The sequence below is a fragment of the Gopherus evgoodei genome, chromosome 21, assembly GCF_007399415.2.
Source record: "Gopherus evgoodei ecotype Sinaloan lineage chromosome 21, rGopEvg1_v1.p, whole genome shotgun sequence".
Taxonomy (NCBI): domain Eukaryota; kingdom Metazoa; phylum Chordata; order Testudines; family Testudinidae; genus Gopherus; species Gopherus evgoodei.
Window position 1 is genome coordinate 10,753,327 of NC_044342.1, and position 72,089 is coordinate 10,825,415.

At 44.6% G+C, this 72,089-nt stretch overlaps 1 protein-coding gene and 1 pseudogene across 1 annotated transcript; one reads left to right on the plus strand and one right to left on the minus strand.

Moving 5' to 3' along the window:
* The first annotated feature begins 33,210 nt into the window (after positions 1 to 33,210).
* LOC115638045 lies at positions 33,211 to 34,117 on the plus strand (annotated as a pseudogene).
* An 8,806-nt stretch (positions 34,118 to 42,923) lies between these two features.
* Positions 42,924 to 43,889, minus strand: LOC115638046 (olfactory receptor 1020-like). The gene has a single exon (XM_030539643.1). It carries the CDS (start codon positions 43,887 to 43,889, stop codon positions 42,924 to 42,926), a length of 966 nt encoding a protein of 321 aa, XP_030395503.1.
* Positions 43,890 to 72,089: the final 28,200 nt, after the last annotated feature.

Genomic DNA, 72,089 nt, shown 5'->3' on the forward strand with positions numbered 1-72,089 from the left:
GTAGGGCTTATGTAGCAGATCGAGCACTCACCGGCCATGGCACCTCCTGCTGGCCTCCTCAGGAATTAGCTCTTTCAGCCCCAGAGAACCCTCTGCAGGCCAGTGTCTCACCTGCCTCAGGCCTCCATCTTACTCCCAGAGCCTGGTGCCCTTTCCCTTGGGGTTCTGCCCCAGCAGTAACCCCACTCTCTGGATCTCCTCTCCCAGGGAAACCCCCAACCCTCCATACCCCCCTTGCCTCAGTGGCTACTGCCAGTGACCATCTGGCCCCTTTCTCTGGGGCAAGCTGCAGTCTGTAATGGCCACTCATCATTGGCAAGGATGTTGGACCAGCTGCCTCTGCCTATCCCCGGGCTGCACCTCTGCAGTCCCAGTGCCTCCTTAGGCACTTAACAAGGCTTCAGCCTGGGGAGATGCCAGGTTGGAGCTCCCCAGCTCCTCTTGCCTTTCCCCAGTATGCTCTGCTTCAGGTGCCATGTGCTCTCAGGCAGCTAAATCCTTTCAACTCCAAGGGGAGCAGGGTGACTGCCCTGCTACAGCTTACAATAGCAATAACTGTGATTAGCATCAATGATTGTTCCCTTCCAGGTCAGGGGGTCTTTGGTTTCCTTGGTGGTAGCACCTGTAAGATGCATGCAATACAATATATATGTCCTTTGTCTTAACTCCCATTTTGTGCCTTTTTATTTGTGTGCAATGAATCCAATCCCTCCCTCCATTCTCTGTTCCCAGCAGCAGGCTGGGCTCTAATCAATCAAGGACTAGATAAGAGCCCCTTCATTTAGGAGCTGGGAAAGGATGGTGTTCTCTTGGAATCAGGTACATCACATAATCTCCCACTTTGAGTAGATCATGCTCCCCAGGGAGGTCATATCTTGCTTTGACCTTTGCTGCTCCTTATTTATTTCACCAAGCCACTGCCTGCTGTACTTGCCGTGCATGGGTAGGTAGTGTCTTTAATTCCTTTTTAAATGGTATTACTTATGGAGTCCTACCAGGATTATTTTATTAAACAACACATATAATTTCATAATAAAATGTACCTTGTGTATTATTACTTAACTTTTACCTTACATTAACTATAATAGTACATTCATTATACTAATGATTTATTACAAAAAAAATTTGAATTTAATATGTTAAACCAGGCTTCTTGTGCACTTCTCTCCTGCTGTTGCTTCAGGGTGCACGATCCTTTCCTTTGAGGAAACCTTTAGGGAGGTTGTTTGGCCCTGGCGGTAATACAGGTGACAAAGAGGTCTGCATGTGTTAACTCTCCTTGTATAATATCCCCCAAAATAACAGTGATATCAAGACAAACACAGAACACACAACACAATCTTTGTCGTGGGAGTACACCGCCAGTGTTCTGGGCTGTTCTCCCGCTGGCGCCAGCTTCTCTATACAGTGTTTGAAAAACAAAAGAAATATTTCCTAGCCCCCTGGTGGAGACAGATTATTGCTTAAAACATCCTTTCCATGATTTCAGCTGTGGGGAATGGAACCGGTTTAGCTATGGCTTGTTTTGTTTGCCAGCCCAAATTGTACCTGATATACTGTTGGGCTTTTCCATAAGAGCCTAATGGGGGAGAATCCTGCACCTTTTAATTCCCCAGCTCTTATTGGCATTAAGACAAATGGCAATAATGGTGACTAGTTTCCTCCCTGCCATTTCCACCCCCTTCTTTAGTTTACTTTTGATGGTGTGTCTCATGCACTCTACCTGCCCCGCAGCCTGCAGGTGATAGGCAATACAGAACAAATGTATCATTCTGGTGAGCTCGGTGATGTCCCCCATCAGGATTGACCAGAAGGTGGCTCCTTGGTCTGAGTCAATTACCTGTGGGACCCCCCAGTGAGTGATAACCTCATTTTCCAATTAGGGTTTTACAAACCAGGAGTGTTGGTTTATGATTTTTTAAAAGAAACACTATATAATTACACACACATATATACACATATACATTTAAAATAAAAAAATTACTTAATATCCCTTGCACTACTCCAATTAATTTTATTTTTATATTTTTATTTTATTATTAGTTTTACACAGATGACATTTCCATTTTGTGCAATCAAGTCAAGTTCCAATGGAAACCCCTTATATTCTTTAAGTCATTTTGATTAAATTGTCCGATTGTCAAATAATTTAAAACAGATTGTCTCTCTGAATTGATTAGCTATAGAGCACTTCAGCGGGGAAAGGGCCCATTTTCCTTCAGAATAGCTGTAAAATCTTCTGGGGATAAAACAGAGTTGCGCTCGCAGTGGCTACCGGACCCCTTTGTATCATTGGTTTAGCTACCAGCTTCCACCCAATGTGAATGTACCGAGTTGCACAAATAGTTACATTTACATAACTGGGTTTTATTATCACACCAAGAATTCCCTTCCTATATTACCACAAGTGTTACCTTTTAACATTTCCACAACTCCCAACTGTTTACTTCCCTCCAACCTCTGCAGTACTAATTTCTGCAAAAGCTGCTTTTAACTCTTCACTCTCTTTCTTTAAATCACTTACTTCCACATTCAGTTTATCACATCTGAGCTTTATTATATTACTCTTTGTGGCTTTTAAAGTTTCACTGCCAGCACGGTTTTGTGAACTTAAATCCTCCAGTCTCTCACTCAGTGCTGTGTTTATCAGCAGCTGTTTCTGCAGCATCATTGAGTTCATTCTTATGCTTTTTGCTTAAAGTGGTGCAGTCTGCTGATAAAGACTAAGCCACCAAGTACACTCCCGGCAACATAGCTACCTTAGTCTGTGCTTTCTTTACCTTGGGATTGTTCAAAAAGGCAAGAAAACATTTGTCTCTATGGTCGGCCATGCGTCTTTTACTCTATTTCAGTGGAATACAGCAGATCCCTGTCACGCTTTGTCCGCAAAACCATTTCACATAAGTATCCAAAGTACACTCCATTAAAATGTCAGAAAAACCAAAGTGCGAAAGGGGGATGGGGTGGAAAGCAACCAATTAACCCAGTGAGGTTGTTTTAAAGTATAGGCTAACAAAGACAAATTTAGCAAACTGAAAAGAAGAAGAAGAAAATAACCTATTTCTTTTGGGAGGCCAGCTTCAGTGGTGGGAGGATGTCACAATAGAAATGGTTAATCTCATGGGATCTGCGGAAGTGTATGGTGAACAGCATGCTGGTCAGACCAAAGCACAAGAGGAGACCACTGAGCCAGGATGTGGCATCCAGTCCCATGGACACCTTCCTGCTCATGCCCACTGGAGGCTGCATATTGTGACATAGTGATTGTAGGCCATGGACTCCAGGAGAATGCATTCTGACCACCAAGGAAAAAAGAGAAATAGTTTTCCACAGCACAGCCAATGAAAGAGATGGTCTGATCTTCTGAGAAAAGGATGGCCAACATTTTAGGAATGATATGTACCAGATCCAGAGTTGGATTTACAATGAAATCACAGTGCCCTGGCATGGGGCCCCCCAACTACAGGGAGCCCCAGGGCCAGGCAGCCCAGCACCATCCAGCACCCCCTGCAGGGCGTACCGCTGCTAGGGCAGAAGCTGTTGAGAGCAGGCAGGGAGGGAGAGTAGGGAGGGAGCTGTTGAGGAGAGCAGGGAGGGAACTGTTTAAGAGCCATGCTGGAAGCACAGCATGCAGTCCATTCTCCCAGCTGGTAAGCCAGGCTTCTGCTGGGCTGTCATTCAGCTGGATTTTCAAGGAATTTAAGGGAGTTGGGTAACTAAGTCCCATTGAAAGCTGGACACCTAATCCTCTCAGAATCCTTTGAAAATCTGAGCATAAATAGCTCTTTTCTACTATATTCTCATATGGGCTTAAGGTATGGAGGGGGCAATCAAAAAAGTGCTTAAAAACACTCTCAGAGTTGACATGGAGAAGTGCAATGTTGACATAAACCCAAAAGAAACCAAAGCCCTTGATCGACCAAAATAGAAAAGGATTTTGTGGTAAGAGTGCCAGTATTTTGAGATCCAATGGAGACAGAGAACGAGGAAATGAGGAAAGAACGTGCTGCAGACTGATTTACCAATCCAGATCCGCCCCTTCCATTGGGAAATGTCTGCCTCAACTCTGACAAGCTCTGTTAATCCTGGATAGCCCTCATTAGTCCACCATCAATAACCGGCTATCCTTTTATTGGAAAACAATCATCCTCAAACTCCCAGGGATTGACGATGAGTGTATGGAATTTCCTAACTCAAAACAGGTATTATAAAATAAAGATCCTGGCATTCACTGATCTTACAATTTCAGATCATTGCACGTCCTAAAATATGACAGCAGCACATTCCCAAAGACCTAGCTAGCACTAGGAACCACATGGAATCTATCTCAATAAAACAATGAATCAGCTACGCATCTCACCATTTTCGCTTTCTACAGAAAGAAAAAAACCACATGATTGCTAATTTCTTGTAAAATCTAGACATTTACTAACTATTTTTCTTATAGTCTTCTTCACTTCTGTGTTTCTCAGGCTGTATATGAATGGCTTGGCCATAGGAGTCAGAACTGTGTAGAAGACAGAGAACACTTTGTTCAGGTCTCTCAGCGTGTTGGTTTTCAGTAACATATAGAGAATCATTATGGTCCCAGAGAAAACTGTCAGTATGATGAGGTGAGAGGAGCAGGTGGAAAAGGCCTTTTGCTAGCCAATGGGGGAAGCAATTCTCAGGACGGTGATGACGATACATACGTAGGATGCCATGGTTAATACAAATGGGGGCAGAGTGAATATAGCAGCCAGGAAGGTAATGACAAGATCTATCTGGTTGGTGTCACTACAGTAAAGATTAAGTATTTCTGTGGATTCACAGTAGAAATGATCAATTTCATTGGGGCTACAGAAAATTAATTGTAACATAAGAACTATTACTATGGTCATGGCCAGAAATCCATTTGTCCAAGACCCTGCTGCTAGCTGCAGGCAGAATCTGCGGTTCCTGAGGACAGCATAATGCAACAGTTTGCATATCGCCAAGAACCGATCATAAGACATCACCGCTAGCAGATAGTATTCTGCACCTGCAAAGAAACCAATAAAATAATATTGTGTTAAACAACCACGATGGAAATGGTCTTGTCCCTGGTCAGGAGACTGGCCAGCACTCTGGGTAGGATGGTGGAAGTGTAGCAGGTCTCCAAGCAGAATAAGTTCCCCAGGAAGAAGTACATGGGGGTGTGAAGGTTTCGATCAGTGACAGATAGCAGAATGATAAGGACATTCCCAGACACAGTCACAATGTAGATCAGTAGAAACAGTAGGAAGAGGAAGATTTGCAGCTCAAGGAGATCCCTGAATCCCATGAGGATGAATTCTGTGGTGGACATTTGTTTTGTTCAATCTGTGTTTGCCATGGGGTGTATCTAGGAAGAATAAAAGCCAAGAAGAGAAAAAATACCAATATTTGGTTTTGTAATCTCATCTCTTCTCAAGGCAAAATTGTCCAAAAGTGAGCTAGTATTCCTGAGAATAACCTGATATTTGTGTATAATCCATAACAATCAATCTACACTTCTAGTCTTGGAGGCCAAGTTACAGGATCTAATGGCTCTTTGTGTCCTTCCAATCAATAAATATTCCTTTAGAACTTTCACACAATTGCATAATTCCAGAGTATAAAAAATTCCCAACAGATATTGTCACATATACCACCTGTAGGAAATATTAATGAGTGTTGAAAACCTTTTTCATTATGCAAGTTGTGGAAGCTGGAAAGGTTATTAAAATTGTACTGGGAATTCACTGTCGGTAATATGAAGATGTAGACTATGTAGGCTAAGACTTTCATAGCACTCTAAAAGCGTTAGGCACCCAAATCCTCTTTGATGAGTTGGCTCCTAAATCTATTAAAGCAATTTGTAAATCTCAAGCCATATTTCTAAAAAAGTTAATAACTTCTATTTCACAGCGACTTAGGAAGGCTTCTTTAAAAAACAAGTGTGGTTGACTGGCAGAGGGAAAGAGAGTTAAAACAATAATATTCTGTGTGCATATTGTCTTACCTAAAAAACACCTTTCATCTTATGCAGTGTAGTAGAAGCCATGTGGGTTCCAGAATATTGGAGAAACAAAATGGGTGAAGTGATATATTTTATTGGACTAGCTTCTGCTGGTGAGAGAGTCCAGCTTTCGACCCACACAGAGGTCTATTACCTCACCCACCTTGTCTCTATAATTACCCTGCATTGCCAGTTTATGCAGGTTCCACTTAATCCTAGCATCCCCCGAGTGCAGTCTGATGGGTTTTCCCCGCAGCCATGATCTTTCGGACAGTCTGACACTCCCGTTAGAATCTCTCCCCTTTTATTCAGTTTCCAAGGCCAGAAGGGTCATTCAGACTTCCCTGAATTAATTCCTTTTTGAACTACAGCACATCTTTTGGAAAAAACATCCAATCTTGATTTTAAAATTGCCAGGGATGGAGAATCCACCATAACCCTTTGGTAAATTGTCCCAATGATTAATTACCCTCACTGGTAAATATGTGTGTCTCATTTCCAGACCCTCACTGGGTTCATGCATTTCTCCAGAGGAAGTCAAAGGGACTTTCCTCATATTGGATTCCGGGAATTTTCCCTTTGAGCAACAGGCCATAGTGTTCTATCTATTGCTACTGGTTTAGAGTTTATACTCTTAGCTACCTTTTAGCAATCACAGAAGAAGAAGCTTCAATTGCTAATGCTCCGCTGCTAAAGTACTTTGATATCCCTGTTTGGCTGCTGATATATAAATGTGATGTAACAGCAGTTTGGGAGTGGATGCCTACCTCTATCCACAGGACAGTTCAAGCTTGAGTTGATTAATTCCTGTTTATCCCAGCATACCAGAGGAAGGCTCTCTGGTAATCAAGCAGGTCTCCTTCCCCGCGGTTTGCAGGGGGGTTCGGGGAACGCAAGAGCAAACCGCGGGGAAGCAGGTCTCCTTCCCCGCGGTTTGCTCTCGCGTTCCCCTAACCCCCGTGCAAGCAGATCTCCTTCCCCGCGGTTTGCAGGGGGGATCGGGGAACACGACAGCACACCGCGGGGAAGGAGATCTGCTTGCACGGGGGTTCAAAAAACACCGGAGCAAACCACTGGGAAGGAGACCTGCTTGCAGGGGGGTTTGGGGAACACCGGAGCAAACCGCTGGGAAGGAGACCTGCTTGCACGGGGGTTCGGGGAACGCGAGAATAAACCGCGGGGAAGGAGACCTGCTTGGGGGGGGGGTGTTCGGGGAACACTGGAGCAAACCGCGGGGAAGGAGACCTGCTTCCCTGCGGTTTGCTCTCGCGTTCCCCTAACCCCCCTTGAAGCTGCCCAACAGCGCTGCAGTCTCAGTGTTTGGGGGACAGGACTCAGGTTCCACTGAGATTCTTGTCTTTCATCATTCTACAGAAACTGGATCTTCTCAGTAAAGAGACTGGCATCTACATTGATGTCTTTATGCTTTTTACTATCGTCCTACTTCAGCCATTCTCCCACTTGGTTAATTTTGTTTTTCCAAAGCTTTGGGGCTAACAATGCCCAATGGGACCTTAGTAATAGGACTTGCAGACAATGCTTCTTGTATAATTACATCTTATTTTAAGTCTAATGATCCTATGGGGAAAACATTTTAGATGATGATTAAAGGCCAGCTTAAATTTTTTGGAAGATACTTGTCCCAAGAAATGGGCTATTATAATGCACTTGCACTGCCCCTTTATTAAAAGTCCATAGATGCTGCCATCCAGTGGGCATTTCAGAGAATTCTATCCCATATTTCATTCGTGCACTATGCTGCCACTTAGTGAACATTTTCCAGCATCACAGCCTTTTTGCGGATAGTTTATAGATTAATGAAATCCACTGGACACTATTTACTATTTCTGACCTCTCATTTCTGCCACACTTAGCCACCATCTAGGGTTGATTTCACAACACATCAGCTTGTTACTCTCTTTTAACCGTCTGCTCTCCTCAAGTGGATTCTTCTTCTTCTTCTGCCTCCTTCTAAATCTTCACTCTCTTGTGCCCCCTGCTGCCCATTATTCAGTATAACAGCCCATTTCTCCTTCCTTAACATCTGCTACTATGCACCATTCATTAGTTAGCATCGAGGTCCTGTTGTCTTCAGGGCCCTTTCTTTGACACTCATACACTGTTCTACAGCTTCACCTCCCTTTCTACTTCCCTCCATTGGTCATTAGGCAGCATAACTCCTCCTGTCTTACACTTCCATTTCCGTCGCTATCCGCTGGGCAGCACCCTCACACCTAGCCCATTCCTCTGCCCTCTAGTGGCCCTAGACAGCACAATCTCATCTTTCCTCACTTCTTACCTACTGCCAGGTGTGCGCTGTTATAAAGTATAGCCACTGGGAATGAAATCACACACAACAGCATGATTGCAAAATACAGCCCCTGGACTTCAAAAAAGCAGACTTTGACTTCCTTAGGGAACTGATGGGCAGAATCCTTTGGGAGGCTAATATGAGGGGAAAAGGAGTCCAGGAGAGCTGGTTGTATTTTAAGGAAGACTTATTGGGGGTGCAGGAAAAAACCATCACAATGTGCAGAAAGAATAGCAAATATGGCAGGTGACCAGCTTGGCTTAACAGTGAAATCTTTGGTGAGCTTAAAGTAAAAAATGAAGGTTACAAGAAGTGGAAATTTGGAAAGATGACTAAGGAGGAGAATAAAAATATTGCTAGAGCAGGCAGAGGTGTAATCAGGAAGGCCAAGGCACAATTGGAGTTGCAGCTAGCAAGAAATGTGAAGGGCAAAAAGAAGGGTGTCTAGAGGTATGTTAGCAAAAAGAAGGTCAGGGAAAGTGTGGGACCCTTATTGAATGGGGGAGGCAACCTAGAGAGAGATGATGTGGAAAAAGCTGAAGTACTCAATGCTTTTTTTGCCTCTGTCTTCACAGATCAGCTCCCAGACTGTTGCACTGGGCAACACAGTATGGGGAGGAGGTGAGCAGCCCTCAGTGTTGAAAGAACAGATTAAGGACTATTTAGAAAAGCTGGACAAGCACAATTCCATGGGTCCAGATCTAATGCATCCAAGTGTGCTAAGGCAGTTGTCTGATTTCATTGCAGAGCCATTGGCCATTATCTCTGAAAACTCGTGGTGATTGGGGGAGGTCCTCGACGATTGGAAAAAGGCAAATATAGTGCCCATATTTTAAAAAGGAAGAAGAAGAACCTGGGGAACTACAGACTTGCCAGCCTCACTTCAATCCACAGCAAAATCATGGAGCTGGTCCTCAAGGAATCCATTTTGAAGCACTTGGACAAGAGGAAAGTGATCAGGAACAGTCAACATGGATTCACCAAGGTCAATTCATGCCTGACCAACCTCATTGCCTTCTATGTTGAGATAACTGGCTCTGTGGATATGGGGAAAGTGGTGGATGTGATATATTTTGACTTTAGCAAAACTTTCACTACTGTCTCCCACAGTATTCTTGCCAGCAAGTTGAAGAAGTATGGATTGGAGGAATGGACTATAAGTAGGATTGAAAACTGTCTAGATTGTTGGGCTCAACGAATAGTGATCAACAGCTCGATGTCCAGTTGGCAGCCAGTGTCAAGCAGAGTGCCCTACAGGTTGGTCCTGGGGCCGGTTTTGTTCAACATGTTTATTAATTATCTTGATGATGGCATGGATTGCACCCTCAGCAAGTTTGCAGATGACACTAAACTGTGGGGAGAGGTAGATATTCTGGAGGGTAGGGACAGGGTCCAGAGTGACCTAGACAAATTGGAAAATTGAGCCAAAAGAAATCTGATGAGCTTCAACAAGGATGAGAGCAGAGTCCTGAATTTAGGAAGGAAGAATCCCATGCACTGCTACGGGCTAGGGACTGACTGGCTAAGCAACATTTCTGCAAAAAGGACCTGGGGATTACAATGGACGGGAAGCTGGCTATGAGTCAGCAGTGTGCCCTTGTTGCCAAGAAGGCCAATGGCATATTGGGCTGTATTAGAAGGACCATTGACAGCAGATCAGTGATTATTCCCCTCTGTTTGGCACTGGTGAGTCCACACCTGGAGTTTTGCATCCAGTTTTGGTTCCCCCACTACAGAAGGGAAGAGGATAAACTGGAGAGAGTTCAGCAGAGGGCAACGAAAATGATTAGGGGGCTGTGGCACATGACTTACGAGGAGAGGCTGAGAGAACTGGGGTTATTTAGTCTGCAGAAGAAAAGAGTGAGGGGAGATTTGACAGCAGCCTTCAACTATCTGAAGGGAGATTCCAAAGAGGATGGAGCTTGGCTGTTCTCAGTGGTGGCAGACGACAGAACAAGGAGCAATGGTCTCAAGTTGAAGTGGGGGAGGTCTAGGTTGGATATTAGGGCCTGATCTACACTGGGGAGGGGGATCAATCTAAATTATGCAACTTCAGCTATGTAAATAATGTAGCTGAAGTCAATGTACTTAGATCTACTTATTGCAGTATCTTCACTGCGGTAAGTCGACTGCTGATGCTTCCCCTTCAACTCCGCCTGCGCCTCTCGCACCGGTGGAGTTCCAGAGTCAACGGGAAAGTGCTGCCGGATCGATTGCTCTAGAGGTAAGTGTAGACATGCCCTAGGAAACACTATTTCACTAGGAGGGTGATGAAGCACTGGAATGGGTTACCTAGGGAGGTGGTGGAATCTCCATCCTTAGAGGTTTTAAAGGCCCAGCTTGACAAAGGCCTGGCTGGGATGTTTTAGATGGGGTTGGACCTGCTTAGAGCAGGAGGTTGAACTAGATGACCTCCTGAGGGATGACCAACCCTAATCTTCTATGATTCTGTGATTGCAACATTGGTGGCAACAGTGGATACAACAAGAACAGCAGTTCTCAAACTTTTAGTCAGGATTTTCTATGAGTCCAGTGCATTCCTTATGGTGAGGGGTCTGTATCAGTGATGGTAATATAGTATTTAGTCCTATCTGTGAGCCTGAGATATAATTTGGAGTTTTGTTTGCCCATTTGACTTTTGGTATTTTTATATCCTCACTAACGTGTGAAACAAAGAACAAAGACACTATGTGTTGCTTCTGCCCAGCCAGATGGGTTTTTTTTTTAGAATAATGAGAAAAGATAAGAAATAGAGTTAAAATGTTACTGGTTATGGTAAGAGTTTGATATACGAATGTAAAACTCCTTTCCCAAGAGAAGGTCAAGAAACTAGTTGGGAGGAGAAAAGGGGGTCAGATGTATAAGAAACACTAAAAGCCAAAGAAAAGGTGGCCTTGGCCTGGAGCAGCAATCACTGCTCTGGGCCAATGGGAGCTGTTGGAAGCAGTGGCCAGTATGTCCCTCAGCCTGCGCCGTCCTCAGGTCCGGCCAATCGCGGCTCCCACTGGCCACGGTTCACTGCTCTGGGCCAATGGGAGCTGCTGGAAGGGGTGTGGGGGTTTTTCCTTGGGATGTAGGTGGGGCCTTGGGTTGCCCTCTGTCATAGGGTTTTGTTTTGAGTTGTCCCTTCTGATATTCACTCCTCCTGCTTCTGGTTTTTTACTTTTCTGCCACCTCCACCCATTTGGCTCCAATCCCCCCCTCCTCGATTACAGTTTTGGGCTTCCCATCTAGGATGTACCTTTCAATTTCCTCAGGAACACCCTCTAAGAACTGCTCCATTTGCATTAGGAAGGGCAACTCTTCTGGAGATTTAACACTTGCTCCTGATATCCAGACAACCCAATTTTTCACAATGTGGTAGGCGTGTCAGGTAAATGACATGTCTGGTTTCCACCTTACGGCTCTGAATCGCCAATGGGCATGCTCGGGTGTTAGGTTTCCCAAACTTAACCCCGGACTGTGAAGGGGGATTCTGTGGACTTTGGCCGCTAGGCCGCGCTACCCCACCTGTGAAGGGGGATTGTATGGACTCTGGCCACTAGGCCGCGCTACCCCACCTGTGAAGGGGGATTGTATGGACTCTGGCCACTAAGCCGCGCTTCCCCGCCAGACAGAGGTGGTAGAGGGGAAGAAGACCAAGGGGCCGTAACCGATCGCCAGTAGAGAGGTGAACACAAGGACTGGAGAGTGGTGAGGCACCAACATCCCATCCTACCCCTGCCAGAAAGGGGCGCTGTGGTGCCAGGCCCACCACAGGGGGTATAAGAAATAATTTGGAAAAACAAATCTTATGATACTGTCACTCACTGTGTTTTATTTGTATTAGGCTGTCAGAATTTGGTTACCAGACTTCATTGTCTAAAACAGAGAAACAATGAACAACAGGGGATCTACACAGAGATTTGTTTTGATATTTAGTGGAGTTTGTGCCATACACAATGTGACAGCTCTGTGTATTATCAGATTTGATAAACCGTCCTCAGCCAGGGTGAATGTGCAACTAACACCATGAAGAAAATACCAGCATCTTGTATGTATAAGTGCTGCACTGTTGAACAGTAGGTTAAAACAGGTTAAAGAACTGTACACAATCTCATGTTCCTATATGTTACATGGACACAGTGCGGGGCCATAAACACTCTGCCTCAGTCACTCCATGCAGATTATGTCCATTTCTTTTTCACATCAGCGCTGATATATTCAATGGTAATTTTCAACTTAATTGCAGTGGGGGCTGTTTGCCTAAACCGCTTGGGCAGCTTTGAACATCTCCACCTCAGTGATTGATCTAGGAATCTCTGCAGATTTTTCTGAATGCCACATATTTACTGTATGTTTTGCTCAAGGCTTCCCTGACCTCTCTGTTTCTCAGGCCGTAGATGAGGGGGTTCACCAGGGGAGTCAGGACCGTGTAGCAAAGAGAGAGCACTTTCTTTAGCACACTCAATGTATAAAGTGTTGGTAGCATGGAGACACTCACTATGGTCCCATAGTAAATTGTCACGACAATGAGGTGAGAGGAGCAGGTGGAAAAGGCCTTCTGCCTCCCAGTGGTGGAAGAGATTCTCAGGATGGTGGTGATGATACAAACATAGGATGTCAGGGTTAGTAAGAACGGAGGCAGGGTGAATACACCTGCTAGGATAAAATCCAGCAACACCATCAGACGTGTGTCACTGCAGGCGAGTTTAATCACTGGGATGACATCACAGTAGAAATTGTCTATTTCATTTGGGCCACAGAATATTAACTGTGACATGAATAATATGAAGATGGTTGCAGCCAAACTACCATTTAACCAGGACCCAGCCACCAAGTGGAGGCAAAACTTGGCATTCATCAGAGCTGAACAGTGCAGGGGTTTACATATAGCTAAATACCGATCATAAGACATTGCTGCCAACAGATAGCATTCTGTAGCTGCCAGAACACCAAAGAAGTAAATTTGTGTAATACAGCCACTGACTGAGATGGTTCTGTCTCCAGTCAGGAGATGGGCCAGCATCCTGGGCAGGATGGTGGAGGTGTAGCAAATCTCCAAGCAAGACAAGTTCCCCAGGAAGAAGTACATGGAGGTGTGAAGGTGCTGATCAGCCACAATTAGCACCGTGAGAAGGATGTTTCCTGCCACCGTTGCAATGTAGATCACTAGGAACAGGAGGAAGAGAAAAAATTTCAGGTCAGGGATATCCCTGAATCCCAGGAGGATGAATTTTGTGATGGCCGTTTGGTTTCCCCAGCATGTGTCAGCCATGGGTTGAGTCTAGGAATGTCATAAACAGATCAGAAAAGTTAATAGCACAGAAGTACTTTATATCTCTTTGACTATAAAGGGTTAACAAGTTCAGTAAGCCTGGCTGTCACCTGACCAGAGGACCAATCAGGAGACAGGATACTTTCAAATCTTGAGGGAGGGAAGTTTCTGTGTGTGCTGTTAGAATTTGGTTGTTGTTCACTCTGGGGGCTCAGAGGGACCAGATGTGCAACCAGGTTTCTCTCCAATCTCCTTGATACAGGTTCTTATAGATTTCAAATACCGAGTACTAGATAGATAAAGCGAGTTAGGCTTATGTTTGTTTTCTTTATTTGCAAATGTGTATTTGGCTGAAAGGAGTTCAAATTGGTATTTTGCTGAAAAGATTCTAATTTGTACTTGTATACTTAGTCTGGGAGGGTGTTCCCAGTGTCTACAGCTGAAAGACCCTGTACCTATTCCATTTTAATTTACAAAAATAATTTTTACTGTTTTTCTATCTTTAATTAAAAGTTTCTTGTTTAAGAACCTGATTGTTTTTTTATTCTGGTGAGACCCTAGGGGACTGGGTCTGGATTCACAAGGGAATTGGTGGGGAGAAAAGAGGGAAGGGGAAGAGAGAGGCTAAATTCTCTCTGTGTTAGGATTACTGTCTCTCTCAGGGAGAATCTGGGAGGGGAAGAGAGAAGGAGGGGGAAAGGTGCATTTTCCTCTCTGTTTCAGGATTCAAGGAGTTTGAATCACAGTGATTTTCCAGGGTAACCCAGGGAGGGGAGGGCTGGGAGAGGCAACGGTAAAGGAAAGGGTTTACTTTCCTTGTGTTAAGATCCAGAGGGACTGGGTCTTGGGGGTCCCCAGGCAAGGTTTTAGGGGGACCAGAGTGTACGAGGCACTGGAATTCCTGGTTGGTGGCAGCGCTATGGGTACTAAGCTGGTAATTGAGCTTAGAGGAATTCATGCTGGTACCCCATCTTTTGAACACTAAGGTTCAGAGTGGGGAATTGTACCATGACAAGGAACAATAAAACAAACTATGCAATCGAATCAGTAGAACATCAAGTGTCAGGAATTCATTAAATACATTTTCAAAAACTCCTCCCCTGCTTCTGGTTACCCGCTGAAATGTAAAGGCTAAATAGAAACTTAAGAGGAAAGTGCCTGGAGTCTCAGTCCAAGAACAGAACTTTGGTCTCCCTGCTGACTCATCCTCTGCCGTATCAGAGCAATAACTACGATAACAACAGCCCATTTCTCTGGTAGCCCAATTAGTGATGTGATTGGTCAGTCCTGTTCTTGATCTGCTGTCATATCCCATCTACTGACATACTGGGGTTTAACAATGATCCTTCAAAGCAGTGTTCCACTTGTGGCCATGACATGTCATGTTTGGAGGAGTCAAAATCAAAAACTCCATCAATGCAAATCTTGGAGTGTGATTTTCAATACCATCTAGAGTCTGTTAGAATTTATGGGAGTTAATCTAATAATAGATCTTGGCATATTGAGCATTTCAGTGTCCTATAAGAAAAGGAATAACTATTTTCATCCCCACACAAGAGATCAGTTTGTCATAAATTATGAAGTGGTGTCAGTTCTTCCTTACTTCATGTAATAATAATAATAAAGAGAAGGCAATGCAGAGGGACTGGCAATGCATTTTGTGTTTTCTATTCGAGTTTCCTGTGTTGCCTATGAAGCAATAATAATATACAGCTCTCTTCAGGGTGGCTTTCAGGATAGGGCAAAACCAGGCTGATCTGTAGTTCTAACTGGGGAGTGACTCTCCACATTGCGTAATGACTAAGGGCTGATAATACCGGAACAAAAAGGGCACTGGGCAAGAAAGATGCTGTCTCTGAACTCAGAAACCATCTGACATGTGCTACCCTGGGATCTTGGCTACTCACATTTTATCACCAGTCGCCGCCCCCACTCCACCATTGGGACTCACACTGAGACAGATCCCAGCTGGAATCAATTGGCTGTAGCTCCATTGGAGTCAATGGGCCAGATCCCTGGCTGAGGACCTTTCACAAGACATGTATCTCAAATTCCCCATTGTTAAATGGTTCTATTAACACGGACTGGCACTGCTGTGGAAAGGTGATGCCAAAACTCTTAATATTCACAAAACACATTCATGCCCCGGTTTCGAAGGAGATGTAGAAAGGGAGTCAGGAAGCTAACCTGGATGGCTCAAGCATGGAGCAATGAGCTCGTATGTCTCTGGATTTGGCTGCCAGAACTCAGGTTCTTCAGCTGCAGATTTTGTCTCATCATTCTGCAGAATCTGGATCTTCTGAGTCGACAGACCTGCATGTACATGAACAGACGAACAGCTGCCGTGACCTGTCTTAGCTCTTCCCCCTCAATGTACAAAGTGCAGACATCTCCTCAGACTTGTATCCTTCTCCATGGCAGGCTGCGTCTCCCTTGAGTCCACCTCTGAAGGGCTGAGCCTGGGGAGTTAGTGCTGTGTTTTCTGTGCAGACAGTACAAACAACTGTCCTGATGCAACCAACTGCCCACACCCAGAATAACTGACTTTCTGCTCCCTGCTGTCTGAGATCATTGCTCTGAATGACTGAAATGTAACACAGAGCTCATGGTGTGCATGACCCTGCAGAGACTGACTCTGCTCTGTAATCTTTACTCACATCAGTTGTCCCATAACCTTCAATGGCAAAAAAGTGCATGAATAACAATGGCTAAAATCAGTCAGGTCTAGCAGATTGGGTGTTGAAGCTGTGAAGTTTAATGAAAGCACAGGAAACTGAATGTAAATTAAATTTAATCTGTAGTTTAAAATAGAAATATTTGGATGAAAGGAAATCTCTCTCTCTCTCTCTCTCTCTCTCTCTCTCTCTCTCTCTCTCTATCATACACAGACAGACACACAAACGCAACTGAAATTTTTCTCCCAAGGAAGTAGGATGTGATTCGTAATTACTATTGTATACTTATTTATTTAACAATATTGTCTCCCTTCTGCTAAACCGAAGTGGAATTCCAGGACTTCCAGTGAATTATGGCCCATTGTCTATCACTTATTGTTATGGGATACTAAAGTGAGCAAAAGTGCACTTCCGTTCATCGATTACACTGTGACTTGTTATGTCTTTCAGTACATTATTATTAGTCTGGAGAAGAGAAGAGAAAGGGGGGACATGATAACAGTTTTCAAGTAAATAAAAAGGTTGTTACAAGGAGGAGGGGGAAAAATTGTTCTCCTTAACCTCTGAGAACATGAAAAGAAGCAATGGGATTAAACTGCAGTAAGGGTGGTTTAGACTGGACATTAGGAAAAACACTGAAATAAATTGACCAAGGAGGTTGTGGAATCTCCATCATTCTAGATTTTTAAGAGCAGGTTAGACAAATACCTGTCAGGGATGGTCTAGATAATACTTTGTCCTGCCAAGAGTGCAGGGGATTGGACCAGATGATCTCTCAAGATCCCTTCCAGTCCTACAATTCTGTGATTCTGTTTTCCATATAGCCAGAAATATAGTCCACTATCACCAGATAATGATTCCCTCTGTGTACACATAATGTGCAGTTAGTTTCTTCCAAGGGCTCTCTGGTAGAGATATTTGTACAGTGCCTCATTAAGCATTGTTTCTTAAGTTGATTTGTACTGGATCACCTTTCAAAAGTCCAATATCATCAGATCCTCTCTTGAATTCTTGCACCTTTCTCACTAGGCCTGTCATGACTGCCTTGCTGCAGCTGACAAGGTTGTTGGTCCTTGATCCTTGATTACATGCACTCTGAATGCATAGGCTTCTGTCTTTGTAAGCTGTTTCTGTGGTAAATGGCCCATGAAATTCAGAATACCTCCAGGGCTAGTCAGAGCTGTGTCAGGTGACCTCTGTGACACTGCACACCATGTTCATCATAGTTGTATAGTTATGATATGATTATGACATAATTATGAGACATCTTGTACAAGACATGTTTTGTGAGATGTCTATGGAAAAGTTATGATTTGACTAGTATGGGTATCCTATTTGTGTGCATGTGTCATTTTAATATCTGGAGTTATGAGTATTGACTAGGTATCTGTATTTCAAATGTGTTCACTCTGGGTAACTCACATAGCTACCCCTTCAGGTACAACAATGAAGAAGCTAGACAGTGCTGATGGCTAAGCATTAAAGACAAATGACCATGGAAGAGCTTAGGCTTCCTGTAAATGTTTCAGCCAGCCTGTAAGTAATGGCTGCTACGAGCCAGCAAGGCTTTCAAGGGCATGTGACCAAACCACATGACACTGAACTCCATTTTGGTACCTGTATTTTTCCACAAATTGGACTGGGAACTGATTTTGAAACAAAGAGTTCCTGTCTTATGGAAAAGCTATGGAAGGTGGGTTGTGACATCATCTCCTCATCTCACTCCCCACACAAGAGAACTCCTGGAAACATCTGAGGAACAAAGACTGAACTGGGGGAAATGCTGGTCTATCTATCCTGGATTTCTATCCTGTATGGGGAAACTTGGAGGACTGCTTGTATCATCAGTCAGGGTGAGAAATTGCTGATTCAAGCCCTATCCTTCTAGTATGTTATGCTTAGTTTCTATTTTTGTTTATTTGTTAGGTAATCTGCTTTGATCTGTTATCACTTATACTCACTTAAGATCTATCTTTCTGTAGTCAATAAACCTGTTTTATGTTTTTTTCTTGACAAGTGAGCTTCAAGTGAATGTCTGGGGAAAATCTTGCCTTGTTGTGCATATCTTTACCATATCAAGAGGAAAGCAAACTATATTAATGAGCTTACTGCCAGATCCCTGTGCGGTGTAAAATGGTATAATTCTGGGTTTACACTCCAGTGAGAGTGCATGGCTGGGGAGCTGTGAAATTGGCTGTCTGTCCTTGAGTGGCTTAGGTAAAGCACTCAGGTAGCTTAGTTGGGTTGTGGCACCATCTGCTGTTGTGATGGATGATAACAGGGCCTGGAGAAGCTGTTTGTGTGTCACCAGAAGAGCATCATAAGAGTGGCCAGCCCACCTGGATGGCTGGAGGGCACAGCGGTTCCACCAGCTCCTAAACTGCACTTCAGGGGTGAAAACCCAACACAACCTCATCTTTAGGAGGGGTTGAAAGTCCATTCTGCAGTGACTGTGGCACCAACTCCTGAGTAATTTATAAAGTCATAGCCTTGCCTTGAATATTCATTTTCACTGTCCAGGCAGAGTCTGTGTCATCACAGGTGACAGATCCCAGAAACGATGGCTCATGATTGTCTGTGAAATGAGTGAACTTCCTGACTGCTTGGGTGAGGCAAATGGCTGCAAAATGTACATATTTCATGCATTTATTACACCATTCACTCAAGTTCCTGTTTATAGTTCATAACCTAAATACAAGTTTTTCAAATTGATCCTTGATACTGTTCAGTAAACAGGTGTACATTAGCAGTTAGTAATCACATCAAGTTCCTTGGGATAAATATATCCATTGGGTTTGTGGGTTTCTGGGTGAGAAAGAGAGAGTGAGATGCAAAGAAGAATTTACTTCATCCAGATGTTTCAATTGCAAAGTACAGAATATATTTACTTTAAATTCAGTTTCCAGCGTCTTTGTTAAACTGCACGGCTTCAACTCCTAATCTGGTGAGCCTGACTCTTCTTAGATATTGCTATTCATGGAATTTTTCCATTGAAGGCAAAGGAATAATTGCAATGAGTAAAGATTACTGAGCAGAGTCAGTCTCTGCAGGGCACTGTGTTACATGTTAGCCATGCAGAACAATGACTTCATATAGCAGAGAGCAGAAAGGCAATTCCTCTGGGTGTGGAAGGTTGGTTTAATCAGGACAGTTGTTTGTACTATCTGCACAGAAAACACAGTGCTAACTCCCCACGTGCAGCCTTTTCAGAGGTGAATCAAGGGAGATGCAGCCTGCCATGGAGAAGGATACAAGTATGAAGAGATGTTGGCACTATGTAAACAGAGGAATAAAAAGGAGTTCAAAAGAAATTGTGGCAGAAGATCTTCCACTAAGGTAGATACAGGTCTCTGTACTGATTAAATGTAGTTTCTGCAGAATGATGAAAGACAAGAAATTGAGCATTGGATCCTGGGACCTGGCAGCCAAACCCTGAGACATATGAGCTCATCGCTTCAAGCTTCTGCTGTGGTTGCAGGTGAGCTCCATCTTCCTGACTGCATTTCTATAGCACCTTCCAGACAGGGCATGAGTGTGCTTTGTGAATATTAGCGAGGCAAGATGGGTGAGGTGATATCTTTAAGTTGGCTAACTTCTGGTGATGAAAGACAAGCTTTTGAGCCACAGAGAGCTCTTCTTCGGGTCTATGACCTCACTCACCTTGCATCTCTAATATCCCGGGACCGACATGGCTACAGCAGCACTGCATACAAGTTTCTAATATTAGCCATTTCTGCTCACCATTCCACAGCAGAGACAGTCGGGGTTAATAGCAACATTTAACACTGAGGAAATTTAGATACATGTCTTGTAAAAGGCCCTCAACTGGGGAACTGGCCCATTGACTCCAATTGAGCTATGAGCAATTGACATCAATGGGGGATCTGGCTCAGTGTGAATCCCCATGGGGGGCAAATAGTAATAAAATGCTACTAGCCTAGATCACATTTAGCACATAGTAGATTGTTTCTGAGTTCAGGAGCAGCATCTTTCTTTCCCAGTGCTTTTCTTATTCCTGTATTATAAGCTCTCTGGCATTATGCAGTGCAGAGAGTCACACCCCAATTAGATTTGCATATCAGCCTGGTTTTTCTCTTTCCTAAAATCCAGCCTCAAGAGAGCTGTATGTTATTATTGCTTCATAGTTAACACAGGAAATGCAAATCTGAAACAGAAAAGGCATTGTCATTCCCTAAGCATGTCACCACCACCACCACCATCATCATCATTATCATTACATGAAATAAGGAAGAACTGACTCCACTTCATAATTTATTATATAAACTGATCTCTTCTGGGGGTGAGAATGTTTATTCTTTTTCCTGTAGGACCCTAAAATTTAGAATTTACCAAGATCTATTACTAGATTAACTCTCATAAATTCTAACATATAATCGATGCCTAAGGAAACTAGATGTTATTGAAAAACCTCAGTCTAAGATTTGAGTTTATGAACTCATTGATTTTGACTCATCCTAAAACAAAACATGATCCTGGCCATGGCCACCAGTGCAATGCTGCTTTGAAGAATTATTTTTAAGCCCCAGTGTGTTCATAGATGAAATATGACAGCAGATCAAGAAGGGGTCTGATCAGTCACATCGCTAATTGGGCTACCAGAGAAATGGGCTGTTGCAATCATAGTGAGTGCTCTGATACAGCAGAAGGTGAATCTGCAGGGATACCAAAGATGTTTTCTCACACTGCGACTCCTGGGAATTTGCTCTGAAACCTTATTTAGCCTTAACATTTCAGTGGGTAAGAGGAAGCCGGGGGAGGGGGATTTTTTTTAAATTTATGGAATGAATTCCTGACACTTAATTAACTTTCAGCTCTCTGTTCTACCAATTCGATTGCACAGCTTGTTTTGTGGTTCCTAGACTCAACCCATGGCAGACACGGACTGAGGAAACCAAATGGCCATCATAGAATTCATTCTCTTGGGATTTGAGGAGATCCCTGACTTGTAAATTCTTCTCTTTCTGCTGTTCCTAGTGATCTACATGGCAACTGTGGCCAGGATCAGCCTCATCATGGTGCTAATAGTGGCTGATCAGCACCTGCACACCCCCTATGATGTCCTTCTTCCTGGGGAACTTGTCCTGCTTGGAGATCTTCTACACATCCACAATCCTGCCCAGGATACTGGACAGCCTCCTGACTGAGGATAGAACCATCTCAGCCAGTGGCTGCATGACACAAATGTACTTCTTTGGTGGTCTGGTAGGTGCGGAATGCTCTCACCTAATAGCCAGGGCTAGCGCTTCCATTAGGCAACCCTAGGTGGTCGCCTAGGGCGCCAGGATTCAGGGGGCAGCATTTTGTGTGCTCCCCATGGGGAGCATGGGAGCTTCTGGTTCTGCTCCAGTTGCGCCGCCGAAGAAGGACCTTCTGCCAACGTGCCGTGGAAAACAGCGAGAGGCAATTGAGCAGGTCAATGACTGCCGCTGTTGCCTGCAACATTTCGGCGGAGGGTCCTTCTTCGGCGGCGCAATGGGAGCAGAACTGGAAGCTCCCGCGTGCCCGGTGGGGAGCACACAAAATGCCGCCCCCAGAATTCTGCCTAGGGCTCCCGAAGCTCTGGTGCCGCTCCTGCTAATAGCCATGTCTTATGATAGATATTTAGCAATATGTAAACCCCTGCACTATTCAGCATTTATGAATACCAGGTTTTGCCTCCAAGTGGCTGCTGGAACTTGGATAAATGGCTGTTTGCCTGTTGCTATCTTTATATTCTTCATCTCACAGTTAGTTTTCTGTGGCCTGAATGAAATTGACCATTTCTACTGTGATCCCATCCCATTAATAAAACTCTTCTGGGGACACACACACCTGATCATATTATAGACTCATAAACTCACAGACTTTAAGGTCAGAAGGCACCATTATGATCATCTAGTCTGACCCCCTGCACAATGCAGGACACAGAATCTCACCCACCCACTCCTGTAACAAACCCCTAACCTAGTTATTGAAGTCCTCAAATTGTGGTTTGAAGACCTCAGGCTGCAGGGAATCCTCCAGCAAGTGACCCGTGCCCCATGCTGCAGAGGAAGGCAAAAAACCTCCAGGGCCTCTGGCAATCTGACCTGGAGGAAAATTCCTTCCCGACCCCAAATATGGCGATCAGTTAAACCCTGAGCATGTGGGCAAGAATCACCAGCCAGCACCCAGGAAAGAATTGGATTTCATGCTCTCCTTCATATTCACTCTGCCTCCATTTCTACTAACCCTAACGTCCTATGTTTGTATCAACACCACGATCCTGAGAATCCCTTCCACAGCCAGGAGGCAGAAAGCCTTTTCCACCTGCTTCTCCCACCTCACTGTGGTGATAATTTTCTGTGAGACCATAATGATTGTCTACATGCTACCAAAACACGATACACTAAGGGCGTGCTAAAGGAAGTGCTCTCCCTTTGGTACACAGTCCTGACTCCCCTTGTGAACCCCCTCATCTACAGCCTGAGAAACAGAGGGGTCAGGAAAGCCTTGTGCAAAGCACTCAGACAATATGTGACTTTCAAAAAAATATGCAGAGACTCCTAGATCATTACTGAGGATGAGGGTTTCAAAGTGGCCTGGGGCATGTAGAGAATAAACCCCCGCACACATCAAGTTGAAAACTTCCATTGACTATGTCATGGCTGATGAGGAAAAGCAATGAAGATGATCTGCATGGAATTACTGAGGCAGAGTGTTTATAGTCCCCTGCTGTGTCCATGTAACATATAGGAATGTTAAGTTGTGGGCAGTTCTATCCCCCTCCCATGTTCAGCAGCACAGCACTGACACATACAAGATGCTGGTATTTTTCTGCATGGTGTTGGCTTATCATTCAGCTTATGTGAGGAGTGTTGATGGCATCTGATAATGCACAGAGCTGTCTTGTTGTGTAAGGCACAAACTCTAGTAAATATCAAAGTAAATCCTTGTGTACATCCCCTGTTGATCCTTTCTCTGAGTTAGACAACAAAATCTGGTAACCAAATTCCGACAGCCTAGTAAAAATAAAACATCTTGGGTGACTGTTTCAGAAGGTTTGTTACTCCAAATTATTTCTTATGCCCTCAGGGACACAAAGGAGAATCCAGTCAGAGCCGTGGTCCGTGTGGTCCATCTCAGCTGAAGAACCAGGGAGGGAGGTGGCCATCACCATGTTCCCATCTTGCAGTTTTTTAACTGGGTATCGGTCAGAGTGGAAACAAAATTTTCACCAATTTTTTTTATTGCTGGCAAAATGCCATTTTCGATCAAAAATACGTTTGGAGAATAAAAACACTAATTCCTGGTGCAGCATGTGGGGACATCATACCAGGAAACCTGACATCCTCAAAACGGTGCCTCTTGCCATTCCCACCATAGAGTCATAGAATATCAGGGTTGGAAAGGACCTCGGGAGGTCATCTAGTCTAACTCTTTGCTCAAAGCAGGACCAATCCCAGGCAAATCATCCACCTCCATTCCACACCCCAGGGGAGATGCAAAGAGCCAGATCCAAGCAGTGACCTCTGGGCACTTCAGCAGGAACAGTTTCATAGCTCTTATGTGGGCTACACCCAGCTGTGATCAGCTCTGGCAAAGTAGCAGCCCTGGGCTCATCAGGCCCATGGCGCAGGGACGTTGGGCAACCACAAAGAAGCAGACTCAGAGCCAGGTCAATGGGGATAGTCATATCCAGCTGGGGGTTTCTCAAGGCTCTAGGAGATGTGCACATGTAGAACCAAGACAAGTCCTGAGGCTGGCCTGTCCAATGGTCACTGAGGAGGGACTTGGCACTTAGCACTGTGCTCAGGTGCTGCCAACTGCACGAAGCAGTTCAAAGACAGGGAGCTGATCTAGTGAATGTCCCCCCCAGTTCCCCAACCATTTCCCCTCTTGGGTGGACACCCATCTCTCTCTCCCTCTTGACCAGGGCATTTCCTGGTGTAACGGGCCACCTCGGGGTACAACCTGGAACTGGGGTGCCACTGAGCCTTCTGTCTCACCAGCCAGGACTTCCTCTTACACTGTGCTGCTGTGACAAGATTCACACCACCCCTGGTCTTGCACTCACACAAACTTTTACACACCTGCAGTTACATGAAGACTTCTCCCCAGCCTAGGACCCCAGAGCTGTGCCATCTTGCCAGCTCAAAAACATGCCCAGTATACATTTATTACCCAGTCCACCCCCCATCAAAGTGGAGAGGACAATGCACCCGTTTTTGTTCCTGAGCAGATTCCCCAAGCACTTCTAGCAAAACACACTGTTTTAGGTAAAATATATAAACCAAATTTATTAACTGCAGAAAGATAGATTTTAAGTTATTATAAATAAAAAGCATACAGATCAAAGCAGATTACCTAAGAAATAAACAAAAATGCAATCTAAGCCTTATAAACTAGACAGGATCGAGACTGTCTCACCCTGTTAAATAGCACAACTAGCTGACCAAACCTTCTTCTTTCCCACCTGGGATCTCCTTCCCCTGTTCAGTATTTGTTCTTTAGGTAGAATAGAATATCAGGGCTGGAAGGTAATCTAGTCCAAGCCCCTGCTCAAAGGGGGACCAATCCCCAGACAGATTTTTACCCCAGTTCCCTAAATGACCCTCTCAAGGATTGAACTCACAACCCTGGATTTAGCAGGCCAATACTCAAACCGCATTCCACAGAATAGGTGCCAACTCTGTGGGTGCTCTGGGGTTGGAACATCCACAGGGAAAAATTAGTGGGTGCTCTGCAACCCCCCAGTAGTCAAGCTCCACACCCCTCTTCCCTTGAGTGCACCCTGTCTCCACTCCTCCACCTACCTCCCAGCTGTTAGTCTGCTCTGGGTTGTGGGGAAGGAGCAGGAATGTGGAGGAGGTGGGGAAGAGGTGAGTCCGGGGCAGAGATTTGGAGAAGGTGTCAGACTAGGAGCAGGGAGGGGGCGGAGTTGGGGCAGGGACTTTGGGAAAGGGGTTGTCATGGGGGCAGGGCAGGGGTGAGGCCTCGTGGACAGGTTGCAGGGGAAGGGTGTTGAGCACCCACAGACAGGAGCAGAAGTCGGCACCTATGGCCCACAGGTGATAGGGCCTGAGGCCCCCACAATGTCAGGGAAATGATTAAGTGAGACCCACCCACACAATCCTGGCAAGTGACCCGCACCCACATGCTGCAGAAGAAGGTAAAATACCTGGAGGAAAAATTCAATCCAGACCTGGACCACATGAGCAAGAAGCAAGCAGTCACTTCCAAGCTTCAGCCTCCCCATCCAGTGTCCCATCTCCAGCCACAGCTGTCCCAATACTTCAGAGGAAGGATATTAAAAGATCAAATCAGAAAACATTGAACAGGATATGGGGGAGGAATACCCTTCCTGAGCCCTGCAGCTGGCTGGGTAAAACTCTGAAGCATGAGCTTTTAGTAACATAAGACATAAACCAGAAGTGAGCTCCAGGGCTGCTGAGACCTGTGCCCCACCATCCCAAGCAGCCCTATCACACCATTGTACTCACAAAGCAAGACTGGCCGCAGTGACCCTGGTCATGAAGCTATTTAACATGAGGGAGGATATTATGATTCTGACTACAGAAATTAGAAAGAAGACATGTAAAGGAGAATCAGCTTGTGCAAGGTCACAGAGCAGGTCAGTAGAGACCCAAGACTAGAAACCACTTTTTTTGCATCCTGACCCACAGGCCCACCAGTTCTCTTATTATGGCTAGAGTTAGACTATGGACAGCTTTCTGCATACACTCAGAAATGAATCTAAACCCACTTTCCCTGTCACAACTGGTTATTACCATTATAGAGTTCATCAGCTCCCATGAGATTTGACCCAGGCTCTAACACTCCAGATTATTTCCTTTTCCTCATGGAATATCATGGTTCCAAATTCAAGCCCAGGTTTGGATTTGAATAGCAATGATTGGATAGAGACCTCCCTGCCTCACCAAGAACTCCTGCCACCTCCAGTGTGGCTGTCACAGATTCAGAAGAAGCCCAGAGTGTCCTACATACATCTGCCACATCCTGCTAAGGGTAGGGTCTTAAAAAGCACATAACATTGCTGTACCTCTGTCATCAGACTAGGCACCAGCCTGAGGGCAAAATATCCATGCATTGGGCATTGGGGATAGCATGTCTTGTGATGCCTTCTGATGTCTCTAAATCTAATATAAAATATTTGCTTACCTCTGAGGTGAACATATGTCAAGTCTAAGTCTCTGACATGCCTTCTTCATGAGAAGTTCTGGGATCTGGAGGTGAGTCCTTCTCTCTGTTTTCTCCATGCATGTCTGAGATTTTAGTAAATAGCTCTGGTTGTTCTTGGCAAAGTGCACTGGATTTACTGCCTCACTTGGTGCTTTTTTGTCATTTGTCTATTCCCACAAAGTGAATGTCTCTGCATCATTGTGCATCACTGAAAGGAGAACATGAATCTCCCTAGGTACCTCTGCTGATTGGCATGGTAAATCAATGAGAAAGGAAAGTTAATAGCATATTTATTTTTCGACCATAGGAATAAGGGTGTTAAATAGAGTCAAATTTTGAACCTAACAGGGAAATTGATGGAGAGAGGAGAATGGCTAACCTTAAAGGAAATGCCTCTCTTGAGCAAGAATATTAGACATAGAAATTAAACTACTAGATGAGGTCACTGTTCTTTCTAGTCCAAAAGGAAGGAGAAGTTACCCAATGGGACCCACACATTCACAAAAGAAATTCAAGAAAAGTACAACAAGCAATACACTCAAAAAAGACATGGCAAGAGAGCACTGAGAAAAAAGAAAGAATAAAAATGCAGAAATTTTGCAACATACAACAGCTTAGAATTCAGGGAGAAATGAGCAAAAACGTTAAGAATTACTCTTTTTTACTGTCTATCTATCTAATTAGATACTTATATGGTCCCCGTGACCATAGTATCTGAGATCTCAAAATGCTTTACAAACAAGAAAGCTTGGAGGGAATTAAGTCTCAGAAAAGTGACATGACCAGGACAAGTCCACACAATGGGTCAGTGTGACAGGTTAGACCCCCTTTCTGGGATGCCATCTGATATACTGGGGTTTCACTGAGCCACTCCTGATCCACCATCCTGGATTCCTTCTCCTTGTTTTGTTGAATCAGGCTTTCTGGCCTCTTGCAGGGCACACACAAATGTAGGACCATACCCAGCTGCAGATGCAGACTGAAGTCAGCTCTGTGTGAGAGGAGTCACCCAGCACTCACATGCACACCCCAATTGGGGAATAAACCTAAAATAATACTGTATTGTGCTGTTTAGAAAGATCTGCACAGCGCAAGCTCATAAAAAAGTGCCCTCTCCCTCAATATGAAGAGAAATATGCATAACTTCTTGCCCTCCCAATTAGAAATTGCACAAACTGAGTTTATAATAAAGAAAACAAATTTATTAACTATAAAAGGCAGATTTGAAGCGATTATAAGGAATAGCAAACACAACAAAGCAGATTACTGAGCAAATAAAACAAAACATGCATATTAAGTTTAATATCTTAAAGAGACTGGTTTCAAGAAGTAATTTCTCACCCTAAATGTTATTTTAGGCAAGTTGTAGAGTTTCAGTAGCTAAGAGTTCCAGTTATTTCTTCTTACAGACTGGACCTCTGGACTGGACTCACTCCTGCCTTTCCCCTCAAGTTAGTTTCTTTGTCCCTTCAGGTCTTTCTTCTTAGGTAGGCAATGGAGGAGAGCCAAGATTAACGCCCTCCCCAACCTTAAAAAGGATTTACCCGAGGCAGAAAACCTTTGCTTGATCCCCCTCCCCCTACAGAGGAAAAATACCAGCAGTGTCCAAGGTGGTATTTTGTATCAGATGATCTGTCCACCTGATTTTGCAGTGTCAAAACAACTATGAAATCAGGTTTATTTGCAAGGTCCACAGGAAGGAAATCCAGGCAGATGGGAGATCCACTTCTTCAAAGACTCATTTTCTTTTTTCTAATGGCCCATTAAGCCTGATTTATTACTGTCTGATGGGCTTTTCCCAAGTACACACACAGATGTAATTATTACATAGTCGATATGCCTAACTTTAGATACAGAAATGATACATGCATACAAATTAGATAATCACATTCAGTAAATCATAACTATCATATTCAGTAAATCATAGCTTTTTCAATGATATCTCACATGAGCCATCTTGCATAAAATACATATTAGATATGCCATATTCATATCATAACAATATCTCTCTGAAAAATATGGGACATAGTGTCAGGGTTGTCAGTTCTTCACTGAATCCCTGCCCCAGATGACTTCTGAAAACACTTAAGACTGATCTGGGGAAGAAGGCTAGAACCCAGGCTAGAAGGTGTCTGGCCTGTAAAAGGAATACCTGGAGTTCTAAGTGGAAAGCAAGAGCAGTTTGTCTTCAGGAAGCTCTTCAACCTGCTTAAAACATCATTTAGGGTGAGAAATAAGTGCTTTTAGCCATGCATCTGTCCTGTATTCACCCATGAAAGCTCATGCTGCAAAACGTCTGTTAGTCTATAAGGTGCCACAGGATTCTTTGCTGCTTTTACAGATCCAGACTAACACGGCTACCCCCTGATGCTTTTAGCCAGTTTCTTTAGTGTATTAAGCTTATGTTCCATGTATCCTTTGTAGTTAATAAAGTTGTTTTCGTCTTCTCTAAACCAATTTGTACAGTTCATAATTGGGGGCAAAAAGCTGGGCATATCTTTCTCCATATTCAGAGATGGGGTGATTTTCATTAGCTTACACCGTACAGTTCTCTGTGCAGTGCAGGACAATACGATTTTGTGTTTGCACCGCAGAGAGGGTGTGCACATGATTGCTGGGCAATCCCTTAGCTGATTGTTCCCAAGAAGGGCTGATTTCAGTGTCTGTGTCTTTCTACAGCTGGGCATGTCCCTACCTTTGTGTATGCTAGAGGAATCTTGAGGGCCTGGCTCAGCAGGACAGGGCAAGGGAGTTCAGGCTGGTGGAACAGGCAGGCTCAGTGGTACTCCCAGTACATCAGGTGGCACCCCAGAGTGGGGCAGGGGCAACACATCACAATTCCATCCCTGAATTACTCAAAAGACCCAATCTATTTTACAGATACAAGAATTCTTGTAGTGGGTCTTCCCACAGGCTTTAGCTCAGATATCTCAAACTCAATTTACCTTACGGCCAGTGCCAGTCCTCAAATCTCCCAGCAGGCCAATAATGTCACTGAAGATGGTGTTCAGAAAAGAAAACATTTATATTGTATTTTTCATTTCGAATTTCTTAGAAATAATAAAACTGTCATACAACTTTATATAATTCTTCACCTGTCAGAGAGCTTTTAGTGTTTGCTACACACCTGACAATGCTTCAGTTCCATCAGTTTGTTGATGTTTGACCTCAGGAACTGAGCAATTGAAACCTTCAGGATTGCAGGAAGGTGTGCATCAGATAGTTGTGTTCAGTATTTTGACTTGTTTATATTCATTGTGGAAAAAAGTGGTGCTGCCTCCATGGCTGACTCTGCCTGGTGACTAGTGGTGGTATCTCTGTCTCTCTCCCCAGCCAATGGGAACTGCGGTGAGTGGAGCCTGCAACAGATATTGCCAGCAGCATGCCTGCGTGCATCTCTCCTCGACGATCCACAGTGGGGAGGTTCTCAGGATGCAGATGGCCCGTGGGCTGGGATTTTGAGACCTCTGCTTTAGCTGTTTGGTGGAGTTGGAAGCTGAACATTTTGGTTACAAAGTATTGTTTGAAAAAGAACCAGTCTTCAGTGTTGTTCTTCTGATGCTCCATTCCCACACTAGCTTTCACTTACCATGTTAAAATAAAGTTAAAGGTTTTAACTCTCCTCTCACCCACCTTTGTGTAAATCAGGCATCTCAATGAATTCTCCTCTCACTCATCTCCATGTAAATTGGGGTAACCTTTATTTAGGTAAATGGGACTCATCCTACATACATACTCTCACTGCTGTGTTAACCAGGAGAAGCTGCACTGAGAATGATGGATTCTCCTTTCACATAAACTAGTGCTAATCATTTTTTTCTTGTACCTTTCTCTGACTTTGTCTGATACCAAGTCCTGGACTCTCACCATAGGGCCTTCATATAGAAAGTAGGATTCCATGAGTATAACTTTAAAGAGAGGGAGTTTACTTTAAGTCCCCCCAAAAAAGTAAATGAAGAGATAGAAAATGATCCAACAGACACCTGCTCACTGAATCACTGGAGATGGGTCCTTTCCACTCACCCCACTGCAAATCAGTAGTAACTCCACTGAAGTCAGAGCAGCTGATTCTCTTCTCCTTTAATCCCATGTAAACAGAAATAAGTCAATATGGCTAATTATCTTTTTACTCACTCCAGTGTAAACCAGGAGTAACTCCACTGAACTCAAAATGGGCATCTTTAATCTTGAGAAAATTCTCTAGCCTGTGCATAGGTGGTCATAATGGCTCCTTATGTCCTTAAAAATCAGTGAATTCTTGTATAGTAGTTGTGCTGCCTAGTCACGGTCTTTCCACACAGACACTAGTCATGCATAGAGATTATATCTAATTCCCCTCCAGTAGGAGCCACCAGCCTCTTTCTGTCTCTAGAGCCTTTGGCAGTTTTCCACTGGAAAATGTTAATCAGTGGAATCAAAATGTCCTGCCAGAATGTGTCAAACTTGTCAAAACTTTTGATGGAAACCAGCCAGCCACCTGGTTGGCTGATGGATGGGCAAGTAGGCTGCTCAGTTCATCCAGCTCCCTTCCTGGTGAGTCCCTGGGTTTTCCTGTTAGCTAGATTCTGGGCTGTCCAAGATCCGCAATTCACCCGCTCCCCATTCCCCAGAGATCTCTGGTTCCATTTACTCAAGTTGCCTGAAATCCCCAGGTTGCCAGCGGCTGGCACCCTTGGCTGCCCAACCCGTCTGTCCAGATCTTCTGGCTGCCCCACTCCCCAGTTTGTAAACTTCCTAGGCTATTCCCTCCCCAACTTCCCACCTGATGGGCTGTCAGCCAAAGCCCTCCTGGTGACATCATCCTCTCTACCAGGCATTGACCTCTAGGATGCATCTGTGTCTGTCTGGGCCCCTACCCTCCACTGGAAGGATTGAAGAGAACACAACCTGTTCTCCCAACCCCTTCACCCTTCCTCCCAGAACTCTGTAGACTCTTCAGATCTGCTCAGGGTCAGACCTCATAGTATCATTAGTGCCCACATGGGTGAGTAGCAGGGGATAGTAGTCAAAGGGCCAGATGATCCTTGATAACCCCTCCATAACTTCTTGGATACAGGCCCATGGAAGGCAACATGCCTCCTGAGATACCATGTCAGGATGACAGATGAGTGCCTCCGTCCCCTTCAGAAAAGAGTCACTAACCACCACAATCCTACGTTTCCTCCTGGGAGTTGTGGTTTCGATCATCCCATCCTTGAGGGTACATGGCTTCACCTCCACCTCTGGGGGTGATTCATCATTGCTCATTGCGAGGGCAGCATAATAGTCCCTCATCACTAAGGTGGGTGGGTTGGGAGTAGGGAGGGACTACTGCCTGCTTCCAGAAGTAGCTAGCAGCCAGTGTCCTCCCTGTCACAGAGACATATCCTCCTTCCCCGGTGGAGTTACAGCATTCTTCTGTAGCTGGATAGCGTTCTCAGACTTGGATACTCTTGAGGAATTCCTCGTGGGCAGGGATGTTCCTCAGCCTAGCCATCTCCACCTGTAGCCCTCCCACCTGTTTCCTGAGAGATTGCAGAAGCAGGCACCTTTCATACTGGATGGTCTCCCCTGCCTGGCTTTCTGAGAGTGGGAAATGCAGGCCACAGTCTCTGCAAATCCACACCAGGCTCTGCATAGAGGCATCCATGGTCAGGTTATCTGTCTGGTGAAGATGCTGGTGGAGGAGACAGAAGCAGTGTTGGCATTGGTGATGCAGCCTTTTCTAACCATAGCGATTATATTAAAACTGCTTCTTACAAACCCGCTCTCAAACTCTCCTGTTTGCGGTCCCCTCTTCACTAGTTCCCCTTGGTCGCTTAGCCTCTGGCTTTTAAGCCCTTCTCTCCTAGGTCAGCCTTACCCCCTCATTAATGACACAAGGGAGGATGATCAAAAGGCTGATCAAGACAAAATGATATGCACAAATCCTGTTATTTCAAGTGGAGGATTCCAAAGACTTCAGTCCAACCACACTGGTTCAGATAAAACAATAAAATAAATGTATTAACTACAGAAAGGTAGATTTTAAGTGATCACAAGTAACGAAGCATAAAAGTCAAAAATTTTCTCACCATTTGCTCTTTACAAACTTTACTGGCTGCCTTCAAACCATGACCTCTCCCCCAATTTGGTGTTTTTTCAGGAATTGTGGCCATCAGCAGAGAGGAGTGGAGGAGAGAGGTGATCTTTGTTTTTCTCTCCATTTTTATATTATTCTCCCCTCTTTAAGGATTATTTCCAACTGGGGTTCAGGCGATAGCCAGTCTGTTTACACAGGGACCCCCAGCTGTTTTCCATTGCCTATATGTAAAGTTCTTGTAGATAGATAGATAGATAGATAGATAGATAGATAGATAGATAGATAGATAGATAGATAGATAGATGTCAATGTGGCTCCATCAACTCATACCAGCTGATGAAACCAAAAAGAGTTACAGAGCTTGTCGTTTTTAACCTAGAAGAATGCAGGCTGAGAAGGATCTGGTTGCCCTTTATAAATACATGAAAGAGGAAAACTCTGGGGAGAGAGACGAGCTATCGAATCTAAAAAGCAAAGCTGCCACAAGAACACATAGGTAGGAACAGCTTCCACATCAGAGGAGTGGGGGGCAGACAACCTACCCAGTTAGAAACTGGAGCTGAGTCAGTTTACGAATGGGATGATATGACAGGGCTGACTGCAGTAACCAGGACTGGATTGGATTGGACTACACTGAATGACCCAGGAAGTCTCTTCCATTCCTGTGTCACTATGAGCTGGCCCATAATACCAACGTACAAAATATTTTTCCTCTTCCTTCTTCAGATGAGCTATACCAGTGAAACTGCACAGGGGAATCACAGCATGGTGACCCAATTCATTTTCCTCGGCTTCTCCCAGGATCCAGTGACGCGAGCAATACTTTGTGTGGGTTTCTCCATTATCTACACCATCTCCCTGATGAGCAACACCCCTATGTACTTCCTCTGGAATCTGTCCTTCCTGGAGAGCTGCTACATCTCTGTCACCATCCCCAAGATGCTGGTCAACTTTGTCTCTGAGGACAGGACCATCTCCTTCACTGGATGTGCCATCCAGATGCACTTCATCCTTTCTCTTAGGACAGCAGAGTGCTACCTGCTGGCTGTGATGGCCTATGACGGCTACAAGGCCATCTGCTGCCCTCTGCACTACCCCACTATTATGAATCCCAGAGCCTGCACCAAGATGGCCATTGCCTGCTGGCTCTGTGGAATCCTGATGCCCATGGGCAAAGTGATTTGGATCTTCTCCTTGCCCTACTGTGGGCCCAACGAGATCAACCACTTCTTCTGTGACATTCACCTTGTTCTGAAGCTGGCCTGTGGGGACACCTCCAGGAGCGAGGTCTTCATTGTACTAATCAGCCTAATAATCACTGTCATCCCCTTCCTATGGTGTTGGTGTCCTATGCCGGCATCCTCTACACCATCCTGAAGACGATTTCATCCAAGGGAAGGCACAAAGCTTTCTCCACCTGCTCCTCCCACCTCACTGTGGTCATCTTGTTCTACAGCTCAGCTGCGCTATGTACGTGCAGCCCAAGTCCAGCCACATAGCGGATGTGGACAGAGTGGTGGCCCTGTTTTATACTGTCATCACCCCTAAGTTAAACTCCATGATCTACAGCCTAAGGAACCAGGAGGTGAAGGCTGCTCTGAGGAGACTGACGGGAAGGAAAAGGTTTCCATGAAAGATTTAAAAGTTTTGGGGCTGTCCAGGTCAAATTAGGACCTTTTTGTCAAAATAAAGTATAATTACCAAACAGTTTCTTCTGCCTGGGTTTTCACATTATAGCTTCTTTTCTCTCCTCTCATCTCTATGATTCTGTTATATGAGCACCTGTCTGACAACTAAAGCCAGGCTTTCTTTCTTTATTTATTTCCTTGCTACAGATACTTAGGAATAAATTTACTGATGCCAATGTTGACACTCTGGAGCCTTGTCCACATGGGGATACTCAAGAAAGTTAATCCAAATTAACTAAAGGTGTGGATTAAAAGTGGATTAGCTAAACTGCATTAAACCCTTCTGTGGACACTTTCATTTGGAATTACAGTGGCCTTACTTTGGTTTAGCTTAATTCACTTTGGAAGTGGAATTAAAAACTAACCTGAATTAAGGCCATATCAATTTTGAATAAGAGCCTTGGTCTACACTACGAGTTGAGGTTGAATTTAGCAGTGTTAGATCGATTTAAGCCTGCACCCGTCCACACGAGAAAGCCATTTTTGTCAACTTAAAGGGCTCTTAAAATCGATTTCGGTACTCCTCCCCGACAAGGGTATTAGTGCTGAAATCAACATCGCCAGGTTGAATCTGGGGTAGTGTGGATGCAATATGACAGTATTGGCCTCCAGGAACTATCCCAGATTGCTCCATTGTGGCCACTCTGGACAGCACTTTGAACTCACATGCACTAGCCAGGTACACAGGAAAAGCCCTGGAAACTTTTGAATTTAATTTCCTGTTTGGGCAGCATGGCAAACTCAGCAGCACTCAGCACCACAGGTGACCATGCAGTCCCCAGAATGTTTCTACCCTCCCTCTATCATCTCTGTCCCTGAAGTTATTGCAAATTAGAAGGCAAAAAAAATACACTTGTGATGACATGTTTTTCTAGCTTATGCAGTCCTCCCGTACTGATAGGGCACAGCTTAATGCATGGAGGCATTCAGTGGCAAAGGCCAGGAAAAAATGCTGTGTTTGCTTAACAACAAAAATATCATGCCTCGCTAGCAATCCTGCCCGAGCCAGGTTGCTGTATCACATGCACTCCGCGCTGTATCAGCCTTGGGCGGGGACATGACTGCTTTGTGAGCAGGAAGGCCATAGATATAGACATTGCATTAGGTAGCTTCTGTAGCTAGAGAAAACATTCCCGTACATTCAGCAAAGTCTGTGGCAAAAAAAAGAGAATCCCATAGTGTAGTGATTATCACATTCACCTAACATACAAAAGCCCCATAGTGTATTGGTTCTCATGTTCCCCTAATATGCAAAATGCCCCTGGTTTGAAAGTGGGCAGAAACAGGTCACTGTTCATTTTTTCTGACTCTCTACCTGCATTTTTAGTCAGAACAGACCGTGCTGTGATTTTTACTTTGAATTATATCAATTATGAATTAAAATATATGGAAGCTCTCTCTCAGTTATACTCCTGGGTTCCTTGCCGGGTTTGAAAAATGGTCCACCTAGCCCAGATCAAGTGCTTAATTTGTGTCAGGGCTTGCTCCAGGCACCAGCACAGCAAGCGCGTGCCTGGGGCGGCAAGCCACAGGGGGCGGCATGTCAGCCACTGTGCTTTGGCGGCGGGTATGCCGAAGGTGCGGGACTCGCAGATCACCCGCAGAAACACCGCCGAATCCGCTTGACCAGCGGACCTCCGGCAGAAATGCCACTGAAGGCTGCCTGACTGCCGTGCTTGGGGCGGCAAAAGACATAGAACTGCTCCTGGCCCTGGCATCTCTAAGCTTGAGAGTTCACAGCCCCAGCTGTGTCAGACAGAGGCACCAACTTACTCTTGTGTCAGGGGTCCTGCCCCCTGCCCTGCCTCAGGCCCCACCCCCACTCCTCCCCTTCCCCCAAGGCCTTATGCCTTCCCTGCCTCTTCCTGCCCTGCTCTGCCACTCCCTGCCTCATCATACCCTGTTCTGCCCAGTCCCCTGAACACACTCTGCCCTCGCTCCTTCCCGCTCTGTCCCAGTGCCTCCTGCATGCTGCTGAGGAGATGATCACTGGTGAGTGAGAGGTGCTGGAGGGAAGGGGTGAAATTGATCGGGGGTGGGTGATGAGCACCCACCATATTTTTCTGTTGGTGCTCCAGCCCTGGAGCCTCACAGAGTTGGCACCTATTCTATCAGATATGATAGGTAAAAAAAGAAGGCTTGAGCCTCAGTACCTTAATTGCTTGAGCTCTGGCACCTCTTTCACTGCAAATTAAGCACTGCCAATATCTTGTCTTCCTACAGTACCTGGTGCCAGATTTTTAAGAGGGAGTGAACAGGGCAATTTACCGAGTGATCTATCCCATTATCCACTCCCAGTTTCTAACAATCAGGGTCTAGCGATACCCAGAGCATGGGGTTGCGTCTCTGACTATCCTGGCTAATAGCCATTGATGGACCTATCCTCCATGAATTTATATAATTCTTTTTAAATCCCAGTTATACTTCTGACTTTCACAATATCCACTGGCAATGAGTTCCACAAACTGACTATGCCTTGCGTGAAGAAGTACTGATGTGTTTGTAACTCTTCCTTATTTACTTTCTCCACAGCAGTCATGATTTTATAGTCAATCATATCCCCTCCTTAGTCATCCCTTTTCCAAGCTGAACAGTCCCAGTCTTTTGAATTTCTACTTATACGGAAGCTGTTCCATACCCCTAATCATTTGTGTTGCCCTTCTCCAATTTTTTTTCTAATCCTAATATATCTGTTTTGAGCTGGGATGACCGGAATTGCACACAGTATTCAAAGTGTGGGTGTTCCATGGATTCATATAGTGGCTTTATGATATTGTCTATCCCTTTCCTAATGGTCCCTAATATTCTGTTAGCTTTTTTGACTGCTGCTGAACATTTTCAGAGAACTGTCCACAATGACGCTTAGGTCCCTTTCTTGGGTGAAAACAGTTCACTTAAATCCCATCATTTTTTATATATATATATATCAGGAATTACTTTTTCCAGGAATTACAAGATACTGCTCCTTGTGAGTAAAAGAGGCAACATCTGACTTGTTGGTCTTGTGTTAATTTAGATGGGACGCATGAGTCAAAGGTGTTAACATAACCTGGTCATTGTCCAACATTAAATAGTGTCAAACAAGGTTTAGGGTTTGCTACACAGAGACCTAACCCATTCAGTGCCAGGACAAACACACCATTAACAATTCTTTCAACCTTTTATTAAAGATACAGAAAAGAAGAAAAACTGTTAAAGTATTTGAAATGTAAAATATGAAATAAGGTTTTCATTTTAACAACATCCCTTGTTCCCTTTAGCTTGAAAGACTTGTTACAAGTAAAAACCCTCTTGTCTGACCGTCTCTTAGATGGTATTGAAGATGATAATAACGGTCCATGGAGATAAAGGAGAAGAAGTTACCTGAGATGGGCTGGAGATGTTTTTGTTACAGTCCAATCCCATTTCATCCCAAATGGCTTTTGGGATTCAGCTGAAGGCTGCAGAGGTGACAATGACATCTGGGACCCTCTCTTTCCTAGACTAATCAGGACATCTTTCAAGATCAGGATGATGAAAGACTGAGATCCCGGGAGATGGTGAGGGTGGCAGCCATGATGATGAATCTCACTGTATTTGCCAGGTTTTCCCCCTGAAGTCTCTTTCTGTAAGGACCCCCAAAGGGAGTGGTGGACGGAATAACCCTTGTCCTCTTTATTTCATCAACCAATTAATCTTACCTAACCCCTCAGACAGAGACCAACACCTACAAAATCTCCACCAAGCATTCTCAAAACTACAATACCCGCATGAGGAAATAAGGAAACAGATCAAAAGAGCCAGACGTGTACCCAGAAGCCTCCTACTGCAAGACAAACCCAAGAGAGAAACCAACAGGACTCCACTGGCCATCACATACAGCCCCCAGCTAAAACATCATCAAGGATCTACAACCCATCCTGGACAATGATCCCACACTTTCACAGGCCTTGGGTGGCAGGCCAATCCTTGCCCACAGACAACCTGCCAACCTGAAACATATTCTCACCAGTAACTACACACCACACCATAATAACTCTAACTCAGGAACCAATCCATGCAACAAACCTCGATGCCAACTCTGCCCACATATCTACACCAGCGACACCATCACAGGACCTAACCAGATCAGCCACACCATCACTGGTTCATTCACCTGCACATCCACCAATGTAATATACGCCATCATATGCCAGCAATGCCCCTCTGCTATGTACATCGGCCAAACTGGACAGTCTCTACGGAAAAGGATAAATGGACACAAATCAGACATTAGGAATGGCAATATACAAAAACCTGTAGGAGAGCACTTCAACCTCCCTGGCCACACTATAGCAGACCTTAAGGTGGCCATCCTGCAGCAAAAAAACTTCAGGACCAGACTTCAAAGAGAAACTGCTGAGCTTCAGTTCATCTGCAAATTTGACACCATCAGCTCAGGATTGAACAAAGACTGTGAATGGCTTGCCAATTACAGAACCAGTTTCTCCTCTCTTGGTTTTCACACCTCAACTGCTAGAACAGGGCCTCATCCTCCCTGATTGAATTGACCTCGTTATCTCTAGCTTGCTTGCTAGCACACATATATATACCTGCCCCTGGATATTCCATTACATGCATCTGAGGAAGTGGGTATTCACCCACGAAAGCTCATGCTCCAAAACGTCTGTTAGTCTATAAGGTGCCACAGGATTCTTTGCTGCTTTTACAGATCCAGACTAACACGGCTACCCTCTGATACCTGACAATTAATCTTAGTTTGCGATACACCAAATTTGGTTCACTGATCTCTGATTCCACATTTTTCTTGTTTGCCCATCATGATCTTAACACAGTCCATGAGCAATACCAGTAGGCCTTTTCGTCTGGACTAATTCAGTAGTTCTGCCTCTCTTCTTAACTTTTCCCATCAACATTCAGGGTAAATTTGTAGGCCCAATTATCACATCAGTCTGGTGCCAGAATCTGGCTCCTGGTTTTAGTGATCTGAGTGAAATGGAATGTTGCCTTGGAGGTGGAGGGTCTTTTGTGGACAGTTAGTTCAGAGTAGAGCTGAGTGCAATTTTTTGGATAACTAGTTTATTCACTGAAAAATGCTGTTTGGGTCAACCTAAACTATTTGTGAATTTGGGCTGAATTTGCTGAATAGTTTTGTGCGAACCAACAGGAACACTCTCCTGTAGCCATCTGGCCTGACCCTGTCACAATGGGTAGTCAGTGTCTTTAATTCCTTTTTAAATGGTATTACTTATGGAGCCCTACCAGGATTATTTTATTAAACAACACACATAATTTCATAATAATATGCACATTATGTATTATTAATTAAGTTTTACCTTACATTAACTATAATAGTACATTCATGATACTAATTATTTATTACAAAAAAATTTGAATTTAATATGTTAAACCAGGCTTCTTGTGCACTTCTCTCCTGCTGTTGTTCAGAGTGCACGATCCTTTCCTTTGAGGGAACCTCAACAGGTGGCCCTGACAGGTGACAAAGAGGTTTACATGAGTTAACTCTCCTTGTATAATATCCCCCAAAATAACAGTGATAACAAGACAAACACAAAACACACAACACAATCTTTGTCGTGGGAGTACACTGCCAGTGTTCTGGGCTGCTCTCCTGCTGGCGCCAGCTTCTCTATACAGTGTTTGAAAAACAAAAGAAATATTTCCTAGCCCCCTGGTGGAGACAGATTATTGCTTAAAACATCCTTTCCATGATTTCAGCTGTGGGGAATGGAACCAGTTTAGCTATGGCTTGTTTTGTTTGCCAGCCCAAATTGTACCTGATATACTGTTGGGCTTTTCCATAAGAGCCTAATGGGGGAGAATCCTGCACCTTTTAATTCCCCGGCTCTTACTGGCATTAAGATAAATGACAATAATGGTGACCAGTTTCTTCCCTTCCATTTCCACTCCCTTCCTTAGTTTACTTTTGACGGTGTGTCTCATACATTCTACCTGCCCCGCAGCCTGCAGGTGATAGGCAATTCAGAACAAATGTATCATTCTGGTGAGCTTGGTGATGTCCCCCATGAGGTCTGACCAGAAGGTGGCTCCTTGGTCAGAGTCAATTACGTGTGGGACCCCCCCAGCGAGTGATAACCTCATTTTCCAGTTAGGGTTTTACAAACCAGGAGTGTTGGTTTATGATTTTTTAAAAGGAACATTATATAATTACACATACATATATATACATACACACTTAACATTAATAAAATTACTTAATATCTCTTGCACTACTCCAATTAATTTTATTCAAGTGTACACAGATGACATTTCCATTTTGTGCAATCAAGTCAAGTTCCAATGGAAAGCCTTTATATTCTTTTAGTCATTTTGATTAAATTGTCTGATTTTCAAATAATTTAAATCAGATTGTCTCACAGAATTGATTAGTTACAGACTGTTTCTGTGGGGAAAGGGCCCATTTTCCTTCAGAATAGCTGTAAAGGTTTCTGGGGATAAAACAGAGTTGGGCTTGCAGTGGTTACCCGACCCGTTTGTATCATTGGTTTAGCTTCCAGGTTCCACCCAATGTGAATGTACCGAGTTGCACATATAGTTACATTTACATAACTGGGTTTTATTATCACACCAAGAATTCCCTTCTTATATTACCACAACTGTTACCTTTTAACATTTCCAAAGTTCCCAACTGTTTACTTCCCTCCAACCTCTGCAGTACTAATTTCTGCAAAAGCTACTTTTAACTCTTCACTCTCTTTCTTTCCTGGTCTGCCCTGCAATAAAATTTCAAAGCTGTATTTAGTCAATATTCAGTTGTAAACTTTTGAAAGAACAACCACAACATTGTGTTCAGAGTTATCAACACTTCAGAGTAATGAATGACCTCCGTTCCTGAGGGGTTTGTAACTCTGAGGTTCTTCTGGATTGTGTTATTTTCACAAATAAAATATTCAGAATTTGGCAGAATTTTAAAATGTTGTGTTCAGAATTTTTTGTGTTTTGATGCAGAATTCCCTCAGGAGAGATCTTTTCAGGCCTTTATTAAACAGCTTCTCTCTGAGTGTGTCTGTTCAGTTCTTTGGATAAGGGAACTAGGTGCCCATTGAAATGTGATTTGGGCACTATACTGAAAATTCCAATGTTAAGAACGAAGGTTTCTGGAGGTTTATATGTCTATTGATTTATTTACATTAACTGTCACATTGTAGGTTAGATATCAGGAAACACTTTCCGAATCTATAGAGAGCTGAACATTGAAACAGCACCTGTGTCAAAGGGATTTGGGATGCTAACTCCACTAAGCACCTTGGGAAATTGATTCTGCAGAGTTAAGGCCCTACAATTCTCACTGGTGCCCAGCTCCCCTGGGTCCGGCCAAACCCTGACGTGCTCCCAGTGACTGAGCCAGCACTTCTGTGTTTTTCATCACAGGAGTTCTGCCTATTTCTAGATGGTAGCTTCCTCTGGCCATAGGTTGCCTCATGCCCCAAAGAGAGGGATCTATATGGCACCTGGGGCTGGCTAGACACCATGCTCTGAGAACTTTCTCCCACAGGCATTGCACTTGTTGCAACCAGTTTTGAGGACATTCACTGGAATAGCTCCCTGTCTTTGAAGTGCTCCGTGCAGTTGGCAGCAGCGGAGCAGCTGTTGACCTACAGTGATACATGCTAGTCCCTTCTAGTGACCATTGGACAGGCCAGACTCAGGACCTCCATTCTATGTGTGCGCATCTCCCAGCGCCCTGACAAACCCCCAGCTGTGTATGACTGTCCCCACTGACCTGACTCTGAGTCTACTTCTTAGTGGTTGCCCAACTTCCCTGCACCATGGGCCTGATGAGCCTGGAGCTGGTGCTTTGCCGGAAGTAGCCTAGATACAAGCTATGTAGCTGTTCCTGCTGAAGCGCCCAGAGGTCACTGCTTGGTTCTGGCTGTTTGCATCTCACTTGTGGGAGTGGAATGGAGGTGGCTGGTTTGCAGAGGATATGGTGGTGATGGCAAGAGGCACCATTTTTGGGGTGGCAGGTTTCCCAGGCCAATGTCCCCACATGCTGCACCAGGAGTTAGTGTTTTTATTCTCCAAACATTTATTTTGATGAAAATGGTATTTTGCTGGCAAGAAAAAAATGGTGAAAATTTTGTCTACTCTGACCAGTGCCCAGTTAAAAACTGCATGATGGGAAGATAGTGATGGCCACCTCTCTCCCTGGTCTTTCAGCTTAAATGGACCACACTGACCCGAATTCTGGCTGGATTCTCCTTTGTGACCTTGAGGGCATAAGAAATAATATGGAGTAACGAACCTTCTGATACTGTCACCCACAGTGTTTTATTTGTACTAGGCTGTCGGAATTTGGTTACCAGATGTCATTGTCTAACACAGAGGAAAAATGAACAACAGGGAATATACATAGCAATTTGTACTTTTATTTAGTGGAGTTTGTTCCTTACATGACAAGACAGCTCTGTGCATTATCAGATATCATCAATGCTCCTCACATAAGGTGAATGTTAAGCCAACACCACAGAGAAAAAATACCAGCATCTTGTATATGTCAGTGCTGTGCTGCTGGACATGAGAGTGGGATAGAATTCTCCACAACCTCATGTTCCTCTTTGTTATATAGACACAGCAGGGGTCCATAAACACCCTTCCTCAGTAACTCTGCGCTCTTCCACATTAGCACTAATATATTCAATGGGAGTTTGCAACTTCATTTCAGTGGGAGCTGATTGTCTAAGTCATCCAGGCCGCTTTGAAACCCTCAGCCTCAGCCTCAGTAATGATCTAGGAGTCTCTGCATGTTTTTTTGAAAGCCACATATTGACTGAATGCTTTACTCAAGGCTTCTCTGACCTCTCTGTTTCTCAGGCTGTAGATAAGGGGGTTTACCAGGGGAGTCAGGACTGTGTAACAAAGAGAGAGCACTTTCTTTAGCGCTCTCAGTGTATCGCGTTTTGGTAGCATGTAGACAATCATTATGGTCCCATAGAAAATTGTCACCACAATGAGGTGAGAGGAGCAGGTGGAAAAGGTCTTCTGTCTCCCTGTAGTGGACGGGATTCTCAGGATGGTGGAAATGATACAAACATAGGACGTTAGGGTTAGTAGAAATGGAGGCAGAGTGAATATAAAGGAGAACATGAAATCCAACAATATGATCAGGTGTGTGTCTGCACAGGAGAATTTTATCAATGGGACGGGATCACAATAGAAATGGTCAATTTCATTCAGGCCACAGAATACTGACTGTGACATGAAGAATATAAAGATAGTAACAGCAAAAAAACCATTTATCCAGGTCCCAGCAGCCAGTTGGACACAAAATCTCGTATTCATAAGTGCTGAATAGTGCAGGGGTTTACATATTGCTAAATAACGATCATAAGACATGACTGCTAGGAGAGAGCATTCTGTACCTACCAGACCACCAAAGAAATACATTTGTGTGATACAGCCACTGACTGAGATGGTTCTGTCTCCAGTCAGGAGACTGACCAGTATCCTTGGCAGGATGGTGGAGGTGTAGCAGGTCTCCAAGCAGGACAAGTTCTCCAGGAAGAAATACATGGGGGTGTGAAAGTGCTGATCAGTCACAATTAGCACCATGACGAGGCTGTTCCCGGCCACAGTTGCCATGTAGATCACTAGGAACAGCAGGAAGAGAAGAATTTGTAGGTCAGGGAGATCCCCGAATCCCAGGAGGATGAATTCCGTGACAGTTGTTTGGTTTCCCCAGGACGAGTCTGCCATCGGTTGAGTCTAGGAACAATAAAATGAACTGTGCAATTGAATTGGAATGTTCATAGAGCTGAAAGTTAATCAACTCTCAGGAATTCATTCCATAAATTTTCAAAAACTCCTCCCCCGCTTCTGGTTACCGGCTGAAATGTTAAAGCTAAATATAGATTTCAGAGCAAAGTGCCAGGAGTCTCAGGCTGAGAACACAACTTTGGTATCCCTGCAGACTCACCCTCTTCCATGTCAGAGCAATAATTATGATAATAACAGTCCATTTCTCTGGTAGCCCAATTAGTGATGTGACTGATCAGACCCCTTCTTGATCTGCTGTCATATTCCGTCTGCTGACACACTGGGTTTTAACAATGATACTTCAAAGCAGCACTGTACTGGTGGCTATGGCCAGAATCATGTCATGTCTTAGGAGGAGTCAAAATCAATAAATACATAAACTCAAACCTTGGACTGAGATTTTCAGTAACATCTAGTGTCCTTAGGCAGCCATCTTCTGTTAGAATTTATGGGAGTTAATCTAATAATAGATCTTGGCAAATACAGAATTTTAGGGTCCTACAGGAAAAGGAATATACATTTTCACCCCTACAAGAGATCAGTTTATGTTATAAATTATGAAGTGGAGTCAGTTCTTCCTTAGTTCATGTAATGATAATGATAATTATGATGGTGGTGACATGATGAGGGACTGGCAATGGCTTTTCTGTTTCACATTTCCTGTGTTAACTATGAAACAAATATAACACATTGTCTCTCTTCAGGGTGCATATTAGGAAAGGGGAAAACAAGGCTGATGTGCAATCCTAATTGGAGACTGACTCTCCGAACTGTTTAATAATTGAAAGCTGATAATACAGGAACAAGAAAGGGACTTGGGAAGAAAAATGCTGCCCCTGAACTCAGAAACAATCTGTCATGCTAAATGGGATCTTGGTTAGCAACATTTTATCACCACTTGCCCCCCATGAGGACTCACACTGAGCCAGATCCCCCACTGATATCAATCAGCCATAGCTCAGTTAGAGTCAATGGGCCAGATCCTCAGTTGAGGTCCTTTTACAAGATGTACCTCAATTTACCCATTTGTTAAATGGCACTATTAACCTTGATGGGCTCTGCTGTGGGATTGTGAGGTGAAAACTAGTAATATTAGAAAGTTGTATGCAGTGCTGCTGTAGCCATGTCAGTCCTAGGATATTAGAGATGCAAGGTGGGCGAGGTAATAGACCTGAAGAAGAGCTCTCTGTGGCTTGAAAGCTTGTCTCTTTCACCACCAGAAGTTAGCCAAATTAAAGATATCACCTTCCCCACCTCGTCTTACTAATATTCACAAAGCACACTCATGCCCTTTCTGGAAGATGCTGTAGAAATGCAGTCAGGAAGATGGAGCTCACCTGTAACCACAGGAGAAGCTTGAAGCGATGAGCTCATATGTCTCAGAGTTTGGTTGCCAGGTCTCAGGTTCCACCACTCAGGTTCTTGTCTCTCATCATTCTGCAGAAACTGCATTTAATCAATATAGTGACCTGCATCTACCTGAATGGATGAAATGCTGCCATAATCTGCTTTGAACACACTCTTCTCCCTCTGTTTATAAAGTGCTGACAGCTCCTCATAACTGTATCCTTCTCCATGGCAGGCTGCGTCTCCCTTGAGTCCATCTCCGAAAGGGCTGAGCCCGGGCAGTTAGCGCTGTGTTTTCTATGCAGACAGTACAAACAACTGTCCTGATGCAGCCAACCTCCCACAGCCAGAGGAATCATCTGTCTGCTCCCTGCTGTCTGTGGTCATTGCTCTGCATGGCTGAAATGTAACCAAGTGCCCATGGTGTGCATGACCCTGCAGATACTGACTCTGCTTGATAATCTTTAATCATTGCAATTCTCCCATTGCCTTCAGTGGAACAATTCCATGAGTAACAATAGCTGAGTTGGGCTCACCAGATTTGGAGTTGAAGCCATGCAGTTTAACAAAGACTCTGGAAACCGAATTTAAAGTAAATATAATCTGTACTTTGCAATTGAAACATCTGGATTAAAATAAATTGCTCTCTGCATCTCACGCTCTCTTTCTCACACAAAAAGAATGAGAAGTACTTGTGGCACCTTAGAGACTAACAAATTTATTTGGGCATAAGCTTTCGTGGGCTAAAGCCCACTTTATCAGATGCATGTAGTGGAAAATACAGCAGGAAGATATATATACACAGAGGACATGAAAAATAGGTGTTGCCATACCAGCTCTAACAAGACTAATCAATTAAAGTTGGCTATTATCAGCAGGAGAAAAAAAAATGTTTGTAGTTATAATCAGGCTGGCCCATTTCAAACAGTTGTCAAGAAGGCGTGAGTAACAGTAGGGGGGGAATTAGCATAGGGTAATAGTTTTTACTTTGTGTAATGACCCATCCACTTCCAGTCCTCATTCAAGCCTAATTTAATGGTGTCCAGTGTGCAAATTAATTCCAGTTCTGCAGTTTCTTGTTGGAGTCTGTTTCTGAAGTTTTTTTGTTGCAGAACTGCAACTTTTAGGTGTGTAATTGAGTGACCAGGGAGATTGAAGTGTTTTTCCGACTGGTTTTAGAATGTTATAATTCTTGACGTCTGATTTGTGTCCATTTATTCTTTTGCATAGAGACTGTCCGGTGTGGGCAATGTACATGGCAGAGGGGCATTGCTGGCACATGATGGCAGATATCATTTTGGTAGATGTGCAGGTGAACAAGCCTTTGATGGCATGGCTGATGTGATTAGGTCCTATAATAGTGTCCCTTGAATAGATATGTGGACAGAGTTGGCAATGGGGTTTGTTGCAGGGATTGGTTCCTGGGTTAGTGTTTTTGTTGTGCAGTGTGTAGTTGCTGGTGAATATTTGCTTCAGGTTGGGGGGCTGTCTGTAAGTGAGGACTGGCCTGTCTCCCAAGATCTATGAGAGTGAGAGATCGTCCTTCAGGATAGGTTGTAGATGTTTGATGATGCACCGGAGAGGTTTTAGTTGGGGGCTGAAGGTGATGGCTAGTGGTGTTCTGTTACTTTCTTTGTTGGACCTGTCCTGTGTAGGTGACTACTGGGTTTTCTTCTGGCTCTGTCAATCTGTTTCTTCACTTCAGCAGGTAGGTATTGTAGTTTTAAGTACGCTTGACAGAGATCTTGTAGATGTTTGTCTCCGTCGGAGGGATTGGAGCAAATGCAGTTGTATCTTAGAGCTTGGCTGTAGGCAAAGGATCATGTGATGTGGTCTTAATGAAAGCTCGAGGTATGTAAGTAAGTATAGTGGTCAGTAGGTTTCCAGTATAGGGTGGTGTTTATGTTACCATCACTTATTAGCACTGTAGTGTTCAGGAAGTGGATCTCTTGTGTGGACTGATCCAGGCTGAGGTTGTTGGTGGGATGGAAATTGTTGAACTTATGGCGGAATTCCTCAAGGGCTTCTTTTCCATGGGTCCAGATGATGAAGACGCTGATACAGACTAACACGGCTACCACTCTGAAAAAAGTTTCTCAAGCAGAAACCCACAAACCTACCTGAGTGCTTTACCTAAGCCACTCAAGGACAAACAGCCAATTTCCCAGCTTTCCAGTCTTGCACCCCTTCTGGAGCATAAACCCAGCATTATACCATCTTACACTGCACGGGGATCTGTACGACGTAAGCTCATTAATACAGTTTGCTTTTCCCTGGATGTGAGAAAGATACACACAACAAGGAGAGATTTTCCCCAGACACTTCACTTGAAACTCACTGGTAAAGATAAAGCATAAAACAAGTTTATTAACTACCAAAAGATAGATTTTAAGTGATTATAAGTGATAAACAGATCAAAACAGATTACCTAGCAAATTAACAAAAATACAAACTAAGCCTAACATACTACATGGATAGGGTTTGTATTACCAATTTCTCACCCTGACTGATGATACAAGCAGTCCACCAAGTTTCCATACACAAGCTAGAAATTCCTTTGGCACTTCCCCCAGTTCAGTCTTTGTTCCTCAGATGTTTCCAGGAGTTCTCTTGTGTGGGGAGTGGGTGAGATGAGGAGATGATGTCACAACCCACCTTCCATAGCTTTTCCATAAGACAGGAACTCTTTGTTTCAAAATCAGTTCCCAGTCCAATTTGTGGAAAAATACAGGTACCAAAATGGAGTTCAGTGTCATGTGGTTTGGTCACATGCCCTTAAATGCCTTGCTGGCTCGTAGCAGCCATTACTTACAGGCTGGCTGAAACATTTACAGGAAGGCTAAGCTCTTCCATGGTCCATTGTCTTTAATGCTTAGCCATCAGCACTGTCTAGCCTCTTCATTGTTGTACCTGAAGGGGTAGCTATGTAATTACCCAGAGTAAACACATTTGAAATACAGATACCTAGTCAATACTCATAACTCCAGATATTAAAATGACTCGTGCACAAATAGGATGCTTTTATTCAGCAAATCATAACTTTTCTATAGACACCTCACAAGATATGTCTTGTACAAGGTGTATCATAATTACATCATAATCATATCATAATCATACAACTATGATGAACATGGTGTGCAGTGTCACAGAGGTCACCTGACACAGCTCTGACTAGCCCTGGAGGTATTCTGAATTTCATGGGCCATTTACCACAGAAACAGCTTACAAAGACAGAAGCCTATGCATTCAGAGTGCATGTAATCAAGGATCAAAGACCAACAACCTTGTCAGCTGCAGCAACGCAGTCATGACAGGGTTAGTGAGAAAGGTGCAAGAACTCAAGAGAGGATTTGATGATACTGGACTTTTGAAAGGTGATCCAGTACAAATCAACTTAAGAAACAATGCTTAACGAGACACTGTACAAATATCTCTACCAAAGAGCCCTTGTAGCTGCAAATTTATGTGTATGCAGAGGACATCATTACCTGGTGATAGGGGACTATTCTTCCAGGTATATAGAAAACACAGAGTCATAGAAGTGTAGGACTGGAAGGGATCTTGAGAGGTCATCTAGTCCAGTCCCCTTCATTGGTGGCAGGACTAAATGCTATCTAGACCATTCCTGACAGGTGTTTGTCTAACCTACTCTTAAAAATCTCAAATGATGGAGATTCCACAACCTCCCTGGTAAATTTATTTCAGTGTTTTTCCTAATGTCCAGTCTAAACCACTCTTACTGCAGTTTAATCCCATTGCTTCTTTTCCTGTTCGCAGAGGCTAAGGAGAACAATTTTTCTCCCTCCTCCTTGTAACAACTTTTTATGGACTTGAAAACTGTTATCATGTCTCCATTTTGTCTTCTCTTCTCTAGACTAATAATAATGTACTAAAAGACATAATAAGGGGCCTGTGGCAGGGCAAGGGTAAAGCCCCTTCACTGCCCTGCTAAAATGCTGGTTAAGCCCTGCTTTCGGGCAGAGGCCAGGGACACGGGTATCATAACCTTATTCCCAGATCTGGACCTTAGCGTCCAAAATATGGGGGTTAGCATGAAAACCTCCAAGCTTAGCTACCAGCTTGGACCTCGTACTTGCTGCCACCACCCAAAAAATTAGAGTGTTTTGGGGCACTCTGGTCCCCCTGAAAAACCTTCCCTGGGGACCCCAAGACCCAAATCCCTTGAGTCTCACAACAAAGGGAAATAATCCTTTTTCCCTTCCCCCCTCCAGGTGCTCCTGGAGAGATACACAGACACAAGCTCTGTGAATCCAAACAGAGTGACTCCCCCTCTCTGTTCCCAGTCCTGGAACAAAAAGTACTTTCCTCTTCACCCAGAGGGAATGCAAAATCAGGCTAGCCACTTCAACACACACAGATCTCCCCTGATTTCTTCCTCCCACCAATTCCCTGGTGAGTACAGACTCAATTTCCCTGAAGTAAAGAAAAACTCCAACAGGTCTTAAAAGAAAGCTTTATATAAAAAGAAAGAAAAAATACAAATGGTCTCTCTGTATTAAGATGACGAATACAGGGTCAATTGCTTAAAAGAATATTGAATAAACAGCCTTATTCAAAAGAATACAAATCAAAGCACTCCAGCACTTATATTCATGCAAATACCAAAGAAAAGAAACCATATAACTTACTATCTGATCTCTTGGTCCTTACACTTAGAAACAGAAGATTAGAAAACAGAACTACTTCTCCAAAGCTCAGAGAAAGCAGGCAGCCAGAAAACAAAGACCCCCGACACACAATTCCCTCCACCCAAAGTTGAAAAAATCCGGTTTCCTGATTGGTCCTCTGGTCAGGTGCTCCAGGTGAAAGAGACATTAACCCTTGGCTATCTGTTTATGACACGCCCCCCAAATTGCAGACAGTGGGGAAGCTCACTGGCAGCGATTTCCTTCTAGAACTTGAAAATAAACAGATTAATACAACACATGCACCTTTACATATACCCCTAAGTATATAACTAACAGACTTCTACATTTTAAGAACACTTTTTAACTACTGAATTCTGGGAAACTCTGACGGGAGAGGGCATTAGCTACTTTGTTAGAAGCTCCTGTGATGTGTTGAATTTCAAAATCAAAATCTTGGAGAGCTAAACTCCAACGAAGAAGTTTCTTGTTGTTCCCCTTGGCAGTATGAAGCCACTTTAGTGCAGCATGGTCAGTTTGTAGTTTGAACCGCCGTCCCCAAACATATGGGCATAGCTTTTCCAGGGCGTACACAATGGCATAGCATTCCTTTTCACTGACTGACCAGTGACTTTCCCTCTCAGACAGTTTCTTGCTGAGAAACACGACAGGATGGAAGTTGTGATCTGTTGCTTCCTGCATGAGCACTGCTCCTATACCACACTCAGATGCATCTGTGGTTACTAGGAATGGCTTGTCAAAGTCCGGGGCCCTGAGCACAGGGTCAGACATGAGCATCGCCTTAAGCTGGGTAAAGGCCTTTTGACACTCATCACTCCACTTAACTGCATTTGGCTGGGTCTTTTTGGTCAGGTCGGTCAATGGGGCAGCGATTTGGCTGTAGTGTGGTACAAATCGCCGGTAGTATCCGGCCAAGCCTAAGAAGGATTGGACCTGTTTCTTTGACCTTGGGACAGGCCACTTTTGGATAGCATCCACTTTGGCCTGTAGGGGGTTTATGGTTCCTCGACCCACCTGGTGCCCCAGGTAAGTCACTCTGTTTTGGCCTATTTGACACTTTTTGGCCTTAACAGTTAGTCCTGCCTGCCTGATGCGCTCAAAGACCTTTTCCAGGTGTAGTAGGTGTTCGGGCCAGGAGTCTGAAAAAATGGCCACATCATCGAGGTAGGCAACTGCAAATTCTCCCAGTCCAGCTAGTAGGCCATCTACCAGCCTCTGGAAGGTGGCGGGTGCATTTTGAAGGCCGAAAGGAAGGACATTGAATTCATACACCCCCGCATGGGTGACGAATGCTGACCTCTCCTTGGCAGGTTCATCTAGCGGTACTTGCCAGTACCCCTTGGTTAAGTCTATTGTAGAGATGAACTGGGCACGTCCCAACTTCTCCAATAGCTCATCAGTACGTGGCATTGGATAGTTGTCCGGACGAGTTACAGCATTTAGTTTACGGTAGTCCACGCAAAAGCGTATTTCCCCATCTGGTTTGGGTACCAGAACCACTGGAGATGCCCATGCACTGGTAGATGGGCGGATTATACCCATCTGTAGCATGTTCTGGATCTCCCGTTCTATAGCAGCTTGGGCATGAGGAGACACCCGGTAGGGTGGGGTTCTGATTGGATGAGCATTACCTGTATCAATGGAGTGGTATGCCCGTTCAGTCCGTCCTGGGGTGGCTGAGAACAATGGGGCGAAGCTAGTGCACAGCTCCTTAATTTGTTGCCGCTGCAGACGTTCCAGGGTGGTTGAGAGGTTCACCTCTTCCACGCCACAGTCTTTTTTCCTGTCGTAGTAGACACCGTCAGGCCACTCAGCATCATCTCCCTGGACTGTAAACTGACAAACCTGTAAATCTCTGGAATAGAAAGGCTTGAGAGAATTAATATGGTACACTTTAGGCTTTAGTGAGGAATTGGGAAATGCTATGAGGTAGTTTACAGTTCCCAGGTGCTCTTGGACCGTGAATGGCCCTTCCCATGATGCTTCCATCTTATGGGCCTTTTGCGCCTTCAAGACCATAACCTGGTCTCCTACCCTGAAAGAACGTTCTCTGGCATGTCTGTCATACCAGGCCTTTTGATCTTCCTGAGCATCCTTTAGGTTCTCTCTAGCAAGGGCTAAAGAGTGTTGGAGGGTGCTTTGTAGGTTGCTTACAAAGTCCAGAATGTTAGTTCCTGGAGAAGGCGTAAACCCCTCCCATTGCTGCTTCACCAACTGTAATGGCCCCTTAACCTCGTGACCATACACAAGTTCAAATGGTGAAAACCCTAAACTGGGATGTGGTACAGCCCTGTAGGCAAACAGCAACTGCTGCAACACTAGGTCCCAATTATTGGAGAATTCGTTGATGAATTTTCGTATCATGGCCCCCAAAGTTCCATTGAACCTTTCCACCAGGCCATTGGTTTGATGGTGGTACGGGGTGGCAACCAAGTGATTCACCCCATGAGTTTCCCACAGTTTTTCCATGGTCTCTGCCAGGAAATTAGACCCTGAATCTGTAAGGATGTCAGAGGGCCAACCTACCCTGGCAAAGATGTCTGTTAGGGCCAGGCACACAGTGTTAGCCCTGGTGTTGCCTAGAGCTACTGCTTCTGGCCATCGGGTAGCAAAGTCCACTAAAGTCAGTACGTACTGCTTTCCTCTGGGCGTCTTTTTTGGGAAAGGGCCCAGAATATCCACAGCTACTCGCTGAAATGGGACCTCAATTATGGGGAGTGGCTGGAGAGGGGCCTTGACCTGGTCTTGAGGCTTACCCACTCTTTGGCATACCTCACAAGACCGGACATACTTGGCAACATCCTTGCCCATCCCCTCCCAGTGGAAGGACTTCCCCAACCGGTCCTTGGTTCTGTTCACCCCAGCATGGCCACTGGGATGATCATGGGCTAAGCTTAAGAGCTTCCCCCGGTTCTTAGTTGGAACCACCAACTGTTTTTGCGGCTGCCATTCTTCCCGGTGTCCACCAGAAAGAATTTCCTTGTATAAAAGTCCTTGGTCTATAACAAACCGGGATCGATTAGAAGAGCTGAGAGGCGGTGGGGTGCTCTGTGCCGCCGCCCAAGCTTTCTGAAGGCTGTCATCTGCTTCTTGCTCAGTCTGGAACTGTTCCCTTGAGGCTGGGGTCACCAGTTCTTCCTCAGACTGTGGACTTGGGCTTGGTCCCTCTGGAAGCGATGTAGGTGATGGGGTTGTTTCCGTTGCTGGTGAACCGCTCTCCGCTGGTGCACCTGAGGGTATTTCAGGCTCTGGCTGAGCCTTTTGGGTATGGCTGTCTTTTGCTTCGGCCAGTTCTGGCTCGCTGGCGCCCTCTGGCGTTGCGGTTGAAGATGTGGTTGCACTTGCTGGTGCTGGTTGCTGTTCCTGTTCCGGGCCTGGGACTGGAGATGCGGTGGCTGTTTCAGTGGTAGGCATGGAATCCGGGTCCACTACCTCTGTCTGGGTCTCTGGTAACACAGACGGGGCCTCTGTGGACGGCTCAGGAACAGGAATGGGTCTGGAAGCTTGCCTGGTTTGGCTACGTGTAACCATTCCCACTCTCTTGGCCCACCTCACCTGGTTGGCCAAGTCTTCCCCCAGTAGCATGGGGATAGGATAATTGTCATAGACTGCAAAAGTCCACATTCCTGACCAGCCTTTGTACTGGACAGGCAGTTGAGCTGTAGGCAAGTCTACAGCTTGTGACATGAAGGGGTAAATTGTAACTTTGGCCTTTGGGTTGATGAATTTGGGGTCAACGAAGGATTGGTGGATAGCTGACACTTGTGCCCCCGTGTCTCTCCACGCAGTAACCTTTTTTCCGCCCACTCTCAAATTTTCCCTTCGCTCCAAGGGTATTTGAGAGGCATCCGGGCCTGGGGATCTTTGGTGTGATGGTGGTGTAATGAATTGCACTCGCATGGTGTTCTTGGGACAGTTGGCCTTGATATGTCCCAGTTCATTACACTTAAAGCATCTTCCATCTGATGGGTCACTGAGCCGAGGTGAGTTACTGGAGACTGGTGAGGTTGAAGGGTAGGGTATCTGTGGCTTTACTTGGGTAGTATGTGGGGTCTTTGGCTGTCCTCGGTTGTAGGGTTTATGGTCTGTGTGCCCCCTGTGGTAATCGTTCCCCTTGACAGTAGCTTTCTTGCTTTCTGCCAGTTCCATCCATTTGGCTCCAATCTCCCCCGCCTCAGCGATATCTTTGGGATTTCCATCTTGTATGTACCGTGTGATGTCTTCAGGAACACCATCCAAGAACTGCTCCATTTGTATGAGGAGGTTCAGTTCTTCCAAGGTTTGAATGTTGTTTCCTGTTATCCAGGCCTCATAGTTTTTTGCAATGTAGTAGGCGTGTTTGGGAAATGACACCTCTGGTTTCCACTTTTGGGTTCTGAAACGCCGACGGGCATGATCTGGGGTTATCCCCATTCTGTATCTGGCCTTGGTTTGAAAAAGTTTATAGTCATTCATTTGCTGCTTAGGCATTTCAGCTGCCACCTCTGCTAAAGGTCCACTGAGTTGTGGCCTTAATTCTACCATGTACTGGTCTTCGGGGATGCTGTACCCAAGACAGGCTCTTTCAAAATTTTCCAAGAAGGCCTCGGTGTCATCACCTGCCTTGTAGGTAGGAAATTTCCTGTGCTGTGGAGCAATAATGGGCGATGGGTTGTTAGGATTGGCTGGAGTCTGTTGCTTAGCCTTTTCTAATTCCATGGCCTGTTGGTGGGCTTCCCTCTGGAGTTCTATCTGTCTTCTGTGGGCTGCCTCTTCTTCTTCTAGTTTTCTTTTGTGTGCTGCCTCTTTGATTTGTTCTTCTCTTTCTTTCATCTCCATTTGTCGCCTGTGTTCAGCTTCTTTGAATTGCTCTTCGGCCTTAATTTTTGCCTTAGAAGTCATGATTCCTGTTTTCTTGTGTTGGGGTGCCCTCCGGTGTTTATCCTCTGAACTGCAGGTTCTCTGTTGCCTCCTGAAGTCTGCCTAGCAACAGTGCCTTTAGCTAATCTTCAATGTCAAGTAAACCTGAAAAACCACTTTATTTGCATTTATATAGTGCTGGTATGACTCTCAATGGGAGTGCTATTGTGTGACAAAAGACCCTTAACAGTCTGGTAAATGGCTTCTTGCTTAACATGCAAGCCACAAACTGCCAGAGAGAGCAGAAAAAAAAATTCTCTCTGGTTCCCTTTTAAAACCAACTGTTCCTCTCTGCTAAAAAGCCCTTAGCAGAGAAAAGAAAAATATAATATTCCTACTGGCTTCTGGATTCTGTCTATATCCCACCCGCTGCTACACCATATCATAACCTTATTCCCAGATCTGGACCTTAGCGTCCAAAATATGGGGGTTAGCATGAAAACCTCCAAGCTTAGCTACCAGCTTGGACCTCGTACTTGCTGCCACCACCCAAAAAGTTAGAGTGTTTTGGGGCACTCTGGTCCCCCTGAAAAACCTTCCCTGGGGACCCCAAGACCCAAATCCCTTGAGTCTCACAACAAAGGGAAATAATCCTTTTTCCCTTCCCCCCTCCAGGTGCTCCTGGAGAGATACACAGATACAAGCTCTGTGAATCCAAACAGAGTTACTCCCCCTCTCTGTTCCCAGTCCTGGAACAAAAAGTACTTTCCTCTTCACCCAGAGGGAATGCAAAATCAGGCTAGCCACTTCAACACACGCAGATCTCCCCTGATTTCTTCCTCCCACCAATTCCCTGGTGAGTACAGACTCAATTTTCCTGAAGTAAAGAAAAACTCCAACAGGTCTTAAAAGAAAGCTTTATATAAAAAGAAAGAAAAAATACAAATGGTCTCTCTGTATTAAGATGACGAATACAGGGTCAATTGCTTAAAAGAATATTGAATAAACAGCCTTATTCAAAAGAATACAAATCAAAGCACTCCAGCACTTATATTCATGCAAATACCAAAGAAAAGAAACCATATAACTTACTATCTGATCTCTTGGTCCTTACACTTAGAAACAGAAGATTAGAAAACAGAACTACTTCTCCAAAGCTCAGAGAAAGCAGGCAGCCAGAAAACAAAGACCCCCGACACACAATTCCCTCCACCCAAAGTTGAAAAAATCCGGTTTCCTGATTGGTCCTCTGGTCAGGTGCTCCAGGTGAAAGAGACATTAACCCTTAGCTATCTGTTTATGACAAGGGGTGCCAAGCAGCCAGCAGGGAACCCAGCTGCCGGCCCTAACGAGGGCTGGCTCACTGCAATAGACTAGCTAAGCAGTGACAGCTGGGCTGAAGGCTGGGAGGGCTATAAAAGCCCTGAACCAAACTCAGTCAGGAGGCTAGTCTGGGAAGGGACAGGAGACTACAGCTCTGTCTCCTCATCACAGGAAGAGAGCCTCAAGGGCCAAGAGACCCTGGAATGGGTTGGAAAGGGGATAACTGTTAGGGGATAAAGGGGACTGCACAGTGGCACTGCAAAATAAAGCACAAGGGTGAACATCAGAAGAAGGCGTGAGAACTCTTACTTTACCAGCCTATGCACAGGGCACAGTGTGGGAAGGCAGAAACCTGTGTGGACCCTGTGACAGGGCCTATCATCAATCAAATGTAGCCCTGCCCCATGACCCATCAGGCCCCACCCACCTGTCACCCTAAGACACGTTCCCTAGGGTATTACTTCTGAAGTCAAGACGGACACATGACTGGAAGCAAAGCATGTCATGTGACCCCTCTAAGACCTCATCCCACCACCCTCTACCAATCAGGATGGGTTTCACCCCCACAGGACCTTCCCAGGAGTGGATTTGACCAACTGGGGGAAGTTCTGGGGTGGAGGGTGACCTTCTCAGAAGAAGGTCATGTGACCCCCTATAAAAGCTTCCCCTTCCGCCCTCTATCAATCAGAGAGCAGCACTGCCCTGGGAAGTCCCAGTGCTGTATGAAAGAGTCCATGTTGTTCCAAGAACACATGTTTTAGAAATCGTAGAAAGAGTGAGAGGGAACATGGACTCCTTCACCACCTCCATGAGAACTTCAGATTTTGTTTTAGCTCCGAGGGCCTTCAACCACCCATGGAGAAAGCACTACATCAGCAACAGTTCTGAGGAAGAGGAGGGAGCAGCTAAGGGAAACCCTTTTTCTCAGCCATTGATGGATATGTCGGAACTCTACCCCGAAATCCAACCGCTTCTGAGGAAGATCGACAACCATGACAGCCTCTAGTCATCCATCCTCCTAGTGAGGAGGGCTTTAAACTAGGTTCACCGGAGGAAAGAGACCAAAGTCCTGAGGTAAGTGGGGAAATGGGCTACCGGGAGGAAGCATGAGTAGGAGTGTGCAAGAGGGGAGGACCCCTGTTTCAGACCAAGAAAGCGGGACAATCAGCGAGTTATCTTAAGTGCCTATACACAAATGCAAGAAGCCTGGGAAACAAGCAGGGAGAACTGGAAGTCCTGGCACAGTCAAGGAACTATGATTTGATTGGAATAACAGAGACTTGGTGGGATAACTCGCATGACTGGAGTACTGTAATGGATGGATATAAACTGTTCAGGAAGGACAAGCAGGGCAGAAAAGGTGGGGGAGTTGCATTTTATGTAAGAGAGCAGTATGACTGCTCAGAGCTCCGGTACGAAACTGCAGAAAAACCTGAGAGTCTCTGGATTAAGTTTAGAAGTGTGAGCAACAAGGGTGATGTCGTGGTGGGAGTCTGCTATAGACCACCAGACTAGGGGGATGAGGTAGACAAGGATTTCTTCCGGCAACTAGCAAAAGTTACTAGATAGCAGGCCCTGGTTCTCATGGGAGACTTTAATCACCCTGATATCTGCTGGGAGAGCAATACAGCAGTGCACAGACAATCCAGGAAGTTTTTGGAAAGTGTAGGGGACAATTTCCTGGTGCAAGTGCTGGAGGAACCAACTAGGGGCAGAACTCTTCTTGACCTGCTGCTCACAAATAGAGAAGAGTTAGTAGGGGAAGCAAAAGTAGATGGGAACCTGGGAGGCAGTGACCACGAGATGGTCAAGTTCAGGATCCTGACACAAGGAAGAAAGGAGATCAGCAGAATGCAGACCCTGGACTTCAGAAAAGCAGCCTTTGACTCCCTCAGGGAGCTGATGGAAAGGATCCCCTGGGAAAATAACATGGGGGGTGGAAGTAGTCCAGCAGAGGTTGCTGTATTTTAAAGAATCCTTATTGAGGTTGCGGGAAAAAAACATCCCAATGTGTAGGAAGAATAATAAATATGGCAGGCGACCAGCTTGGCTTAACAGTGAAATCCTTGCTGATCTTAAATTAAAAAAAGAAGCTTACAAGAAGTGGAAGATTGGACAAATGACCAGGGAGGATATAAAATTATTGCTCAGGCATGAAGGAGTGAAATCAGGAAACCAAATCACACTTGGAGTTGCAGCTAGCAAGAGATGTTAAGAGTAACAAGAAGGGTTTCTTCAGGTATGTTAGCAGCAAGAAGAAAGTCAAGGAAAGTGTGGACTCCTTACTGAATGAGGGAGGCAACCTAGTGACAGAGGATGTGGAAAAAGCTAATGTACTCAATGATTTTTTTGCCTCTGTCTTCACCTCTGTGATTTTTTTGCCTCTGTCTTCACAAACAAGGTCAACTCCCAGACTGCAGCACTGTATCTTCATTAATGATCTGGAGGATGGTGTGGACTGCACTCTCAGCAAGTTTGCAGATGACACTAAATTGGGAGGAGTGGTAGATACTCTGGAGGATAGGGATAGGATACAGAGGGACCTAAACAAATTAGAGAACTGGGCCAAAAGAAACCTGATGTGGTTCAACAAAGATAAGTGCAGAGTTCTGCACTTAGGTCAGAAGAATCCCATGCACTGCTACAGACTAGGGACCGAATGGCTAGGAAGCAGTTCTGCAGAAAAGGACCTAGGGGTTACAGTGGACGAGAAGCTGGATACGAGACAGCAGTGTGCCCTTGTTGCCAAGAAGGCTAACGGCATTTGGGCTGTATAAGTAGGGGCATTGCCAGCAGACCGAGGGATGTGATCATTCCCCTTTATTCAGCATTGCTGAGGCCTCATCTGGAGTACAGTGTCCAGTTTTGGGCTCCACAGTACAAGAAGGATGTGGAAAAATTGGAAAGAATCCAGCAGAGGGCAACAAAAATGATTAGGGGGCTGGAGCACATGACTTATGAAGAAAGGCTGAGGGAACTGGGATTGTTTAGTCTGCAGAAGAGAAGAATGAGGGGAGATTTGAGAGCTGCTTTCAACTACCTGAAAGTGGGTTCCAAAGAGGATGGATCTAGACTGTTCTCAGTGGTACCTGATGACAGAACAAGGAGTGAGGGTTTCAAGTTGCAGTGGGAGAGGTTTAGGCTGGATAATAGGAAAAACTTTTTCACTAGGAGGGTGATGAAGCACTGGACTGGGTTACCTAGGAAGGTGGTAGAATCTCCTTCCTTAAGAGATTTTTAAGGTGAGGCTTGACAAAACCCTGGCTGGGATGATTTAGTTGGGGATTGGTCCTCCTTTAAGCAGGGAGTTGGGCTAGATGACCTGCTGAGGTCTCTTCCAACCCTGATATTCTATGAGAATGGAATCAGATTGCTGGCACTTAAAATGAAAAAAGTTGTTGAGCAGTTTTTAAACTAAGGTCTGGGAGGAAGCTGACCTGTGGGGAGGAGCACATGGTTCAGACAGAGACATCCCTTATGGTAAAATCTACTAATGGAGATTCTCTCTGTCCTAACAAGGAGGAGATGATGGAAGAAGATAAAAAACAGGTAGGAACTGATGAGAAACAGTCAGATGAAAAAAAGTCCCATTCAATAACATCATGTAATGGCAGACAGCTAACTAGCGACAAGTTTTTAAAGTGCTTAAATACCAATGTTAGAAGTCTAAATAACATGATGGGTGAACTAGAGTGCCTCGTATTAAAGGAGGATATTGATATAACAGAAACTTGGTGGAATAAGGCTAATCAATGGGACACAGTAATATCAGGGTACAAAATATATTGGAAAGACAGAACAGGTTGTGCTGATGGGAGAGTGGCACTATCTGAAAGAAAGTATAGAATCATATCTTAAATGAACCAAACGGTACCATAGAATCTCTATGGATAGTAATTCCATGCTCAAAGTATAAGAATATAGTAGTAGGGATATATTACCGATCACTTGACCAGGATGATGATAGTGACTGTGAAATGCTGAGGGAGATTAGAGAGGTAATTAAAATAAAAAACTCAGTAATAATGTGGGATTTTAACTATCCCCATATTGACTGGGTACATATCACCTCAGGACTGCAAAGATAAATTTGCTTGACACTTTAAAAGCCTGCTGCTTGGAGCAGCTATTCCTGGAACCCACAAGAGGCAAGGGAATTCTTGATGTAGTCCTAAGTGAAGCACAGGATCTGGTTCAAGAGGTGAATATAGCTGGACTGCTTGGTAATTGTGACCATAATATAATTTAATTTAACATCCCTGTGGTGGGGAAATCACCACAGCGGCCCACACTGAAGCATTTAATTTCAGAAAGGGGAAACTACACAAAAATGAGGATGTTAGTGAAATTAAAAGATACAGGGCCAAAAGTGAAATCTCTGCAAGGTGCATGGAAACTTTTTAAAGACACCATAATAGAGGCTCAAATTAAGTGTATTTCCCAAATTAAATAACATAGTAAGAGAACCAAAAAAGTGCCACTGTGGCTAAAGAACAAAGTAAAAGAAGCAGTGAGAGGCAAAAAGGCATCAATTAACACGTGGAAGTTAAATCCTAGTGAGGAAAATAGAAAGGAGCATAAATTCTGGCAAATGATGTGTAAAAATATAATTAGGAAGGTCAAAAAATAATTTGAAGAACAACTAGCCAAAGACTCAGAAAGTAATAGCAAAAAAAATTTTAAGTACATCAGAAGCAAGAAGCCTGCTAAGCAGTCAGTGGGGCCACTGGACAATTGAGGTGCTAAAGGAGCACTCAAGGATGATAAGCACATTGTGGAGAAAGTAAATAAATTCAGTGCATCGGTCTTCATGGCTGAGGATTTGAGGGAGATTCCCAAATCTGAGTCATTCTTTTTAGGCCACAAATCTGAGGAACTGTCCCAGATTGAGGTGTCATTAGAGGAGGTTTTGGAACAATTTTTTAAATTAAACAGTAATAAGTCACCAGGACCAGATGGTATTCACCTAAGAGTTCTGAAGGAACTCAAATGTGAAATTGCAGAACTACTACCTGTGCTCTGTAACCTATCATTCAAATCAGCTTCTGTACCAACTGATTGGAGGATAGCTAATATGACGCCTATTTTAAAAAAAGGCTCCAAAGGTGATACTGGCAATTACAGGCTGGTAAGCCTGACTTCAGTATCAGGCAAACTGATTGAAACTGTAGTAGAGAACAAAACTATCAGGTACGTAGATGAACATAATTTGTTGGGGGAAGAGTCAACATTGTTTTTGTAAAGGAAAATCATGCCTCACCAATCTACTAGAATTCTCTGAGGGGGGTCAACAAGCATGTGGACAAGGGGGATCCAGCGGATATAGTGTACTTAGAGTTTCAGAAAACCTTTGACAAGGTCCCTCACCAAAGGCTCTTAAGCAAAGTGAGCTGTCATAGGATAAGACGGAAGGTCCTCTCATGGATTGTTAACTGGTTACAAGATAGGAAACAAAGGGTAGGAATAAATGGTCAGTGTTCATAATGGAGAGAGGTAAATAGTGGTGTCCCACAGTGGTCTGTATTGCACCCAGTCCTTATTCAACATATTAATAAATGATCTGGAAAAAGGGGTAAACAGCGAGATGACAAAATTTGCAGATGATTCAAAACTACTCAGGCTAGTTAAGTCCCAGGCAGACTGTGAGAAGCTACAAAGGAATGTCTAAAAATTAGGTGACTGGACAATAAAATGGCAGATGAAATTCAGTGTCAATAAATGCAAAGTAATGCTGTCATAGTACTCTTTCCCAACTCTGGACCTTAGCGTCCAGGATATGGGTACTAGCCTAAAGTCCTCTAAGCTTAATTACCAGCTTAGATTCTGTAGCGCTGCCACCAATCAGGAATTCCAGGGCCTGATACCCTCTGGTCTCCCCAAACCCTTCCCTAGGGACCCCCAAGACCCAGATTCCTTGAGTCTCAAAACAAAGGGGAATAAACCATTTCCCTTCCCTCTCCTTTCCTCCTCCCAGCTCTTTCCCGTCCTGGGTACACTAGGAGACCACTGTGATTCAATTCCTTGAATCACCACACCAAGAGGAATGTTACCTTCCCCCTCCCTTCTTCCCCGGAGAGAGATACAGAGATAAACGCAGAGAGCAGGTTTTTCTTCCCTCCTCCCTTTCCTTTCTCCCACCAATTCCCTGGTGAGTGCAGACTCCCTTCCCTGGAATCTTACAAAAGATAACCCAAAAAAGTCAATTAGGTTCTAAAAAAGAGGAAAACTTTAATAAAGAAGGAAAAAACATAAAAATTGTCTCTGTAATCAAGATGGTAAATATACAGAGTTTTTATAGCTTATAGACAATAGAAAGAAGCTTTCTTCAGCAGAAACACAATTTAAGCTACTTCCAGCAAGTACACATCTGAAAATAAAGAAAAACAAGTTAAAAGACTATAACTGCCTTTGTACTTACTCACTATTCTGAAGAGATAAGAGACTGTAGCAGGGAGACTGGCAGAAACCTGTTTGCACCTCTAGTCCCGTCCAGGACCCAGAGAGAACTACACACAAACCCAAAGCCCACAAACAAAGGCTTCCCTCCACCTAGATTTGAAAGTATCTTGTTTCCTGATTGGTCCTCTGGTCAGGTGTTTGGGTCCCTGTTTGTTAACCCTTTACAGGTAAAAAAGACATTAACCCTTAACTATCTGTTTATGACAAATGCACGCTGGAGAACATAATCCCAATTATATATATGAAATGATGTGGTCTAAATTAACTGTTACCACTCAAGAAAGAAACCTTGGTTTCATTGTAGATAGTTCTCTGAAAACATCCACTCATTATGCAGTGTCAGTCAAAAAAGCAAACAGAATGTTGGGCATCATTAAAAAAGGGATAGATAATTAGAAAGAAAATATCATATTGCCTCTATATAAATCCATGGTATGCCCGCATCTTGAATACTACATGCGGATGTGGTTGCCCCACCAAAAAAAAAAAAAAAAAAAAAAAGACATATCGGAATTGGAAAAGGTACAGAAAAGGGCAAGAAAATGATTAGGGGTATGGAACAGCTTCAGTATGAGGAGAGATTAACAAAAATGTGACTTTTCAGCTTGGAAAAGAGATGAGTAAAGCGGCAATATGATTTAGGTCTATAAAAATCACGACCGGCATGTAGAAGATATATAAGGAAGTGTTATTCACTCCTCATAATCCAAGAACTAGGGGTCACAACATGAAATTAATAGGCAGCAGGTTTAAAACAAACAAAAGGAAGTACCCATGGCCTGAGTATGTTGTGAAGGCTAAGACTATAACAGATTCAAAAAAGAACTAGATAAATGCATGGAGGATAGGTCCACCAATGGCTGTTAGCCAGAATGAGCAGGGATGGTGTCCCTAGCCTCTGTTTGCCAAAAGCTGGGAATGAGTGACGGGAAATGGATCACTTGATGATTACCTGTTCTGTTCTTTACCTCTGGGGCACCTGGCATTGGCTACTGTCAGATGACAGAATTCTGAGCTAGATGGACCTTTGATCTGACCCATTATAGCCGTTCTTATGTTTGGATAATTTCAGCCATACAGTTCCAGTGGCCACCTGTCTGTCTGGAGATCTTCTTGATGTGTCTACAAAGCGATCTGCTTGACCCAGACTCCTAATTCCCCTTTTGTACCCCACAAATTACAAAAACATGTCAATCAAGAGTATTGCATCGCTGGTCAAATGGAGCAAAAGCAAAGGTGAGAAGACATGTGTTGTGTATTTGGTTGTCATGGTTTTTGTTCCTATGGCAACTGAGTTAGATTATTAGGGGATAGCCAGCCAGCTTCGGCCGGTTAGGCGAGCTCTGTGTCTGTAAATAAATGGTAGTTTTGTTAACTGTCTGCTGTCTGCTCTCAAGTGATTTCTTCCTAAACCGGCTGCCCCCAAGGATATAACAGGTGGTGACGGAGGATGGGATTCCGGTGCTGCTCCAGTAACAGAAGGAAGTAGAAGTCAAGGTAAAGAACAAACAAACAAAAAAACTGCTTGTTTTCACTGACTGTGAAAATGAAACTAAAAATCATGGCTACTCTGACCAGGCCACTGGAAACTTTTCATGAGAATATAGTGCAGTGGCATGTGTATACTGAGCGTTTTGAGCTTTTTGTTATTGCAAATGACATTACAGAAGCGAAGAAGGTGCCAGTATTCTTAAGTGTTGTAGGGGCTAAAACCTACTCCCTGCTACGCAGCTTACTAGACCCTGTTAAGCCTGAGACTAAATCTTACAGTGATATTGTGGAAATCCTGGGGTCCCATTTTTCCCCAAAACCACTGGTAATTGCTGAAAGATATCGGTTCCACAAAAGAGACCAAAAAGAAGATGAAACAGTTGTACAATTTGTAGCAATTTTTAAAAAGCTAGCAGAACACTGTGAATTTAAAGAGATGTTAAATGATGCCCTGCATGACAGGTTAGTGTGTGGCCTGTACAGTCTAGCTATAGGGAAGAGCCTACTGACAGAGGATCAGCTTACATTACAGAAGGCTGTTGATATTGCTGTCTCCATGGAACTGGCTACAAGGGAGGCGCAATACATCGGTGCATCCCCTAGGGTGCAAAAAGTGTCACCAGAACCTACCCACACAACTGTTCAGAGTCAGGAATGTTACCGCTGTGGTAAGCCGGGTCATCAGGCATCAGAATGCTGGTGTAAGAACCTGGTGTGTCGACACTGTGGCAAAAAGGGACACATTGAGTGTGCCTGTAAACAAAAGAAAAAGACGCCTGTGGTCTGGCCGACAAAAAGAGGAACCCTGCGTACCCTAGAGCAGACCCAGGATGATCAAGGTGACACCTCATCGCAAGAGGAAGTGCCACTGCATGTTTTGTCTTTGGCAGTGGGCTCACATGAATACTGGGTAACCCCATTGTTGGATGGCAAACTTATACGCATGGAACTGGACACCGGTGCAGCCATCTTGCTGGTCTCCGAGTCTGTGTATAAAGAAAAGCTACATCATCTTCCGCTTAAGACAACAAAAACTGTTCTGAAGACGTATACGGGAGAAGCAGTGCCCATGTTGGGTACTACTGATGTTAAGGTGGAGCTCAATGGACAGGCTGCTAAATTGCCACTGTTTGTGGTGAGAGGTAACTACCCAGCCTTAATGGGTAGGTCTTGGCTTGGGAAGATTCAGCTGAACTGGGCAGAAGTGCACCGGATGACTAAAGAAGAAACCAGTCTAACCCCTATACTAAGGAAACATGCTGCTGGTTTTGGAGATGATTTGGGAAGTATGAAGGGAATCACTGTGACATTGAACATTAAACCTGACAGTCCACCAAAATATCTGAAAGCCTGAACTGTGCCATATGCCATCAGGCCAAAAGTTGAAGCAGACCTAGAGCGCCTGGTCACCAATGGAGTCCTAATACCAGTTACCCATAGCTCATGGGCCACTCCTATCATTCCAATAGTGAAGAAAGATGGCTCTCTCCGGATTTGCGGTGATTTTAAAGTCACTGTCAACCCAGTGTTGTATGCAGAGCAATACCCGCTTCCCCGCATCGATGACCTCCTCGCAAACCTGGCTAGGGGACAAAAGTTCAGTAAGATTGATCTGAGTCAAGCATATTTACAGATGCATGTCGATGAAAAGTCCCAAGAGCTGTTGACTGTTGTGACTCATAAGGGGCTTTATCGATACTGTCGCCTACCCTTCGGAATAACGTCTGCTCCCGCCCTGTTCCAGAGGGCTGTGGACCAGATCTTGTGTGGCTTTTCAGGAGTTCAGTGCTATCTGGATGATATCCTGGTTACTGGAAGGAATGAAGAGGATCACTTAAAGAATTTAGAGGCTACCCTACAAAGACTGGAAGAGTATGGCCTATGAGTTCGCAAAGACAAGTGTGAATTCTTCAAGCCCTCCATTGAATATTTGGGACACATCATTGATTCTGCAGGTCTTCATAAGGCCCCTGCAAAAGTTAAAGCTATTGTGGAGGCTCCTCCACCTCGAAAAATAAGCCAGCTGAGCTCGTTTCTAGGTCTACTGAACTATTATGGAAAGTTCATCTCACAGTTAGCCACACTGCTAAAACCACTTCATGAGCTCCTGGGGCAGAACAAGGCCTGGAAGTGGACTGAAGCCTGTAATGTTGCATTTAACAAAGCTAAGGATGCATTGCTAAATTCTGAAGTTCTAACGCACTTTGATCCGTCCTTACTCCTACAATTGGCCTGCGATGCCTCCCCTTATGGAGTGGGAGCAGACGTGTCACGCATTATGCCTTCGGGAGAAGAGAGACTTATTGCTTTTGCTTCACACACTCTAAGCAAAGCAGAAACTAACTACGCCCAAATCGAACGTGAGGCATTAGGAATTGTTTTTGGAATTCGGAAGTTTCATCAGTACCTGTTTAGGCAAAAGTTTACTCTTCCCACAAACCAACCATCTCTGACATCAATTTTTGGACCCTACGCAGGCATTCCCCCATTAGCTGCTAGTCGTATACAACGTTGGGCATTGTTACTTTCAGCACACACATATGAAATCAAATATCGGAAATCCACTCTGCACGGCAATGCAGATGGCCTCTCAAGGTTGCCTTTGCCGGTCAAACATCAAGATAGTGCCCAAAAGGAAATCTTCTACTTTGAACAGGTAGAGAATACACCCATCATTGCTACTCAGATAAAGAACGCAACTCGCGTTGACCCAGTATTGTCCCAAGTTATGGACCCGGTGATGCATGGAAAATCTCGACAAACCTCTCCAGTCTCACCCGACCTTATTACCTACATGTGCAGGAGGACGGAGTTATCGGTCCAATCTGGTTGTTTGTTGTGGGGCAGACATGTCATTATTCCACCACCACTGAGATCCCAGATGTTAGAACAGCTACATTCCAGTCACTGTGGAATAGTGCGCATGAAAGAAATTGCACGAAGCTATTTTTGGTGTCCTGGATTGGACAGTGCTATTGAAGAGAAGGCAAAAGCTTGTATGTCATGTCAGGGTGTGAGGAATGCACCCCAGTGGGCACCCCTACACCAATGGGACTGGCCTGAAAACCCGTGGCAACGTATTCACATTGACTTCGCTGGCCCCCTTGAAGGAAGCATGTTCTTGGTGGCAGTAGATGCCCATTCTAAATGGCCAGAAGTCTCTATAATGCAGTCCACTACTGCAGAGAGTACTATCCAAAAACTACGGGGACTCTTTAGTTGTTTCGGTCTGCCAGAACAACTTGTGAGCGACAACAGACCGCAGTTCATCTCCCAGGAGTTTCAAAATTTTATGAAGGCAAATGGGATACACCACATCATGTCAGCACCATATCATCCATCCACCAACGGATTAACTGAAAGATTTGTGCAGACAATGAAACAAGCTTTGAAATCGGCAAGGGGACAACACTACATTCAAAAGCATCTGGATACCTTCTTGCTTTCCTACAGAAATACACCTCATGCTACGACCCAGGCATCCCCGGCCTTTCTAATGATGGGACAACAGCTGCGCACTTGCTTTGATGTGCTGAAACCTTCTGAACCCCGAAAAATTGTGCAACATCAGCAGCAATATCAAGTCATCAGATGGGCACTCAGAGCGAAAGACCGAACCTTTAGCCTGGGACAGCCAGTTTTGGCTCAGAATTATACTTCCAGAGCTAAATGGGTCCCTGCCACGATCATCACTCAAACAGGACCTATTTCCTACACAGTCAGGACTGCAGAGAATCTTACCTGGCGGTGACATGTAGATCACCTGTTGCCAGGTCATGCCAGTCCTCAGGACACATCTGCAGTTGAGTGGTCTGACTTCATGTCTTCTGGTGAGACACCGAATCATGAATCACCTGTTCCTGACTGTTCTCCTCCATTACTGCCGGCGGCTGAGATATCCCTTTGCCCAGCACTAGCTGATACCACCTCCTCACCTGTTCGTGCTGCAGACCCTGAGCCCATGGTACTTTCGGGTGCAACAACACCAGAAGTTCTCAGTAATCCACCTGGAGACAGAAGGCCTCCTCATTGGCTGGATCTTTAGCTAGGGCGAACCCACAGTTATGGGGCAAAATAATCCCCAGGGTTTAGCCAGGATTGGAGGCAGTCTACCCTCCTTCTTTAATCTAGTGTGTGTTTTATTTAGAGGATATTCTTATTTGGGGGGGGAGGAGTATGTTGTGTATTTGGTTGTCATGGTTTTTGTTCCTGTCAACTGAGTTAGATTATTAGGGGATAGCCCACACAGCTTCGGCTAGCTCTGTGTCTGTAAATAAATGGTAGTTTTGTTAGCTGTCTGCTGTCTGCTCTCAAGTGATTTCTTCCTAAACCGGCTGCCCCCAAGGATATAACAGCATATCAAAACAGGATGCGGGTTTTGTGGTTTCTGGGTCATTTGTCTGGCAGATGTACATATTTCCAGATTGCCTGTTTTTCACAGAGTTGAACCCCTCACTCCAAGAAAACAGCCCAGAAGGTTAGGTTCAGAGCACAGAGGGTCAGGTTCACCCCTCCTCTCTTCTGAATTTGCCTTAACTAACCTAATTTACTGCAAAGATCTTCTAAATAACTATTCCTAGCAATAAGCAAAGTAATTGATGGACTATCCCAATAGTTGGTAGTGGCTTAGGCACCTAGTTTTTCTTATTTAGTCCCTCTACACTGTCTGCATTCTGAAACAAAATATTTCCATTTGAGGGCACTTGCCACAGGACTGAATCCGAGAAATTTTATTTCTCATTTCAAATGATTTATTTTCTTTTCCTTTGGGAGAGGCAGCAACGTCTCCAAAATGAGAATCCAACAGAGAGAAATGGACAAGCAACCCATACAACTCACGCCAGGAACTACATGGGAACTACAAAGGTGATTGGAATAGCAATTAGCAAACTGTTCACCACATACTGTCCCATCAGAAATACAGTAGAACTTCAGAGTTAGAACACCTCAGGAACAGAGGTTCATAACACTGAACAAAATATTATTGTTGTTTCAAAAGTTTACAACTGAACATTGACTTGATACAGCTTTGAAACTTTATTATGCAGAAGAAAATTGCTACATTTAACCATCCTAATTTAAATGAAACAAGCATAGAAACAGGTTTCCTTACCTTGTCAAATCTGTTTTTCAAGTCTCCCTTTATTTTTAAGTAGTTTTTGTTTAACACGGTACTTTACTATAGTACTGCATTATTTATTTATTGTATCTGTGTAGCAAGGTGACCACCTGCTCCAGCCTGGAAGGGGTTGGAAAAGCCCTGCAGAGGCCAGGGCTGGGCAAGGTAAAACCCTGGCTGATTGGGGGAAGTGGCTGCAGCTGGGGCCATGCCCCAAACGGAGCAGCAGGGCCTTATAAGAAGGCCTGGGATGCCAGAAGAATCAGTCTCTCTCTGACTGGAGAGGAAGACAAGCCTGGCTGCTGGGGAACTCACCCAGGGGACCTAGAATGAGGCAGGGCTGGGAAAAGGCCTTAGGAGCTGGGAAGCCCTAGGCCAGCAACTCCCCAGGATGCAGGGCCTAGTTCTAGGGCCACCTAGGTATTGGGCTTGCAGAGGGGCAGCCTGAGGGTGGGTAAAGACAGCCAGTCCAGACCTTTTTGCCTATGATGAGTGGCTGATACTGCAGTCAGCCCCAGTGAATGGGGGCTAGATGGAGACTGGGCAGTAGCCAAAACTGAGGCAAAGTGGGGATAGTGGGTTGGGGGTTCCCCATGGAGGGGAGACCCAGATTGGTGGGATACTGCCAGGGGGCAGCACCTCAGTTAAAGAGGCACTGGAGTCCAGGGAGGGACAGGGGGGCCAGAGGACAGGCGGATCACTAGCCTGCAGAGGGTGCTCCAGGGCTGGAATGAGCTAATTCCTTGAAGTCACCAGCAGGCGATGCCGCAGGGGTGAATCTGCATGTCTGAAATCTGCTTCTACCTGTTTGCTTACTTCCGATTCCAAATGAGGTGTGCAGTTGACTCGTCAGTCCATAACTCAGGTGTTAGTAACTCTGAGGTACTTCTGTATGTAAACATTTAGTTCAAGCAACAGCATTAGAGCTGAGCTTCCTCAGGCAGGTGCTGTGCAATCCAGAGAGGGATCGTACCCTGCCCTTGTCCAGCTCCCACTCGTTGGGATGACCCAGCATTCACCCTTACGGTTCTTGGCTGAACTCATTGTGTGGGGGAAGGTCCTGCAGGCTATCCCTGCTCCTGAAGCATGGGGATGAGATTCCTTAAAGAGGAGATTCCCTGCATGGTATTTGTGACCATCTCTGCTCCAGGACTGGTGCATATAGTGTCAATAAACAAGTTACACTAAGGAATTTCCAGACTCCAGATCACTACATTCTCCTCCCATGGCATACCAATCTGCGAGGCCCTGATTTCTGCTGCTGCTCAGCAAAAGGGAGACAATATTGGGAAATAAATAAATAAACATTAGCAGGCGCTAATCCCATCCAAGTTCTGTGGGAGAAATATTTCCATTAGGTTTGTGTGTGTGTATCTGTGTGTGAAAGGGAAAGAAAGCGAGAGAGAAATATTTCCTGTCATGCAAATCTTTCATTTGCAAAGTAAAGTTTAAATTTACTTTACATTCAGTCTTCTGTGTGTATGTTAAACTGCACAGCTTCAACACCCAATCTGGCACACCTGACAGATTTCAGCCATTATTATTCATGCACTTGTTCTGTTGAGAGCAATGGGACAATTTACATGAGTGAAGGTTACTGAGCAGAGGCGGTCTCTGCAGGACCATACAGTTCATGGGCACTGTTATATTTCTGCCATGAACAGCAATGACCTTATAGAGCAGGGAGCAGAAAGGCAATTCCTCTGGCTGTGGGAGGTTGGTTGCATCAGGAAAGTTGTTTGTACAGTCTGCGCAGAAAACAGAGCGCTAGCTCCCCAGGCTCAGCCCCTTTGGAGGTGGACTCAAGGGAAATGCAGCCTGCCATGGAGAAGGATACAAATATAAGGAGACATCTGCACTTTGTAAATGAAAGGGGAAGAGCATGTTCTAAGACAGATCATGGCAGCTGTTTGTCCATTCAGGTAGGTGCAGGTCTATTTACTGAGAAGATCCAGCCTGAGTCCTGGCGGCTGAACCCTGAGATATCAGAGCTCATTTCTTCAAGCTTCTCCTGTAGTTACAGGTGAAGTCCATCTTCCTGACAGCATTTCTATAGCACCTTCCAGACAGGGCATGTGTGTGCTTTTTGAATATTAGCAAGACAAGACGGGTGAGGTGATATCTTTTCTTGGACCAACTTCTGGTGGTAAGAGAGACAAGCTTTCGAGGCAAACAGAGCTCTCCTTCAGCTCCATTACTTCTTCCATCTTGCATCTCTAATATCCTAGGACCGAATTGGCAACAATAAAACTGCATACAACTTTTGAATTTTAACATTTTTGGCTACAGCTTCTCACAGTAGAGCCAGTTGATGTTAACCGCACCATTTAACAATGGGGAAATTGAGAACATGTCTTATGAAAGGTCCTCAGCTGGGGATCTGGCCCATTGACTCCAATGGAGCTAGGGTCAATTGACTGGGATCTGGGACAGTGTGAGTCCCCAGATCACCCATTCAGCACATGCTAGATGCGCTCTGACTTCACCATCAGCATCTTTGTTCCCCAGTTCCCTTCTCATCAGCCCTCAAACATTTTGCAGCGCAAGAGTCACACCCCAGTTAGGGTTCACAGAATCACAGAAGATTAGGGTTGGAAGGGACCTCTGAAAGTCATCTAGTCCAACCCCCTGCTCAAAGCAGGACCAATCCCCAGACAGATTTTTTTTACCCCAGTTCCCTAAATGATCCCCTCAATGATTGTACTCACAACCCTAGGTTTAGTAGGCCAATGCTCAAACCACTGAGCTATCCCCTGGATAGCATATCAGCCTGGCTTTGCCCTTTCCTAAAATCCACCCTGAAGAGAGCTGTATGTTGTTATTGTTTCATAGCCAACACAGGGAATGCGACTATGAAACAGAAAAGGCATTGCCAGTCCCTCATCATGTCACCAC

Bases quoted from the DNA above. Each gene is read 5' to 3' on its own strand.
- LOC115638046 (XM_030539643.1), bottom strand. From the start codon at position 43,889: ATGGCAGACTCGTCCTGGGGAAACCAAACAACTGTCACGGAATTCATC.